The 66,925-nt window shown below is 37.4% G+C and overlaps 2 protein-coding genes across 4 annotated transcripts in view; both read left to right on the top strand.

Moving 5' to 3' along the window:
- LOC103681551 (zinc finger protein 383-like) overlaps positions 1–16,706 on the top strand; it is a 56,936-nt gene extending 40,230 nt beyond the window's left edge. Inside the window, exons 3-6 of the mRNA XM_008711144.2 lie at positions 10,184–10,310; positions 10,596–10,694; positions 12,149–12,202; positions 14,659–16,706. Coding sequence (XP_008709366.1) covers positions 10,184–10,310; positions 10,596–10,694; positions 12,149–12,202; positions 14,659–16,145 — 1,767 coding nt within the window. The 3' untranslated portion in view covers positions 16,146–16,706. The remainder of the gene's footprint in view (positions 1–10,183; positions 10,311–10,595; positions 10,695–12,148; positions 12,203–14,658) is intronic.
- Positions 16,707–33,200: 16,494 nt separating this feature from the next.
- LOC103681549 (zinc finger protein 345-like) lies at positions 33,201–55,649 on the top strand. 3 transcript variants are annotated; one of them, XM_040632771.1, is made up of 6 exons: positions 33,201–33,521; positions 35,083–35,137; positions 46,853–46,920; positions 48,511–48,637; positions 49,138–49,233; positions 53,504–55,649. In XM_040632771.1, exons 3-6 carry the CDS (start codon positions 46,912–46,914, stop codon positions 55,195–55,197), a joined length of 1,926 nt encoding a protein of 641 aa, XP_040488705.1. In that variant the 5' UTR covers positions 33,201–33,521; positions 35,083–35,137; positions 46,853–46,911; the 3' UTR covers positions 55,198–55,649. The 3 variants fall into 3 exon arrangements, 1 of the variants encoding a protein (XP_040488705.1); XR_005835477.1 differs by lacking the exons at positions 46,853–46,920; positions 48,511–48,637; positions 49,138–49,233; positions 53,504–55,649 and adding an exon at positions 35,939–36,469 and having other exon boundaries at positions 33,229–33,521; XR_005835476.1 differs by lacking the exons at positions 46,853–46,920; positions 48,511–48,637; positions 49,138–49,233; positions 53,504–55,649 and having other exon boundaries at positions 33,201–33,510; positions 35,083–36,469.
- Positions 55,650–66,925: the final 11,276 nt, after the last annotated feature.

Below are 66,925 nucleotides of genomic sequence, written 5' to 3'. Positions count from 1 at the left end.
AAGCATCATTTTTTGAATAGACTGTCTTTTTTCCACTGGATGTTTTTTCCAGCTTCGTCAAAGATTAGTGACCATAGAGACGAGGGTCCATGTCTGGGTTCTTTATTCTGTTCCATTGGTCTATGTGTCTGTTCTTGTGCCAGTACCATGCCATCTTGGTGATCACAGCTTTGTAGTATAGCTTGAAATCAGACAACGTGATGCCCCCAGCTTTATTTTTCTTTTTCAACATTTCCTTGGTGATTCAGGGTCTTTTCTGGTTCCACACAAATTTTAGGATTGTTTGTTCCAGCTCTTTGAAAAATGTCATTGTTATTTTGATCGGGATGGTGTTGAAAGTGTAGATTGTTCTGGGTAGCATAGACATTTTAACTCTGTTTATTCTTCCAATCCATGAGCATGAAATGTTTTTCCATCTTTTTGTGTCTTCTTCAATGTCTTTCATCAGTGTTCTGTAGTTTCTAGAGTATAGATCCTTTACCTCTCTGGTTAAGTTTATTCTTAGATATCTTATGGCTTTTGGTGCTATTGTAAATGGAATCGATTCCCTAATTTCTCTTTCTTCAGTCTCACTTTTCATATATAGAAATGCAACTGATTTCTGAGCATTGATTTTGTATCCTGCCACATTACTGAATTGTTGTATGAGTTCCAGTAATTTGGAGGTGGAGTCTTTTGGGTTTTCCATACAAAGTATCATGTCATCTGCGAAGAGAGAGAGTTTGACTTCTTCTTTGCCAATTTGAATACCTTTTATTCTTTTTTGTTGTCTGATTGCTGTTGCTAGGACTTCTAGTAATATGCTGAAAATAATGGCAAAAGTGGGCATCCTTGTCGTGTTCCTGATCATAAGGGAAAGACTTCCTGCTTTTCCCCATTGAGAATGATACTTGCTGTAGGCTTTTCATGGATGGTTTTTATGAAATTGAGGAATGTACCTCTGTCCCTACACTCTGAAGGGTTTTAATCAGGAAAGGATGCTGTATTTTGTCAAATGCTTTTTCTGCATCTATTGAGAGGATCATATGGTTCTTATCTCTTCTCTTATTAATGTAATCTATCACACTGATTGATTTGCGAGTGTTGAACCACCCTTGCATCCCAGGGATGAATCCCACTGGTCGTGATGGATAATCCTTTTAATGTACTGTTGGATCCTATTAGTTAGGATCTTATTGAGAATTTTGGCATCCATATTCATCAGGGATATCGGTCTGTAATTCTCCTTTTAGATGGGGTCTTTGCCTGGTTTTGGGATCAAGGTAATACTGGCCTCATAGAATGAGTTTGGTAGTTTTCCTTCTGTTTCTATTTTTTGAAACAGTTTCAGGTGAATAGGTATTATTTCTTCTTTGAATGTGTGGTAGAATTTCCCAGGGAATCCATCAGGCCCTGGACTCTTGTTTTTTGGGAGGTTTTTGATCACTTCTTCAATCTCTTCATGATTAATTGGTCTGTTTAGATAATCAGTTTCTTCCTGTTTCAGTCTTGGTTTCCAGGAAGGCATCCATTTTATCCAGGTTGTTTAATTTATTGGCATATAGTTGTCGATAATGATTTCTAATGATTGTTTCTATTTCCTTGGTGTTGGTCATGATCTCTCCCCTTTCATTCATAATTTTATTAATTTGGGTCCTTTCTCTATTCTTTTGAATAATTCTGGCCAGTGGTTTATCGATCTTATTTATTCTTGCAAAGAACCAGCTTCTAGTTTTGTTGTTCTGCTCTACTGTGCTTCTGGTTTCTAATTCATTGATCTCTGCTCTAACCTTAATCAATTGTCTTTTCATGTGTGGGTTAGGCCTGTTCTTCTGTTCCAGCTCCAGCTTCTTAAGGTGAGAATATAAAGACTGCATTTTAGATTTTTCTATTCTTTTGAGTGAGGCTTGGATGGCTATGTATTTCCCCCTTAAGGCTCCTTTGCAGTGTCCCATAGGTTTTGGACCAATGTGTTTTCATTCTCATTGGTTTCCATAAATTGCTTAAGTTCTTTAATTTCCTGGTTTACCCAATCATTCTTAAGCAGTATGGTTTTTAGTTTTCAGGTGTTTGAGTTTCTTCCAAATGTTTCCTTGTGATTGAGTTCTAGTTTCAATGCACTGTGGTCTGAGAATATGCAGGGAATAATCTCAGTCTTTTGGTATCAGTTGAGACTTGTTTTGTGACCCAGTATATGGTCTATTCTGGAGAAAGCTCCATGTAAATTCGAAAAGAATGAGTATTCTGTTGTTCTGGGGTGTAGTCTTCTGTATATATCTATGTGGTCCATCTGGTCCAGTATGTCATTCAAAGCTCTTGTTTCTTTGTTGATTTTCTGCTTAGATGATCTGTCTATTGCTGAGAGTGGAGTGTTGAGGTCCCCTACTATTAACATATTATTATCTGTATGTCTCTTTATTGTGATTAAGTGTTGGCTTGTATAGCTGGGTGCTCCCCTGTTGGGGGCATAGATATTTGTAATTGTTAGATCCTCTTGTTGGATACACCCTTTAAGAATAATATAGATGTACTGTATGGTGACTAACATAATATAATAAAAAAATTTTTTAAAAAGAATAATATAGTGTCCCTCTGTATCTCTAACTACAGTCTTTAGCTTAAAATCTAATCTGTCTGATATGAGAATTGCTACCCCAGCTTTCTTTTGAGGTCCGTTGGCATGAAAAATGGTTCTCCATCCCTTCACTTTCAGTCTGGATGTATCTTTAGGTTCAAAATGAGTCTCTTATAGACAGCATATAGATGGTTCATGTCTTTTTATCCAATCTGCAACCCTGTGGCATTAATGGGAGCATTTAGGCCATTCACATTGAGAGTGATTATTGGGAGATATGATTTTAATGTTACCATGTTCTCTGTGAAGTCTTTGTTTCTATAGATTGTAAATTTCTGTTCTGTATCACTCTTGGGGTCTTTTTACTTTTATAGACGCCCCCCTTAATATTTCTTGTAGGGCTGGTTTGGTGGTCACATATTCTTTCAGTTTCTGCCAGTCTTGGAGGGTCCTTATCTCTCCATCCATTCTGAATGACAGCCTAGTATGTGATCTAATCTGGAGATTTTCTCTGTTCCTTTCTTGTTTTTGTCACTTTGGGTCTTTCCTTTCCACTCAAAGAATCCCTGTTAACATTTCTTCCAGGACTGAATGGTCCTGCGGTCATGAACTCCTTTAATTTTTGCTTGTCTGGGGAACTCTTTCTATTCCAAATGATAGCCTTGTTGGATACAGTATTCTTGGCTGAAGTTTTTTCCCATAGCATGTTGAATATATCATGCCATTCGCTCCAGCTTGCTAAGTTTCTGTTGGGAGATCTGCAGCTAGCCTTATAGGTCTTTCCTTATAAATTAGGGACTTCTTTTGTCTTGCAGCTTTTAGGATTTTTTCTTTATCACTGTATTTTGCAGATTTAATTACAACATGTCTTGGTGTTGGCTTGCTTTTATTGATTTTGATGTTAGCTCTCTGTGCCTCTTGAATCTAGATGTCTGTTTCTTTCCCCAGATTAGGGAAGTTTTCAGCTTTTTTTCTTCAAATAAATTTTCTGCCCCCTTTTCTCTCTCTCCTTCTTCTGGGACTCCTATAATACAAATGTGATTACATTTGATGGACTTACTGAGTTCCCTAAGCCTATTCTTGTGTTGCATAATTCTTCCTTCTCTCTTTTGTTCAGCTTCATTACTTTTCATTACTTAGTTTTCTATCACGAATTCATTCCTCTGCTTCTCTCAGCCTGCTGTTCATTACATCAAGCATGTTTCTAATCTCATTTATAGCACTCTTCATCTGTGATAATTCCTTTTTAACTCTTTATCTTTGTGGTAAGGGTCTTATTGATGTCTTCTATTCATTTCTCATACCTAGTAGTATCCTTATGATTGTTGCTTTAAATTCTCCATCAAGCATATTATTTACATCTGTTTCATTTACATCTTTTGCCCTGGTCTTATCTTGTTCTTTCATTTGGGATAAATTCCTCCATCTTTGCTTTTTGTCTAGATCTCCACCTTCTTGTCTGTGTTAGAAAGCCAGTTATGTTACCTGCTCCTGAAAGTAATAACTTTCTGAAAGAGGTCATGTAGTGCCTAGGGCCTGGTGTTTCAGGGAGGTCTCTGGTGTGTGCCAAGTATGCTCTGCTGTTGTGTTTTGGCTGCTCTATCCTTCAGGCCAGTGGTCTTCAGAGCCTGTCCTTGTCTACTATCAGCAGTGTTTGGTCCCTGGCCTCAATGTAATGAGTTTTAATTAGGTGTGCTCTGATGTGCTTGTGAAATCAGACCTGACACTACCTCCACCAGAGCTGATGTCCTGCAGAACTCTCTGGTTGGGAGATATGGTGTGGTCAGCGATCTGTGCTGGCCTTCTGGGGGAGGGTCCTGCTGCACTAGAACTCAAGCAGGCATGACTGAGAAGTTCAGCCCCTCTAGAGCACAGGGTTGAGGGGCTAGGACTTGGTGTTTTCAAGTTAGGCAGCCAGTGGTGAAGCTGCGGTGCTTCCCATGGTTGGCTCTGTGTTTATGCTGAGGGGCAGGGGAGGGAAAAGGTACTGGCCATTTTTTTACAGAGAGGTGTCTCTGTGAATGCTGTGTCTTATTGATGCACTCTGAGAAGGGCGAATAATCTCCCCACTCTGTATCCCAGGTGTTCTTCAAATCACTGTTTCCAGCTGTCTGTCCCAGGGTTGTTTGTCTGCCTTCTCTCCAGGAGCAGCATGGTGCCCTCCAGGCTCTATCCCAGCCAAGCCTGCTAACTTTTTAAACTCCAGGCTTTGAGCCTCACTGATTGCAGGAACTCCTGAAGTTCAGCCCGTCTTGTTTTCCAAGCCAATGGAAACTTGGTGAAATTTTCTCCCTGTGCATTCCCTTGTGTGCTCCTCTCTTTCACCTTTCTCCATGATCATGGCTCCCTCCCCTCTGCAGCACCAGTGATCTCTTTCTCCCATGAAGCATGTCTCCACACTTCCTACCTTCTTCAATGTGGCTTCTTTTCTCCCTTTAGTTGTGGAGTTTGTTCCGTCAGTCTTCAGGTTGATTTCTGGGGTATTTAGGATGGTTTGATAGTTATCTATTTGTGCTCATGAGACAAGGTGAGCCTAGGATGCTCCTACTGTGCCACTATCTTCCTCTATCTGTGATTCTTTTGAGAGTTTTATCACAAATGAGTGTCAGATTTTGTTGAAAGCTTTTTCTGCATCTATTGATATGATCATGTGATTTTTATTTTTTTTGTCTGTTCATGTGATAAATCACATTCATTTATTTTCAAAGTTTGAACCAGGCTTTGTACCTGAGATAAATCCCATTTTGTCATGGTGAATAATTCTTTTTATATATTCTTAGATTCAATTGCTATTATTTTGTGAGGATTTTTACATCTATGTTCATGAGAGATACTGGTCTGCAGTTTTCTTTTTTTATAATGTCTGGTTTTGGTGTTAGGGTAATATTGGCCTCAGAATGATTTAAGAAGTAATCCTTCTGCTTTTATCTTCTGAAAGACATTAGAGAGAATGGAAACAATTTCTTCCTCAATTGTTTGATAGAATTCACCAGTGAATCCATTTGGGCCTGGTGCTTTCTGTTTTTGAAGGTTATGAATTATTGACTCAATTTCATTTATACATTTATACCTATTCAGATTGTCTACTTCATCTTGTATGAGTTTTGGCATATTACATCTTTCAAAGAATTATTCCATTTCATCTAGTTATCACATCTGTGGTCATAGTTGTTCACAGTATTTTTTATTATCTTTTAATATTTATGCAATATGTATTGCTGTCCCCTCTTTCATTTCACATATTAGTAATTCATGTCTTCTGTATTTTTTCTTAGTTACCCTAGGTAGAAGCTTTTTTATTTTATTGATCTTTAAAAAATATCTTTTGGTTTTGTTGATTTTCTATATTGATTCCCTGTTTTCAGTTTCATTGAGTTCTGCTTTCTTATTATTTTTTTCTACTTCCTTTGGATTTAATTTGTTATTTTTCTAGTTTCTTAAGGTGGAACTTCACTTTTTGGTTTCAGATCTTCCTTTTCTAATATACACATTAATTGCTATAAATTTCTCTCTCAGCACTGCTTTTGCTGCATCCCATAAATTTTGATAGTCTGTTTTCATTTTCATATAGTTAAAATATTTTTAAAATTCCTTTGAATGTTCTTCTTTGACCTATCTATTAGAAGTGTGTTGTTTAATCTTCATATAATTTGGGATTTTCTAGTTACCTTTCTGTTAATCAATTTCTAGTCTAATACCATTGTTATTTGAGAGTAGACATTGTATGATTTCTATTCTTTTTTTATGTTATGTTAGATTTCTATTCTTTTAAGTGTTAAGGTATATTTTATGGCCCAGAATGTGGTCTGTCTTGGTGAATGTTCCATGTGAACTTGAAAAGAAGGTGATATTTTTTAATAATGCAAGCCCAGGAGTCCCCTGTAGAAAAGATTGGCAAATATGACTTTTTGCCTCTCCTACAAGTGACAAACTATGATACATTTGTAGCAAATTATAACTTGCTACTAATCTCAATAAGAGAAAAACACTACCCTTATTAAGAACTGGCCATAATATTAAAAAATAATTCATACTATAGGAACTGCAGTAAGAACTAGGCAGAAGTAATCAACCTTATAATAGTATAAAGATAATTATCAATATTATTTGAAATATAAATGAGAACTTCCATTTTTACTTCTCATATTGGCAAAGATATTGAAATCAGGTATTAACTATACCAGCCATAGTGTGGAGAAGAATATTCTCACACCCTCCTGGTGGGCAGGGTGAATTGGTAGGTACTGCCTCAGTAGAGGTCAGTTGGAAATTTCTTTCCAACTTTAAAATTTGTGTATTGTCAGCCAGCAATTCCAGTTCTAGAACTTTATCCTACTGATCTCAAACACACACAAGGATATTATTCATGGAAACATTGCTTGTATAATAGCAAAAACTTAGAAGCAATGTCAATTTTCACTAATGGAAAATGCAATTTTCACAGGGTAGAGCGTTATTAGCTGTGGAGCATCTCATAGACTTCCATCTGCCTAGTGAGCCCATGTGGACAGATTTTTCTTTATGTCTCCTTACCACCTGTTGTCTTAGATTTTCCATTTTGTATTTATACTGGAATCTTCTCTTGCCACTATGCTAAAGTTGTTTTTTTTTTCCTCTTTCTTGATCCCGTGTGAAACTCTTTGCTCTTTTACACCCTGGTGTTGATATAACACATCTTTGCTACCTCAGAGTAAAGGTCCACAGAAAAGGCTGAAAGAAGGTATTTCTCTCCTGAAGCAAGTCAGTAAAGACTGGAGGAAGAGTCTGCTTCTCCAAATGTGGACACACAATATAAAACTTGAAGGAATATGAAAGATCAAGGAAGCATTACACTACCAAAGGAACATGATAATTTTATAGTAATTGACTCCAACAAATGAAGATATGCAATTTGATCAATAAAGAATTCAAAATCATTGTTTTAGGAAGCTCAGTGAGAAGAAAATACAGAAAGATAATTCAATGAAATCAGAAAAACAATACACAAACAAAAAAAGTTTAACAAGGAGGTAGAAATCATAAAAAAGAAAAACAAAATATGGAGTTGAAGAATACAATGAATGAAATGAAAAATGCAATAAGATGCATCAATAGCAGACTTAACCCAGGAGAAGAATGAATCTGTGAAGTCATAGACAAGTCATTTGACATTATCCAGTCAGATAGAAACAAAGGGAAAAAAGAATGAAAAAGTGAAGAAAACGTAAGACACAAAACCATAAAACTATTAGAAAAAAACACAGGGAAATAGCTTTTTGACATTCATATGGGCAATGATTTTTTTGGATATGACACCAAGAGCACAGGCAACAAAAGCAAAAATAGGTAGGATTATATCAAACTAAAAAGCTTCCACATAGCAATGGAAACAGTCAGCAAAATGAAAAAGAAAAAATATTTGCAAGCCATATATCTGATAAGCTATTAATATCCAGAATATATAAGGATTTATATAACTTGATAGCAAAAAAACCCCAAATACCCTGATTTTTAAATTGGAAAAGGACCTGAATGGACATTTTTCCAGAAAAGAAATACTAATGGCCAGCTGGTATATAAAAGGTGCTTAACATCACTAATCACTAGGGAAAGTTGAAGATTGCAATGAGATATCATCTTATACCTGTTAGGATGGCTTTTACCAAAAAGACAACAGATAAGTGTTGGTGAGAAAGTAGAGAAAAAGGAACATTTGTACACTGTTGGTTGAAATATAAAGTGGTACAGCCACTATGGAATACAATGTGGATATTTCTCAAGAAATTAAAAATTGAACTACTATATGATTCAGCAGTCCTACCTCTGAGTATATAACCTAAGAAATCAAAATCAGTATCCTGAAGAGATATCTGCACTACCATGCTCATTGTCACTGCAGCATTATTTACAATAGCCAAGATATGGAAACAACCTAAGTGTCCACTGATGGAAGAATTGATAAAATAGATGTGAGATATTTTATAGACATCTACTTGGATGGATAGATAGATAGATAGATAGATAGACAGTGACATATAGTGGAATATTATTCAGCCATGAGAAAGAAGGAAATCCTGCCATTTGCAAAAACATGGTTTTATCTAGAAGATATTATGCTAAGTGAAATTAGCCAGAGAAAAGCAAATACCGTAATGATCTCACTTCTGTGTGAGATTAAAAACAACAACAACAACAACAACAACAACAACAACAACTCCAATTCACCAAGGCAGAATAAAGTGGAGGCTACTAAGGACTAGGTTGGAGGAGATAGGGATATGCTGGTCAAAGGGTATAGGCCTTTGGTTATAGATGAATAAACTCTGGGAGTCTAATGTACATCATGATGATTATAGTTAATCATGCTGTGTTATGTACTTGAAATTTGCTGAAAGAGTAGACCTTGGGGCACCTGGGTGGCTCAGTTGCTTAAGCATCTGCCTTTGGCTGAGGTCATGATCCCAGGGTCCTGGGATTGAGCCTTGCCTTGGGCTCCCTGCTCAGCAGGGAGTGTACTTCTCCCTCTCCCTCTGCCCCTCCCCTCTGCTCATGCTCTCTCCCTCTCTCTCTCTCAAATAAAATCTTTTTCTTAAAAAGAAGAGTAGACCTTAAGTGTTCTCAACACACACACACACACACACACACACACACACACAGAGGAACCATGTGAGGTGATGGACGTGTTAACCCAATTGTGGTGATCATTTCACAAAGTATACATATGTCAAATCATCATATTGTATACTTTAAACATACAATCCATTTGTCAATTTTACCTGAATAAGCTGAAAAATGTTTTAAATAAAAGAATAATGTACTATATGTTGGCTAATCAAATTTAAATAAAATAAATAAATAAAAAATAAAAGAATAAAAAACAACAAAAGAGAAAAGGTACATAGGAGATACATATTTGATCCCTTGCTTCTCTAGAAACGTATTATACAACCGCACATTTGTATGAATTTTGGCTGGATAAATGACTCTAGTCAAGTGTTCATTCTCAGTATTGCAAAATTTGTTATATTTTTATTTTGTTCTGTTTCTTCATTTCAGGGCACTATTGAGAAGGGCATTGTGTTTCTATTTTCTGGTACCTTTCATGTGACCTGCTTTCTGATTGTTGAAAATGTCAGGATCTTCTTTATATTCTTATTATTCTAAAATTTTATCCTCTGACACCCTTCTAAGAGTTTACCAATTATAACTTGATTTTTCAAGGGGGAAAGGGAAGCATAAGGGTACTTCTCTTTACTGAGAAAATACTATATGCCAGTTAGCTGTTTAATGAGATATTCCTCTTAATTAGATTTAGTATATTTTTATTTTTTTAATAATATTTTTTATTATGTTAGTCACCGTACAGATTAAGTATATTTTTAAACAAGAATGGATCTTGGAATTCTCTCGTTGTGCACAGGAGTTTTTTATCTGCAGGAGTTGGGTTGTGTGAGGCCTGGTTATTGATTAACACCAACTCTGGTTTTCACCCACATCACAGGTATTGAGCCCAACCTGCTTGTGCTCCATTTCTCTCCTTTCCTGTAAAACTCTCCTTTACTTCTTCTCCTTTTATGTTTGTTGTCTCTCCTTCCACCTTGAAGTCATTTATTTGCATTACACAAGTATAACTCAGGGTTTTTGTTTCAGGGATTTGTGATATTCAGGGACGTGTCTATAGACTTTTCTCAGGAAGAGTGGGAATGCCTGGACTCAACTCAAAGGAATTTGTACAAATATGTAATGTTGGAGAATTATAGCAACCTGGTCTCAGTTGGTAAGTATACCTTTCTCCAAAAAGTCTAGAGCCCTTTGGAATGTTTGCTTCCCCTGAGAAGATCTTCTCAACTCCTTCCATATATCCTATGCGTTTCTTCTCCCTATTCCTAAAGACATGGCTTGAGCTTTGTAGAATTGAGAATGTATAGCTTCATTGGGCCTAAGGCCAAGGCTCCACCTTCTCTGCTTTTTTGTGGCCCTTCCAATTTATTTGCTGATCACAGGATAGGATTTTCATCCTGGAACACCAACAACATAAAAAGTCTTCTTCTCTTATGAGTAGGACTTTGCATTCCCAAGCCAGATGTGATCTCTTTATTGGAGCAAGGGAAGGAGCCTTGGAGTGTTTTTGACAGTGAGCTGACAAGAGGCCTGTACCTAGGTAAGTGATTGATGATTATATAAGGGAAGAGGAATGTAGGATATAAACCAGCTGCTCAGTGAGAAGACCACATCTTTGAGATGTTTGGAGGTATCGCCCCTCAAAGGCCCACAACTATTAAGAAAAGTAAACTCATCATGAACTTCCGAATGCCCACAACTTCACCTTCAATCCTAATACTATCCATGCTTCTTTTCTCTCATATTTTCTGCCTATTCCTAGTAAGTGATTCTAATGAGAAACATCTACTTTAATGTGAGATCTAAGTCCCATTAGTTCTCTCTCTCTTGCCTCTTGATCTATGCATGTGTCACTACTTTAAACATTTTGGTATTAAATATGTTCAGTTTTTTTTTTTAAGATTTTATTTATTTATTTGACAGAGACAGAGACAGCCAGCGAGAGAGGGAACACAAGCAGGGGGAGTGGGAGAGGAATAAACAGGCTCATAGCGGAAGAGCCTGATGTGGGGCTCGATCCCGTAATGCCGGGATCACGCCCTGAGCCGAAGGCAGATGCTTTAACCGCTGTGCCACCCAGGCGCCCCTAAATATGTTCAGTTTTTAATCCATTTTATTAATGTATTCATTCTTTTAGACAACAATTCCTTTTATTCTATGTTGTGGAGAATATTTTTCTAGGAGACATAGACATTATTAAATATATCAGCTATTAAGAAACTTATAGCCTAGGGATTGAGAAAAATAAGTGATGGGGATCAAGGAGTGTACTTACTGTGATGAACACCAGGTATTGTATGGAAGTGTTGAATTGCTATATTACTCACCTGAAATTAGTATTACATTGCATGTTAACTAACTGGAATTTAAATAAAAAACTTTTTAAAAATCCATAAAAATCTTTCAAAATGTAGAATTAATTGTAATTGTAGAATTAATTACAGTTCAAATACCACAACCAGAAAAAATGGCTAAAGATTGAAAGGTGGACAAGCCTCCCAGAGCTATAATAGTTGGAGCCCTGGGAGTGATTGTAGTCACCTTGGTAGAGAGTTTTGGGTATAAAGGTTATATGTTTGCAATGGAATAGAGGTTGCAGACAAGAAGAGATTGAGGTGAGAGAGGAGGATCAAGCAATTGCATGATGCATGGAATCAGCATAAAATAGAATAGGAGAGAGGGAAAAGATTATAAACATGGATGATTCAGAGTAGAAGGCACAGTAAGTACAAAAGACCTGAGGCAGGCAGGCTCATTGTGTATAAGCAGCACCGAGGTGGCCACTACGGGGGCAGGGGAGGGAGAGTAAACAAGGAAGAAAGGATCTGCAATCTGTGATCAGGGAAGTGTGTGCTGGAAAGAGTCATTTTATGATGAACTTGTGAACTGTGGTTGAACTTTTTCTGAGTGAAATGGAAATAAGTAGATTTTAAGCAGAGCTATGACATGATTAGATTTTTATTTTTCAAAAATACTATTTTTTCCTATTTACAGAAGAGGAAACTGAGACAGAAAGACTTGAAGTAACTTGTCCAAGGTCAACAACTAGTAAGTGTTGGAGATAAGGTTTAAACCCAAGCTGCACATCTCTTAGCTCATAAGCTATTTTGCCTCTCCATGTCAAATCAGGGGGAGTAGATAATAGTGGACATGATTTCATCTGAAATGCAGATGAACAGATAGAAGTTAACTTTTTAAAATCAATTTTTAAAATGAGTTCTTACATCCTATAATAGCTAACTATAGCACACGTATTACATGTATTTATGTATACCTATACACATTAGATGTGTATAAATGCATCATGAATTTTCTCAAACACTATATCATATGCCTTCCTTTCTTAATAAGCTTTTAGATATATTATATCAATATTATAATGTAGATACACTTACATAATGAGGTTGTCTTCCAGATTCTTCCAATTTCAATTTCTAATTGAAACTTCCTTTTTTCTATACATTCTTTTGTAAATAAAATTTTCCCATTTTTTTATGATTGATTTTTTTAAAGACAATTTTAAAAGCTTTTTCCAGCAATGTGTATAATGCGTATGTTCAGTTTTATTACATCATCTTCAGGAATGTGTACCTTTTTTTAAAAAAAAAAAGATTTTATTTATTTATTTGAGAGAGAGAGGTAGAGATAGCAACAGAGATAGCGAGAAAGAGCACAAGTGGGGAGGAGAGGGAGAAGCAGGCTGTCCACTGAGCCGGGAGCCTGACATGGGGCTCAATCCCAGAACCCTCATGACCGGAACCAAGGGCAGATGCTTAACCAACTGAGCCACCCAGGTACCCCAAATTTGTACCTTTTAAAAAATAAATTATTCTGTATTGTTTTAGTCTTGGAATCAAGAATAATATTTTGCCTATTTTTTTGTTGTTTTTCAAAATAAGAATATTTTTAATAGTGAAAGTCAAATTGTCCTGTAATGTTTTACATTCAGGATTTATCTAATTGTAACCCTGTGATTAGATTCACATTAAGCAATTTTGTCTGCTCTGATATTTAATTAGGGTTGTGCACTTTTTTTTTTTTAAAAAAAGGTTTATTTATTTTTGAGAGAGAGAGTACAAGTGGGAGGGACAGAGGGAGAGGAAGAGAGAATCTCAAGCAGTCTCTGCACAGAGCGCATAGCCCAATGGGAGGCTTATCTCAGGATCCTGAGATAACAACCTAAGCCAAAACCAAGAGTCAGATACTTAACCGACTGTGCCACCCAGGCACCCTTAGAGTTGTGTACTTCATCATATCAGGAGGCAAAGTCAAGATATATAAAATTGACTTATCTTTCTTGGTGTTATATGTTGATTTTTGCCATCACTCATTAATTATTGGAATTAATAATTCCAATAGTAGAGTTTCCATGAAGACAGTCAAAAAATTTGTAATTTTTTTTCAGTTTTGTTCCTTGCTTTCCTATGCTTGTAACTTTGATACTCCTTTCTAGTCTTATCACTGTGGCTACACTTGTCAGGAAGTGTTCAAAAGAAATAACACTACTATGTGTTTTCATCTTTTTTCATGATTTTTATGGGCATGACTTTTTCTTTCTCTTTTCAAAAAATGTTTAAATTTTTAAATAATTCTATATTTACCAAAAAAGTTACAAAAATAGTATAGAGAGTTCCCATATTCCTCACCTAATATCAATTTCATTTACATATTTGTGGTATATTTGAATTTACCCCATCCCCATTGTTTTCATTCCCTCCATCATAGTATATCTTTCATAAACTTCATGATTTATCCTTTGTTTTAATGTGAGCACCTATGTATATATCTTCATATATCCCCTTTCTTATATAAATGATAGCAGCATATACTATACAGTTTACTCCACCTTGTTCTTTTACTTAAAAAAGTCATGAAAATCATTCCTAGGAATATATAGACACTTCTCAGTTCTTTATACAGTTATGTAGAACTCTACTGTGTTCATATACTATACTGAGTGCAGGTAATAGTAAGTTGGTGGCTATTTGGATTCATTATAGTCATTTGCTCTTACAAATAGTTCTGTAGTGGGTAACCTGCATAAATCTCTTCAGATTCCAGAAAGTATATGTTTGGGTTCCTAGAATTGGGATTGCTTGGTCAAGGGATAAATACTTGTGTAATTTTTCTAGAAACTGATAAATATCCCCATATGGTAGTTATATCATTTTTATTTTCTACACTAAATGTGTGAGAGAGATTACGTACCTATAGCATTCAAACAGACTAGGTTATCAGACTTTTGGGTTTTTGCCAAAGTATACTTTGAATTTATTCCAGAATTTAAGAATCGTTGACTTCATATTTTTCTGATCCCTTCCCCCATGCCTTTCCTATATCACTTTTCTATTTCTATACTTCATCTCTCAAATTGCATCACCATATAAGAACTATAAATCCTATTTACATTATAAACATTAATGTCAATGTAATTCTGCCTTTTCTAAGTTTTGTACCTTCACCCTCCCAAAAAAGTGAATGTTTTTATTTGTGTTTTCTTTCAGAATATATATCTAGGTGGGAGAACAAGAAATTATCTCTGAAAAAGGATAACTATAAAATAGATTCATCCCAATGGGTTATAATGGAAGGATTTACAAAGCATGGACTTAAACAGGGATCTCAGGAAAGACATTTTAGCCAAATCTCATGTACCTCTGAAGACATATCCCCTTTCATTCAGCATACATCTCTGCCTCTGCATCAAACATTTAATACCAAAGAGAAATCTTATGAATGCCAAAAATATAAAAATGCCTATGGACAGGACTCAAAACTTACTACACATCAAGAAGGTCATACTGGCAAGAAATTCTGTGACTATAAGGAATATGGGAAGGCCCTTAGTAGAACTTCAAAACTTAGTTCATATCATTCAGTGCATATTGGTATGAGACCCTATGATTGTGAGGAATGTAGGAGGTCTTTGAACAGTGACTCATACTTTATGCAACATCAGATAATTTTTACTAGGGAGAAATCTAATGAATTTAAGGAAAGTGAGAAGGCCTTTACTAATGCCTCACAGTTTTTTCTACATCATAGCATTCATACAAGTGAGAAGTCCTTTAAATGTAAGGAGTGTGTTAGAGAATTTAGTAATGGTACAGCCCTTATTCGTCATCAAAGGATTCATACTGGTGAAAAACCCTATGAGTGTAATGAATGTGGAAAGGCTTTTAGTACTAGTTCAATATTTAGAGTACATCAGAGGATTCACACAGGTGAGAAACCCAATGAATGTAAAGAATGTGGAAAAGCCTTTCGTCATTCTTCATACCTTACTCAACATCAAAGAATTCATACTGGTGAGAAACCTTATAAATGTAAGTATTGTGTCAGGGCATTTAGTAATGTTTCAGCCTTTATTCGTCATCAGAGGATTCATACTGGTGAGAAACCCTACAAATGTAAGGAATGTGGAAGGGCCTTTAGTACTGGCTCAATACTTACAGCACATCAGAGAATTCACTCAGGTGAGAAACCGTATTTATGTAAGGAATGTGGGAAGGCCTTTCGTCAGTCTTCAGACCTTACTCAACACCAGAGAATTCATACTGGTGAGAAACCCTATGAGTGTAAGGAATGTGGAAGGGCCTTTCGTCGTTCATCAGAACTTTCTCGACACAAGTTAATTCATGCTGATGAGAAATTGTATGAATGTAAGGAATGTGGAAAGATCTTGAGTAGAGATTCAATACTTATACAACATCAGAAAATTCTCACTGGTGAGAAAGCCTGGGAATGTAATGAATGTGGGAGAGTTTTTACTTGTGCAACATATCTGACCCGGCATCAGCGAATTCATACTGGCAATAAACCATATACTTGTAACAAATGTGGAAAAGCCTTTCTTCGTTCTTCAGACCTTATTCTGCATCAAAGAATTCATACTGGTGAGAAACCCTACGAGTGTAAGAAATGTGGGAAGGCTTTTGCAAGAGGCTCAAATCTTAATCGCCATCAAAAAGCTCATAATGGTAAAAAATAGTATGAAAGGAAGCTTTGTAAGACCTTTAAGCATGTCTTTCAGGTAACATGACATGAAAGAGAGACCCTAGAAATGTAATAGGAGAAATCCTAAGAATTTATTGGTAAGAAAACATAGAAATATAATTAATATGAGAATGCCTTATGTGTTTCACAGTTTAACTACTATAAGAATAAAATGAATATTGGAAGGCCTCTAGCAATAGCTCATTCCTTTATAAATTTTAAAAACTTTCTGATCATGAGTGGAGAAAAGTGAAAATCTTTTTTGTTACTTTTTTCATATTTTAAAATACTTTGAATCCACTTTATTTTTTAGATAGCTGTAAGTAGTTTGGTTTATACATAGCTAAAATAGTATATTATTATAAGTTGTACATTAAATTTTTGAATTTATTTTGTCCTCACCAAAATTCTTATTCCAGTACAACTTATTCAGCAACTGTTCACTAATGCTATGTATGTACACTTTTGTGACATTTTATATTTTCAGTGTTATAAGCTTGAATTTAATGACAGCCTTTTAATATCTGAACATCCAATTTGGGAACTCTTCAATTGATCTTTTTATAATAAATTTTTATCTGCATATCTTTGCATCTCTACTATTTTATTTAAAATATCATTACGTTAAGGGGTGCCTGACTGGCTGTCAGAGGAGCATGCAACTCTTGATCTTGGGGTTGTGAGTTTGAGCCCCAAGCTGGGTGAAGAGATTACTTAAAAATAAAATCTTTAAAAAATAATGTATCATTACTTCAAGATATATACTTTAATATTGATAAAGTGATCAAATTATTTTATATATAAAATATTTTATTTCAAAAATGTGATATTTTGTAATAATTTTCTCTAAATTTTTAAATTTTACAAAGAAGCCAACAAAGATAGCTTTCATTCCCTGAAGGGGCTGTAACTATTGTCAAATTGTTGGAACAAATCCTTTTATAAATTTTTTAAAGCAAATGTAATAACATTATTCAAATTGTCTCATAAATTGCCTTTTTAATAACAAGATTGCCACATGGGACATTCCGTGTGATTAAGTGTATTATTAGTGTTAATATATATGACTGTACCATAATTTTTTACCAAACATCTATGGTCAAATAATGTGATTGACTCCACCTTGTATTTATAAGGAATGCCATGTTTAGCATCATACTTGGCACACTGTATTTGCTTGTCTTTTCATTGTTTTTGAAATAATCTATGCATACCTTTTAACATGTGCATATTTTGAACATGACAAATTAAACTGGCTTTCCTTTTTTTTATTTTTTTAAAGATTTTATTTATTTATTTGACAGAGATAGAGACAGCCAGTGAGAGAGGGAACACAAGCAGGGGGAGTGGGAGAGGAAGAAGCAGGCTCATAGCAGAGGAGCCTGATGTGGGGCTCGATCCCGCAACGCTGGGATCACGCCCTGAGCCGAAGGCAGACGCCTAACCGCTGTGCCACCCAGGCGCCCCTAAACTGGCTTTCCTTTTGACCATACTGTGCTATGTCATTTTTCTCTCCTTCCCTCCATGTTACTTATTCTTGCAGAGGTTTTCCTAATGATTTTGCCCAAATATAATGTAGGGACATTAATTTTTAAAAAAAAATAATTCATTTCCTTTTTTTATATATATAATGAGTTTATTATTGTCATTTAAAAACAAATTAGTAAACAAATTTCAGTTTTATATCTAATATATAAACACTGATTGATACAACTCATAAGCAAAAGCTCTTTGGGACTCTCAATAATTTTTAAGAGTATAAATGGATCCTGAAACCCAAAAGACCCTTCTTGGGCATGCCTTCATCGCTGTATGCCATGGAAGGGACACACTGCCCACTTTCTTTTTTTGGCTATCTTCTCTGGACAGGGCTCTTATGTATTTGTTATGTCTGTACATTATGAGCTGTGCGATAACTTTGCACACCCACCAGTTTTCTGGCTGAATGACTGGGAAAGTTTTCTTCATACAATGTTATGTGATATCTTTGGCCTCTACTTGCTTATGTATTACATATATCTCTATTCTTTCTTCCTCTAGTTGTGACAATTCACATAGCATTATCTGGCCCCAATACTATCTAATGCCGTGCCAATGGAGACACTGAAATCATGTTATGGTATTCAGTGGCTGTCCAGGTGACCCAGAACAGAAAGTCACAATCTATAGAAACAAAGACTTTATTGGCAAGATGACATCATTAAAATCATATCTCTCAATAATCAGTCTCAATGTAAATGGGCTAAATGTTCCCATAAACGCCATAGGCTTGCAGATTGGATAAAAAGACATGACCCATCCATTTGCTGTCTACAAGAGACTCATTTTGAACCTAAAGATATATTCAGACTGAAAGTAAAGGAATGGAATACCATCTTTCACGCCAATGGACCTCAAAAGTAAGCTCGGGTAGCAATTCTCATATCAGATAGAGTGGATTTTAAACTAAAGAGTATAGTTAGAGACACAGGAGGGCACTATATTAATCTTAAAGGATGTATCCAACAAGTGGATATGACAATTATAAATATCTATGCCCCCAACAGGGGAGCAGCAAGATACACAAGCCATTTCTTAATGAGAATAAGGAGACATATAGACAAAAATACGTTAATAGTAGGGGATCTTAACACTCCACTATCAGCAATAGACAGAGCACTGGGGCAGAAAACCAGCAAAGAAACAAGAGCTTTGAACGCCATACTCGATGAGATGGACCTCATAGATATATATATAGAACACTACACCCCAGAATCAAAGAATACTCATTCTATTCTAATACCTATGGAACATTCTCAAGAATAGACCATGTTCTGGGTCACAAAACAGGTCTCAACCGATACCAAAAGACTGAAATTATTCCCTGCATATTCTCAGACCACAACGCTTTGAAATTGGAACTCAACCACAAGGAAAAATTTGGAAGAAACTCAAACACTTTAAGACTAAGAACCTTCCTGCTCAGGAATGATTTGATAAACCAGGAAATCAAAAATCAATACAGAATTTATGGAGACTAACGAGAATGAAAACACAATGGTCCAAAACCTATGGGATACTGCAAAGGCAGTCCTAAGGGGAAAATACATAGCCATCCAAGCCCCACTCAAAAGAATAGAAAAATCTAAAATACAATTTTTATATTCTCACCTCAAGAAGCTGGAACAGCAACAGAGGGACAGGCCTAATCCACACACAAGGAAGCAGTTGACAAGGATCAGAGCAGAAATCAATGAATTAGAAACCAGGAGTACAATAGAGCAGATCAATAGAAGTAGAAGCTGGTTCTTTGAAAGAGTAAATAAAATTGACAGACCTATGGGAAGACTTATCCAAAAGAATAAAGGACGCAAATTAATAAGATTATGAATGAAAAAGGAGAGGTCACGACCAACACCAATGAAATTGGAAGGATTATTAGAAACTTTTATCAACAGCTTTATGCCAATAAATTAAGCAATCTGGAAGAGATGGAGGCCTTCCTGGAAACCTATAAACTACCAAGACTGAAACAGGAGGAAATTGATATTTTAAACAGCCCAATTAACTATGAAGAGATTGAGTCAGTGATAAACAACCTTCCAAAAAACAAAGGTCCAGGCCTGGACGGTTTTCCTGGGGAATTCTACCAAACATTCAAAGAAGAAATAATACCTATTCTCCTAAAGCTATTTCAAAAAATAGAAACATAAGGAATGCTACTAAACTCATTCTATGAGGGCAATATTACCTTTATCCCCAAAACAGGCAAAGACCCCATCAAAAAGGAGAATTACTGACCGATTTCCCTAATGAATATGGACGCCAAAATCCTCAACAAGATCCTGGCTAATGGAATTGAACAGTACATTAAAAGGATTATCCATCATGACCAGGTGGGATTCATCACTGGGATGCAAGCGTGGTTTAACATTTGCAAATTGATCAGCATGATACATCATAGCAACAAGAAAAGACTCAGGAACCATATGATCCTCTCAATTGATGCCGAAAAAGCATTTGACAAAATACAGCATCCTTTCCTGATTAAAACCCTTCAGAGTGTAGGAATAGAGGGTACATTCCTCAATCTCATAAAAACCATCTATGAAAAGCCTACAGCAAATATCATTCTCAATGGGGAAAAGCTGGAAGCCTTTCCCTTAAGATCAGGAACACGACAAGGATGCCCACTCTCGCCACTATTATTCAACATAGTACTAGAAGTACTTGCAACAGCAATTAGACAACAAAAAGGGATCAAAGGTATCCAAATCAGCAAAGAAGAAGTCAAAATGTCTCTCTTCGCAGATGACATGATACTCTATATGGAAAACCCAAAAGAATCCACTCCCAAACTATTAGAAGTTATAGAGCAATTCAGTAATGTGGCGGGATACAAAATCAATGCTCAGAAATCAGTTGCATTTCCATACACGAACAATGAGACTGAAGAAAGAGAAAGTACAGAATCCATGCCATTTACAATAGCACCAAAAACTATACGTTACCTTGGAATTAACCAGAGACGTAAAGGACCTATATTCTAGACACTATAAATCACTCTTGAAAGACATTGAGGAAGACACAAAAATATGGAAAAGTATTCCATGCTCATGGATCGGAAGAATTAACATAGTTAAAATGTCCATGCTACCCAGAACAATCTACACTTTCACTGCTATCCCGATCAAAATACCGAGGACATTTTTCAAAGAACTGGAACAAATAGTCCTTAAATTTGTATGGAACCAGAAAAGGCCCCGAATCACCAAGGAACTGTTGAAAAGGAAAAACAAAGCTGGGGGCATCACAATGCCGGATTTCAAGCTGTACTACGAAGCTGTGATCACAAAGACAGCATGGTACTGGCACAAAAACAGACACATAGACCAATGGAACAGAATAGAGAACCCAGAAATGGACCCTCGGCTCTTTGGGCAACTAATCTTTGATAAAGCAGGAAAAAACATCCGGTGGAAAAAAGACAGTCTCTTCAATAAATGGTGCTGGGAAAATTGGACAGCTACATGCAAAAGAATGAAACTTGACCACTATCTCACACCATACACAAAAATAAACTCCAAATGGATGAAAGACCTCGATGTGAGACAGGAATCCATCAAAATTCTAGAGGAGAACATAGGCAGCAACCTCTACGACATCGGCCAAAGCAACCTTTTTCATGACACATCCCCAAAGGCAAGAGAAACAAAAGATAAAATGAATTTATGGGACTTCATCAAGATTAAAAGTTTCTGCACAGCCAAGGAAACAGTCAGAAAAACTAAGAGGCAGCCCACGGAATGGGAGAAGATATTTGCAAATGACACTACAGATAAAGGACTGGTATCCAAGATCTACAAAGAACTTCTCAAACTCAATACACGAGAAACAAATAAACAAATCAAAAAATGGGCAGAAGATATGAACAGACACTTTTCCAATGAAGACATACAAATGGCTAACAGACACATGAAAAAATGTTCAAAATCATTAGCCATCAAGGAAATTCAAATCAAAACCACACTGAGATACCACCTTACGCCAGTTAGAATGGCAAAAATAGACAAGGCAAGAAACAATAAATGTTGGAGAGGATGTGGAGAAAGGGATCCCTCCTACATTGTTGGTGGGAATGCAAGTTGGTACAGCTACTCTGGAAAACAGTGTGGAGGTCCCTTAAAAAGTTAAAAATTGAGCTACCCTATGATCCAGCCATTGCACTACTGGGTATTTACCCCAAAGATACAGACAGTTCTCAACATTTACTGCAACATGGAGGGCACTGGAGGAGATAATGCTAAGTGAAATAAGTCAAGCAGAGAAAGACAATTATCATATGATTTCTCTCATCTACGGAACATAACAACTAAGAAGATCGGTAGGGAAAAAAAGGGATAAAGAAAGGGGGGTAATCAGAAGGGGCAATGAAGCATGAGAGACTATGGACTCTGAGAAACAAACTGAGGGCTTCAGAGGGGAGGGCGATGGGGGAATGGGATAGGCTGGTGACAGGTAGTAAGGCGAAAACCTATTGCATGGTGCACTTGTGTTATATGCAACTAATGAATCATCGAACTTTACATCAGAAACCGGGGATGTACTGTATGGTGACTAACATAATTAAAAAAAAAAATTAAAAAAAATACCCCCTCTCAATATTGTCAAAGCAAATCCTTTCAGAAATTTTTGAAAGAAACTCCATTTCATAAGTTACCTTTTCTATGGTAGAATATATCATGAACAGTTTACCAAGTCATTAAATATTATATAATTATTCTTATTTGAATAGAGTTACTCTTTATTTGTTGGCTATACTCTTATTTTACTAATCTATTGATAAAAGGTTTGTCCCATAAATTTTGCCTTATAAACAATGCTCCTTTCAACATCCTGTTTGCATTTTGTGTACTCGTCTCCTTTTCTTATTTTTTATTTCTGAAATAATCTATGTGTGTCTTATACTTATAAATTTTAAACATTACAGATAAACTAAACTCCCCTTTGACTATTTCCCTTTCCCTAGTTTCTCCCCTAAATTTACCACTGTTGGCAGTTGTGTTGTTTTCATCCTTAATAAAAGGGTAACTTAGATGAGAATCGAGTCAGTATTCAGGTATTTTGGCTACCCAATGTGTTCTCTTATCAGTTAGACAATGTGTTCTAGATTATACTTTTTGTGATAAACCTCTTCTCATTATGCCGTGACAGTTGTGATCTCAACCATCCCATACATCTTTATATACACTTTCTCTCTGGTATGAATGTTATGATCACCATAAAGATTGAGTTCTGTAGGAAGAGCTTACTACATCTTCACATCTTTATTTTGGTTTTAAGGGGTTTTTTTTCTTCCCAATATGGAGTGTCTCTTATTAGGTAAATTATATTCCATGGTTAAACACCATTCCATGAATAAAATAGATGAAGAACATACTGACTAACATTTAGTAAACAATTGGCTAGTTATATTTATGCACTAGTAACTCATTTACTCCTCATTAAACACCAATGACAGTTATCTTAGTCACCCCCATTTTGCCATACTTGAAGTGAAATACATAAGATTGAAAGCAATATTATATTTCTACTGAATATGTATATTCATATTCATATCAATCTATCTATATACACATTATATGTATAGTGTGTGTGTGTGTGTATAATTGTATTTTAAAAGGCTCTTGAAAGAAGGGGTGGGGCAGAGGGAGAGGAAGGGGAGAAAGAATCCCAAACAGACTCCAATACAGGGCTTGATCCCACAACCCTGAGATCAGGAGCTGAGCTGAAACCAAGAGTTGGATGTTTAACTGTCTGCATCACCCAGGCACCCCACAAAAGGTGTTTCCTAAAAGATTAACAATGCAGCCATTTTGGCAAAAAAAAAAAAATAAGCATTATGACTGAGAAATTGATGTTACTACAAATTACAGATTTTATGGGTAATGTATATATACTCCTCTTGCTAATAATTTCGAAGCACTAAAATGCATGATATTCTTCAAAAACAAATCTCCAGAACTCAGTCAAGAGAAGTATAAACACTGAGTGTTTATATGTATGTCATTTGCAAATATCTTCTCCCATTCCATAGGTTGCCTTTTAGTTTTGTTGATTGTTTCCTTCTCTGTGCAGAAGCTTTTTAGATTGATGAAGTTCCAATAGTTTATTTTTACTTTTGTTTCCCTTGCCCCAGGAGACATATCTGGTACCCAATCTTTTTTTTTCCCAAAGATTTATTTATTTATTTATTTATTTTAGAGAGAGTTAGAGAGCACACATAAGCAGGGGTAGGGGCAGAGGGAGAGAGAGAGAGAGAAAAGCAGCAGACTCCCCACTGAGCAGGGAGCCTGATGTAAGGCTATTAATTTATATAGTTATTGCTGCTCCCTGAGCAGGGAGCCTGATGTAGGGCTATTAATTTATGTAGTTATTAATTTAGCTATAAATTACCCATAGCTAAAAGAACCACCCAATCTTTTTTTTTAAGTTTTTATTTAAATTCCAGTTAGTTAACATACAGTGTAAGATTAGCTTCAGGTGCACAATTTAGTGATTCAATACTTACATTCATTGCTCAGTACGCATCACAAGTGCCCTCCTTAATCCCCATCACCTATTTAACCCATCCCCCCACCAACTTCTCCTCTGGTAACCAGCAGTTTATTCTCTATAGTTGGGAGTCTGTTTCTTGGTTTTCCTCCCTCTCTCCTTTTCCCCTATGCTTGTTTGTTTTGTTTCTTAAATTCCACATGAGTGAAGTCATATGGTATTTGTCTTTCTCTGACATTTCACTTAGCATACTACTCTCTAGCTCCAACCACATCATTGCAAACATCAAGGTTTTATTCTTTTTCATGCCTGAGTAAAATTCCATTATATTTCTTCTTTATCCATTCATTAGTCGATGGGCAATGGGGCTCTTTCCATAATTTGGCTATTTAGATAATGCTGCTATAAACATAGCATGTTTATAGCATGTATCCCTTCAATTTATATTCTTTGGGTAAATACCTACAGCGCAAGTGCTAGATCATAGGGTAGTTCTGTTTTTAACTTTTTTTAAAAAAGATTTTATTTATTTATTTATTTATTCGACAGAGATAGAGACAGCCAGCAAGAGAGGGAGCACAAGCAGGGGGAGTGGGAGAGGAAGAAGCAGGCTCATAGTGGAAGAGCCTGATGTGGGGCTCGATCCCGTAACGCCAGGATCACGCCCTGAGCCGAAGGCAGATGCTTAACCGCTGTGCCACCCAGGCACCCCTACTTTTAACTTTTTTTAAAAAAAGATTTTGTTTATTTATTTGAGAGAGAGGGAGAGAGCATGAGTGGAGGGGGAGGAGCAGAGGGAGAAGAGAAGTAGACTCTGTTGATCAGGGAGCCCGATGCAGGGCTCTGTCCCAGGACCCTGAGATCATGACCTGAGCCAAAGCAGATGCTTAACCAACTGAGCTACCCAGGTGCCCCTATTTTTATCTTTTTGAGGAACCTCCACGCTGTTTTCGAGAGTGGCTGCACTAGTCTGTATTCCCACCAACAGTGTAAGAGGTTTCCCCTTTCTCCACATCCTCACCAACACCTGTTGTTTCTTGTGTTGTTGATTTTAGTCATTCTGATAGGCATGAGGTGGTATCTCATTGGAGTTTTGATTTGTATTTCCCTGATGAGTGATGTTGAGCATCTTTTCATGTGTCTCTTGTCCATCTCTATGTTTTCTTTGGAAAAATCTATTCATGACTTCTGCCCATTTTTTTAATTGGATAATTTGGGTTTTTTGGCTGTTGAGTTTAAGTTCTTTATATATGTTGGAAACTAACCCTTTATTGGGTATGTCATTTGCAAATATCTTCTCCCATTCCATAGGTTGCCTTTTAGTTTTGTTGATTGTTTCCTTCTCTGTGCAGAAGCTTTTTAGATTGATGAAGTTCCAATAGTTCATTTTTACTTTTGTTTCCCTTGCCTCAGGAGACATATCTGGTACCCAATCTTTTTTTTCCCCAAAGATTGATTGATTGATTTATTTATTTATTTATTTATTTATTTATTTTAGAGAGAGATAGAGAGCACACATAAGCAGGGGTAGGGGCAGAGGGAGAGAGAGAGAGAAAAGAAGCAGACTCCCCACTGAGCAGGGAGCCTGATGTAGGGCTCCCTCTCAGGACTCTGATATGGGAAGAGCCAAAATCAAGACCTGAGCCAAAATCAAGGGTGCCAATGCTTAACCAACTGAGCCACCTAGGTGCCCTGTACCTGAACTTTTTTATAGGCAAAATTCCCCAAATTTTGAGGAGCTCCTCATAATTTATCTAAACATGGAAGCTTGACCTTCAATTCTATGATTCTTGCATAATTTTGATTTTGCATTTAAAGGGCAAGACAAAACTTCCAATAACAATTACGAATATTTGTGAAACATCCTGAGTATATTATAAAATATATTATAAATCTTGATGATTGTTATTCCAAAAAAGTTGAACACTGTTTCTATACTTTAATAAAGTCCTAAAGGTTCTTTTCAAAAGTGTTGATCCATTTGGTATAATTTTGCTTCTACATCAAAAATTTTCTCTGGGCCACATGGCTGGCTCAGTTAGTGGAGCATGTGGCTCTTGATCTTGGGGTCATAAGTTCAAGCCCCACATTGGGTGTAGAGATTGCTTAAATAAATAAACTTTTTACTTTTATTTATTTATTTGAAAATATTTTATTTATTTGAGAGAGAGAGAATGAGAGAGAGAGAGCACGAGAGTGGGGAGGGTCAAAGGGAGAAGCAGATTCCTGGCTGAGCAGGGAGCCGTATGTGGGACTTGATCCTGGGACTCCAAGATCATGACCTGAGTTGAAGGCAGTCACTCAATCAACGGAGCCACCCAGGCACCCCCAAATAAACTTTTTTTAAAAAGTTTCCTTTAGCATTTATTTAGTTCAGGTATCCTGCCAGTCAATTATTTCAGCTTTTCTTTGTCAAAATAAGTACTTTATCTTAATTTTTGGAAGACATTTTTGGGGCATAAAATTCTAAGTTGACAGAATATATATATATAGTCTCCTATTGGTTCTGTTTTACTGGAGGACCCTGTTTTACATCCAGGCTGTAAACATCTTTGTGGGGACATTATCTTGCCTTCCACATGCTGCCAATTTTGCAAAGTGGCTGTATCATGTTGCATTCCCACTAGCAATGTAGGAGAATTCTATTTGGTTCACATCCTCATCAACAATTGATATTGTCTTTTCAATTTTATTAATTTTTCCTTTTTTTAAAAGAAGATTTTATTTACTTCTTTCAGAGAGAGAGAGCAACACTGGGGGGAAGGGGCAGAGGGAGAGGGAGAAGCAGACTCCCCGCAGAGCAGGGAGCCTGACACCGGGCTCAATCCCAGGACCCTGGGATCATGACCTGAGCTGAGGCAGATACTTAACTGACTGAACCACCCAGGTGCCCTGTCTTTTCAGTTTTAACTATTTTACTAGGTATGTAGTAGATTAAATTGCAGTTTTAATTTGCATTTCTCTGAGAAGTACTGACTTTTAGCATCCTTTCCTATATCATTTAAATATACTCTTTGGGGGGCGCCTGGGTGGCACAGCGGTTAAAGCGTCTGCCTTCAGCTCAGGGCGTGATCCCAGCGTTCTGGGCTCGAGTCCCACATCAGGCTCCTCCGCCATGAGCCTGCTTCTTCCTCTCCCACTCCCCCTGCTTGTGTTCCCTCTCTCGCTGGCTGTCTCTATCTCTGTCAAATAAATAAATAAAATCTTAAAAAAAAAATAAATATACTCTTTGGTGAAGTGTCTGTGCAAGCTTGTTGACCATTTTTATTGGGTTGTTTGTCACCTTTTCCTTATTGATTTGTAGGAGAGTTTTTATATTTATGATACAATTCCATAATGTATTACAAAGACCTTTTTCAAATCTGTGGTTTATCTTTTCACTCTCTTCATTGTGTCTTTTGATGAATGATATTTCTTAATTTTAATGAAGTCCTACTTACTTTTTCTTTTATGGTTTTCCATAAAAGGACATACTTAGGTCCTGTTTAATAAATCTTTCCTTTTCCCAACAACATGAAGATGTTTTTCAACATACGTATTCTTTTAAAGTTATATTATCTTAATTTTACAGCTAAGTGAAAATTTCACATTAGGCATTTTGTCAAAGAAAATCTTGCATTAATTTTGTGTACTATGTAAGGTAAGGATAAAGATTCTCTTTTTTTCCCTTGCAGATGTCTAATTATTCCAGCACCATTTACTGAAAAGACTATCATTTCTCCACTGAGTTGATGTGGAATTTTTCTAAAAAGCGACTATCTTTTGATTTTTTTATTGTATTCCCTTTGTCTATGTTTTATCCTTGTACAAATACGACACTGTTCTGATTACCATAGCTGCAGTAGGTAGAATTCTAAGAAGGCCCCCATGATATACAATCTTTGCTGTTACTCCTGGGATAATGTTATAATACACGACAAAAGAGATTTTGTGACTGTATTTAAAGTGACTATCAGAGGCCTTAAGGTAGTTCATTTGGATTGGCCTCACCTAATCTAACGTGAGCCCTTTAAAAACAGTATTTTCTCTAACTATTAGCAAAAAAAGGAAGTCAGAGAGATGTGTTCTAGCTGGCCTGAAAGAAAGCAATCATACATGTGAATTGCCTGTGGAAGCCATTTGGAAAATATCTGCGAATAGTCTCCAGCTGACAGCCAGTAAGGAAATAGGGACTTCAGTCATGCAACACAAGGAACTGAAATCTGCCAACGAGAATGAACTTGGAAGTAGATTTCTCTCCAGATCCACTAAATGACAACTCGGGCCACCTAACAGCTTGATTAAGCCAAAGGGGCCAGGTGACTGCAATGGGTTATTCCTGATTGCGGAGGAGTCAGTCTTAGGCTACAGCTAAGCAGTTCAATATTTTTATAATAATTTTTGTTTTGTTTCAGCTCTATTCTGAGGAGTGGAGGCTGGGCAGAAAGCCCCATACTTAACCAGAACCTGGATGGTGATGAGAAACTATCACAAAAAGAGTCTCCCAGGGCACCTGGGTAGCGCAGTCGTTAAGCGTCTGCCTTTGGCTCAGGGCGTGATCCCGGCGTTATGGGATCGAGTCCCACATCAGGCTCCTCTGCTGGGAGCCTGCTTCTTCCTCTCTCACTCTCCCTGCTTCTGTTCCCTCTCTCGCTGGCTGTCTCTCTGTCAAATAAATAAAATAAAATCTTTAAAAAAAAAAAAAGAGTCTCCCAAGGTCTGACAGAGAGAGGCAAGTGGGAGATGGTCTTGTAGCAGCTCCTTAATGGCCTCCCATTCTCTTGTGTTTGGAGAGAATCAGAAGATATTCTGCCAAGACTCAAATAAGCTGTATTTCAAGCCTTTGCCAGCATAGGTACATGCAAGGTGGCCATGTTGGCATGGTGGGGCTATTCCCTACAACTCTACCCTCTGACCTTTCAGTATCCAACTGAACTTTCTCAGGTTTGCAGGCTACCCCAGGGACTCCTCTAATTAATTTTACAGATAGGGGCTTGGACCAAATATGTTCCATTGTCTTAAGCAACATAGTGACCACAACTACAACTTCCAATCTGGAGCCAAGTCAGCTAAATATGTCCCAACTGCTATCAGGATGAACCTTAGAGAGCCACATTACTTTCTAAGGTGAAAATGGGTTGCTCTGTTTTTCCTTACTCATTGATCAACTGTAGCAAGAAATGTTAGAAATTGTTCATGTATCACCTGTACTGGCCAGCAAGAAGTCCAGGGTAATACAATCGTCATTACCACTCATCTTAGAGAGGCTAGAACCATCAATAGTTTGAAAAACAAGAAAAGAGTCTGAGAAGAGGTTAAAGAAAATCATGTTAGTGTCCAAAATGATAGTCTTGTTCTGTCATCTCAATCAGAGGCTCTTACTTTCTGAAGTCAGTAGTTGTTGGAAGGTTTATCACTTGTTGGTCAACAGTTAAGTTGAGGTGTTGGTGGCAGTTTGGCCAGATGCCAGGCAGGGATAAGAGCTGAGAGAGATCGCTGGATCCTTACTTCTACCCAGACCTCAAAGGGTCTAAAGTGCTTTCTACCCAATAAGAGTTGTTCTTTTTCTTCTACAACCATATGGTTGGTCCCCCACCAACTCTGCAGCAATTACTTCATTCTTTTTTCCAATCTTCCCCGTGTCTTAATGACACAATATGGCATAACTGGTCCCTGGGTGCCTCTGCAGTTTCTTCTTATACCTTGGACCATCCTAGAACCCTGATGTGTATGTTATGCCAACATTACCTTAGGAGTCATTGCCTCATATTCATGATCACTGTCATCAATATCCATAATTGCCAAATCCAGCAAGGACAGCCAGGAGACAAAAGAAGTACTAGGTTAGAGTTTCCCAAACCCCTGTTCTCCAGGGGTAAGTCTAGGAGGAAAAAAAATGTAGAGTGAGAAGTTAATTATGTGAATTGGGTTTCTTACAGCCAGCTCCGCCTCTTCCCTCCTCTAGCTCATAATTAAACATTTTATTTATTTATTTATTTAAAATTCAATTAGGTGGGGTGCCTGGGTGGCTCAGTCGTTAAGCGTCTGCCTTTGGCTCAGGGCGTGATCCCAGAATCCTGGGATCAAGCCCAGCATTGGGCTCCTTGCTCTGCTGTGAGCCTGCTTCTTCCTCTCCCACTCCCCCTGCTTGTGTTCCTTCTCTCACTGGCTGTCTCTCTCTGTCAAATAAATAAATAAAACCTTTAAAAAAATAAAATTCAATTAGGCAACATATAGTACATCATTAGTTTCAGGTGTAGAGTTCATAAACATTCTATTTAAAGAAAGGTACCATTTGGGGGAATTGCCACATTTAGAGCCCAAATTGCCCATCTTAAGTGTGTGTTCCATGGGGAATGGGGCTTGGTTGCCCAATTATCTTTTTCTCTTTTAGGAGTCCATTCCATCTTTCAATGGCTCTTGCTGCCTAGCTATGACATGGCCATGAAAGTTCCAAAGAATATCCCAGGTTGATGCCTACTGTTGAATTTTTTGTTGTTGTTATAAGGTGGCACTATCATCTGACTGGCTATGTTTAGGGAATACAAATAGATAACAACATAACACTGTACATCTAAAGCCCTTGAATAGTATGCTCTGTGTACAGGGATGGAAGTATTGGACTCTGAAAAGCTGTCTATTGTCATCAATACTCAGCAATACTCATCAATACTCAAGCAATACTTGAGTGGAGGGTAGAGAGCCCACATGGTCTATTTTCCAGGACCGGCCAGGTTTGGTACCCCTTGTTATGTGTCCCAGAGTTCTCTCTGCTACTCAACTGCATAGCTGACAGCCTGGGCATATTTGCTGGGCTTTCTTGACCTCATGTGCTGGAATCACTGTGTGTCATTTTGGGGCTTAGTCATGAATTATAAATGCTCATGCCCTGTGTGATGGTGTATCCAGGTAGCTCTGGTCCTTACCTGGGTCCTTATCTAATCATCTTGTGGATTCCATTGATGTTCATCTTTGTAAGGTCCTTTACCATGGGCGTGCATATGGTCACAAACAAGATGTGGGTCTTGTGCAATCTGCTACCATAACACTTCATCCCCAAAATTGATCATCCAGTTGTCCCACTGCCAGGCACCACACCACATTGCCAGTCTATTGGCCCATGAATCAGTGAAAATGTAACAAGGTGCATTTGCGGGAATATTTTCCAGGGGAAGCACAACAGCCTACAGTTCCTCCCATGAAGCAGAATTCTCTTTTCCACGCAGAGTTTTAAGCAGTTTTCTTTGAGGCTGCACAGTGGCAGTGGTTCACTACATCCCACCTGCCTTTACCTTAGTTGATATGTTCATGAACCAGGCCCAGGAATACTCAAGAATCTTAGTGTTCCAAAGCTCCCAAGAAGCCCAAAGTGCTGGGCCAGACACCACATCTGACATGGCTGCATCTACAGTGTGACAGGGCGTCTTTTGAACGATCTGATACGATGAGTTCAGCAAGATTCTCATCCTCGTGTGAGGTATGGATGGCCTCTAACACCCGAACAAGCCTATCAGATGTTGTGCCTCATTTTTGTTTGCTAGGCGTTTTAAGACGAACAGTTTTTCTTTAAGAAGGTCAAGGCCGGGGCGCCTGGGTGGCTCAATCATTAAGTGTCTGCCTTCGGCTCAGAGAGTGATCCTGGTGCTCTGGGATCGAGCCCCGCATCAGGCTCGTCCGCTGGGAGCCTGCTTCTTCCTCTCCCGCTCCCCCGCTTGTGTTCCCTCTCTCACTGGCTGTCTCTCTCTCTCTGTCAAATAAATAAATAAAATCTTAAAAAAAAAAGAAATTAAAGAAAAAAAAGAAGGGCAAGGCCATCAGCCCACATGGTTTCCAAGAAGCTTACCTGCATGGTTAGTCCCAGTATTGCTGGGATGTTAATCTTCCAGCTCTGGTTCAGATATTGACTCAACTCATGAAAAGCAGTCTACATGCTGTCTTTATACCTTTCAGTCAGAATAATGCCATCAACGTAATGGTACCAGGACACCGCTGGTGAAATTTCAGCCTTTTTTAGGTCTAAGCCTATCCACTAGTGATAAATTATGGAGAGTTTAGGATAGCCTGTGACGACACGATAAAATAAAGGTAATTAGAACCTGTGAAGGCAAATCTAATCTTCAGGAGGCAATGGGATGCTGAGAAGGCATTAGCAACGTCTACAACTGCAAAATGGACACCTTCAGTCTGCATTATGGATTCTGTGATTGTTAAATCTGGAACAGCACATGCCAGAGTATTACTGCCACATTGAGTTTGTGGTAGTCCATGACGAGGTGCCAAATAATATTGGCTTTTCCCCTGGTCACTGAGGGCTATTATGTGATATAGTTTCTTTAAACACCTCTGCCTTCATTTGCTATTTGATCATTATAGTGACCTCTGACCTCTCCTACTCCCCTGATCCTCTTCCCTGGTCTCCTGTACTGCTTCACAGTAACTATGTGACTACACTGGAAATGTCTTGTTGGTTCTGGGTTGGTATTTGTGCCACAGCCATTATTCTAATTGTGGCATTTCCTTATTGGGCACATCCCTATGGTCAAGAGAATTATTACCTATCATTTACACATCTATTTCCACAATACATTCAGCAATAACAGTTACAACCACCTGAGTTGATACTGGCCCATAAGAACCCACCTATAAGGTTACACTGTCCAATTGGAAAATTATTTCTAAGTCCAATTCAAGTAATTTTTCTGACCATGTCCAAGGGCATTTCCTGGCATCACAGTAACTTAAGTTCCGAGGTCCAACTTTTTTTTTTTTAACTAAAAAAAAAAATCGTAAAACAATCTCAGGCACCGCAAAGGACCACACCGAGATCATAAACGAAGCAAACGCACTCACACCAGCACTAAAACGTCACTCTCCCTCTCTCCTTCCCCACAAGCCTGGCTGCAGTTAGGGCCCAAGCATTCGCAGGTCTTCCAGACTCAGCCAGCTCCAAGCTGAGGCTGAGGGTTCATCACCGCCCCGCTCCGCACTCCAGGGCTCCTAGGCCACACTACAAGTCCCAGAAGTCCCCGGGGCGGAAATGAATTTCCAGCTAAACGCAAGTTGGGGCCCCGGGTGCGCGGCCGGGACTGCGCGGTCGCAGGGTTTCGAGGTAGAGAGTGGAAGAGCAGCCGGTCGCGGGCTAGGGCCTGGAGAGGATTACTCGGGTCGAACGCTCTCTGAGGTCTTTCGTGTTCTGGACTATACTTTCCAGAGGCCTCCGGGCGTAACGTCCCTTCCTTCTAAGGTGGTAAGCCCCGTTGTGCTGGAGCAAGCTGCACAGCGCCCCGGCGGAAGAAGCTTGGCCAGTGGGTTCGTTCCGGTCCCGCGGGACGTGAGCCTGACGCCGGGTAAGCTGAAGGTGAGGCGTGTCTTATCCCGGGGACCGAGACCGGCCGTGTGTGGAGCCTCAGGCCTTAACACGTCAGTGTGTGAGTGTGTGACCTAATGTGCTGTGGGACTGCATGATTATGTGTGACCACATGAAGGAGTGGCAATTGTGTCTCAAGTTGTGAGAGTGCCGGTGTAAAGCTGTGAGATTGACTCCTTTAATTATGTCATTGACTTTCTATGAGTCTGCTCCACACCTCCAGCTGTGCCTAGCCGGGAACCGAATGGGGGGGGGGGCAGTGATAGAGAAATGGTTACCGAGGCCATTTGTGGGTTCGAAGGTTTCTGGAAGTTTGTGGTTGTGGGATCTCTGTGGCTGGCTGCGTTGCGGGAACCCAAATTGGGCTGCTGGTGGCTAGAGAGACGAATATTGGCTGGAAAGGGGTCAAATTCTTTTTGAGGAAGGCCGGCCGCTCGGGGAGAAGGCAGACTCTTGTCCAAAGGCCAACTCAGGTTTCTTCCTGGCCCAGAGATTTTTATTTTTATTTTTTATTTGTTTTTTGTTTCTGTTTTTTTCTTTTGTTTTGTTTTTTATTTTTGGCCCAGAGATTTTTAAAGGGGTTTAATCAGTTAAGAGAGTGCAGCGGTCTGTGACATTTCTTGATGACATGCAGACTTGATGCCAGCTATGGAGTTATCTCCGACCTTGGAGGTTGTGCAAGAAATTCTGCTTTCTTGGTGCTTGGGGTTTCGGTGGGGTGTGCAAGAAGGTCTGGTTCCTTCGTACCCAGGGAGTTGTGCAAGAGTACTCTTGATTTTTCTGAAAAGGAGGGCAAAGTCTACAGATGCCCAAAGGGAGGTCAGTAAAATCATTTGTGTGACCTTAAAAAAGAAAAACATTTTGCGAAAAGATTGCTGGGCAATCAGAAAGCTAAAGGGACTTCAAACACACTTGCTGGCTTCTGTGGCCTTGGAAAGTTCTGGTCCTTTATTTCTGAAGGCCACTGGTCTGTGTATCTCAAAGAAAACAAACTAGTTTTGTCACAGATCAGGGAACTTAAGTCAGCAAGCAAGGAATGTGTTAACTTGAAGCAAGTTAACCATTAAGACTGGCTGGAGTGCTGTTACAGCTGCCCCCTCTCCTTGTAGCCATTGGGGCCCAAGTTCCCTGGAAATGTCCCTGTCTGATGTGGGAAGATAGGTGAGTCCCAGATTAAAGATTCTAGATAAAGAAATTTATCTCCAGTCTGATTTTAGATTGAGACTTTAAGAGCCAGAAACAGCCCAAGTTGTGGGGAGATGCTGAGAAAAGAGGAGGAAAAAAGCTGGGGTTGTAAGATTCCAATCTCTTCCCTCAGGAAATCACCCGGGGGAGACTTGTGGGGATTCTCCACCTCCACTCTGGTTCTCAGAGAGGGCAGCATTGTTCAAGTCTCTGTCTGACCTTCCTCTGAATGTTTATTTGGTTCAAGGGAGGTAGAAGAGGGGGGAAAGCAGTTGCTTGTTTCTAACAAGTCAGTCTGGGTTCAAAGAAAGGCTTGGTGTCTCATGATTCTTTATCCCTTACCAATTAATGGACTTGTCTTACACAGGTGACCAGAGACTGAGGGAAGAGCCGCTGTTGGACAACTGAGAGTTTTATCCAAGGTAAGTTGTTATTCCTTCTTTTCTCTCTGAAGTGTTTTCTGGTTTTTCACGATATGGGAACATTTGCTTGCTTTCTTTTGAAACTCCGAAAAAAGGATCCTTTTAGTATTCTGGTCTTTGAGCCTGGCTATTCCAAGAAATAATGGGGCCAGAAGGAATGGACCCAAAGAGGTTACTCCATTCCATTTTGCTCCTTATGACCTGAGGTACACATATTCACCAGGCAAATATTTGAAATCCACTTTTATACTTAGTCTTTTTCTAAGATCTTTGAAGGAATGGAATACACCTCTTAGAGTGAAATTTGAAAGCCTTGACTTTGAGTATTTTCTTTTCAATTTTATTGTTTAAGAGATCATCCTCTAAGTTTAAAAGGTTCAGAAGAGTATACAGTGAATTCTCCCTCCTAACTCTGCTCCCAGTCACGAGCTTTTCCTACTTAGAAGGGAACCAGTGCACCTAGCTTCTTAAGTACTTCCAGGGGAATTCTATGCATCCATTAGTACATAAAGGACTTCTTCACTTTATGGCTGCACAGTATTACATAATTCCATAATTTTAAGAACTAACTCTTATTAATGAACTTTCAAATGGCTATTAATCTTTAGCTGTTGTAACAATGGTGGGATACATATCCTTGAATATATGTCATTTAGCCTATCAATGAGTTTGTTGGTAGAATGAATGCTAGTTTCTCAGGCAACATTTATGTGGACTTTAACTTTTAATAGTTTTTGTTCTGTTGTCTCTTGTATTACCACTTTTCTAACCAATATTTTCTGATTTTATGTTTTATTCAAGGTATTTTGCTGGTTGTTGGAAAGTTTCAGAAAATAATTAATATACTGTTATAGGGTTTTTCAAGCTATGGGGTTGTTACCTGATTTTTGTGTGTGGTAAATCAGTTTACTAAGCCCTGATGACAATTTCCCTAACTCTTCATTGTAAAAAATTCAAACCTGTACAAAAACAGACAAAACAGGAATGTACGTCTATGCACCACTTTGCTCAGCTACAGTAATAACTGACTCATCTTGTTTAATCTGTACCTCTACCTACCTAGGATTATTTTGAAGCACATCCCAGAAGTTGTATCGTTCCATCCATAAATGTGTATATAAATGATAGTCTTTTAAAAACTTAAACACCATTGTTCTCCCTAAAAAAATAAATAATATTTCCTTAATATCGGATTTCCAGTTAGAGTTTAGATTTCCCCACAGGGCAAATAACTTTGTTTTTAATTTTAAGATTTCTTTGAATCTGGGCCCAAATAAGATCCATGCATTGTGATTGGTTCATAAGTCTTTTAATAAAGTCTTTTTAAAAATCTATAGTTTCTTATTTATTTATTTATTTATTCGAGACAGAGTGAACATGTGAGGGGGGGGAGGGGCAGAGGGAGAGGGAGACAGAAGCTGAAGCAGACTCCCAGCTGAGCATGGATTGGGATGCTGGGCTCGATCTCAGTCCCACAACCACCAGATCAGGACCTGAGCTGAAACCAAGCATCAGATGCCCAACTGATTGAGCCACGCAGGCGCCCCTCATTCTTATTCTTTCTTTCTCTCTTTCCTTGCAACTTATTTGTTGAAGAAGCTGGGTGATTTGTCCAGTAAAGTTTCCCACAGTCTGTCATCATTAACATGTTTTTCTATATTTCTCTAGTTAGAGGTTAGATCTAGAGGCTTGATCAGGTTCAGGTGGGTTCCCTCCATTTCCACCCCCCACCCTTTTTTTGGGCACAATGACTACACTGATGCTAATGTATACTTCCATGAGGAGACACATAATGTCTGCTTGCCTCTTTTTGTGATATTTTCTATTATTATTTCATTAGAGATTGCTAAATAGTTATAGTCTAAGTAATTATATCTTTATTCTTTAACTGGACTAATTATATAAAGTGAAAATTCCCTGTATGAACTGATTGATTATCTTGAGGTACAGATTCCTCAAAGGAGGCAGGACAGATTTTTTTCTCCTAACTTACAGTTTTCAAAATGAGGAAATAATGAACCATAATGAAATGATGGTTTGCTGGCATTCTCTCCTGGAGACCAGTGATTGTTATTTTTTACTATCGTTATAAAAGTGTGGATTTTGATCTGCTAACGTTTCAATCTATTGCAATTATTTTATTTATGTATATTTAAATTAGTATTGTGCCATATTTACCATTTGGAGCCTATTCAGGTTGGCTCACAGGTCCTTTTGACTTGATTTTAGTAGTCTTTGCTAGCTTTCTTGGTTTTCAGTAGATCTTCTCAGTCAGGAGTTGACAAACTTTCTGCAAAGGGTGATCTATTTGATGTTTTAGGTTTATGGGTCATACATTCTCAGTTGCAACTCCTCAACTTTGTTGTAGAGTGAAAGCAGCCATATATAATACAAAAGGATGTGGCTAAGTTCTAATGAAACTATTTCCAAAATCAGACAAGTGGTGTACTGAATAGGAGCAGAGTTTAGAAGGTTAAATTCAATATCTGATTTAGTGAACGCTAAAAGACATGATTTCATTTTTACAGAGAGTAGGCGCCAGCTGCAATTTTTAAGCCAACACTGCCCACATACATACCTTCTAAACACACACACTTAATGGAAATCATATTTCCTGTAACACCCATGAAAGAGAAATGCTATTACTTTGTTTTCAAGCAGTTGTCAGATTTCTAGTAATATTTCAAATCAAAACCTCACCTTTTATATGAAAAGGCCTCTTCTAGACTTGATAGCTTGTTCAGGAAAAATAAATGGATAGATGGAATTTATTGGAGTTAAGTTTGAGAGAAGAGGAAAAACAGAAGACTCACATTAATATGTGTTATTTTATTCTTGTACATTTCTGCCCTCTGTTTCTGAGCGCTTCGGCTGAATAATGCCCCAAATAGGACTTGTCCCATGGCAGGGATCCAGAGTACTTGAATTGTATTGAATTAAATTTAATTGAAATAAATTGTAAACAAAGCCAAAAATCAAGCATTATTACCCTATTCTAGGTTCTTGTTTGTTTCCTGATTCAAGCCTCCTTCATATTAATGGGAAATGGCATTTCAAGACTATATTCTAGTTGCTAGGATATTGACTGCTACTGGGTTGATCATTGTTTCTGTGGCTTTACAAAGCTAGTATATACGTATCTTAAAAGATTAAAAAATAAATGTCACAACCCCAAGGAGCCTAGAAATATGATGAGTTAATGTAATGTATTCTGGATGGGATCATGGAACAGCAAAAGGACAGTTCTTTATTCCACACTTTATAAAATTTGGAATAAATACTATGATTCTTTATAAAGAACACTCAAAATAATAATAGTGATCTGATTACTGAAAATAGCCCTCCATTTTTATTTGTTTCTTTGTTTATTATAATCTTCTTGTTCTTTAGGGTATATTCCACTGGGGATATGGAATCAAATTACTGTATGCTAGAGTCATTTGGAATGGTTCCTCCTGAGATGTTATGCCACAAATTGGAGTCACAGATTTGTTTGTTTTACTTTTAATTTTTAGAGACTGCTCTTTTAAAATTTAATTTTTTCCTATAATTTTATAAAGTACATGGCCCCAAAGTCAAATCTGCAAATCAAGGTTTAATGTCATCTCTTCCTTCACAGTTGTACTTTCTAAGTAGTCACTTTTTTCTATCTTATAATTTATTCCATCTTTTAAAATATACTGTAAGAAAGCACAGTAGTGTGCTTTAGATGAACTTATATATATGTATACCACAAGCAACAAAACAAAAAGTAGATAAATGGACTTCATCAAAATTAAAAACTTTTGTGCTTCAAACAACACTCGTGAAGAAAGTCAAAGACAACCCACACATATTATGGGACAGATGTCTTGTAAATCATTTTTCTGATGAGGGAATTGTGTCCAGCATATATAAAGATATATTACAACCTAATAATAAAAAGTTAAACAACCCAATTAAAAATGGCCTAAGTGTCTGAATAGCATTTCTCCAAAGAAGATATATAAATTGCTATTAAGCACATGACAAGATCCTCAACATCTAGCCATCAGGGAAAATACAAATCAAAACCACAGTGCAATATCACTCACACTGACTAGAATGGCTATAATAGAAAAGACAGATTGTAACAAGTGTTAAGAAGTATGTGAAGAGGGGCCCCTGGGTGGCATAGTCGACTCTTGACTTCCATTCAGCTCATGATCTCAGGGTCAAGAGATCAAGCCCTGAGCTTGGAATCTGCTTAAGATTCTCTCTCTCCCTCTTCCCCTGCCCCTACTCCTGCTCACACGCATGTGTTTTCTCTCTCTTAAAAAAAAAAAAGTGAAGAAATTAGAACCCTCCACAACTGTTGAGAATATAAAATATAAAGAGAGAATATAAAATGGTGTGGCTGCTTTGGAAAATAGTCTGGAGAAATGATGACTAATGGTTGCAAGCTTTCTTTTAGGACAATAAAAATGTTCTAAAACTGATTGTGGTAATGGACTCTGTGAATATACTAAAAACCATTGACTCATACACTTAAAATATGAATTGTATGGCATGTGAATTAAATCTCAACAAAGTTGTTTAAAAATGTAAGCCCTTAAATAAAAATCAGGAAAAAGGAGTGATGTGCCTACTTCTGTTCAACATTTATTTGAGCTTGTAGGCACTGCACTAAGAGTAGAGAAAAAAAAAGTAAAAAGTCTAACCATTGAGAAGCAACAAAAAATTGATTAGCAGATAATATGATTGTCACAGGGAAACAATAAAATGTGGAAGTATTCTAAAAGTTATTAAAAGGAAATCAACAAAATATATAAATAAAAAACAAAGTTCAGCAGCATTTACCTTTTGGAATGTTGCTAGCCTTGTTTTATTTTTTCCTTAAAAAAAAAAAAGATTATTTAGAGGAAGAGAGTGCATGTGAGTGGGAGGAAGAGCAGAGAGGGAGGGAGAGAGAATCTCAAGCAGACGCTGAGTGAGGATCCTGATGTGGGGCTTGATCTCATGACCCTGAGATCATGACCTGAGCTGAAATCAAGTCAGATGCTTAACTGACTGAGCCGTCCAGGTGCCCTGCTAGCTTATTTTTGAAAGGAATTATTAGGAGTAGGACAACTAGATCACTGGTTAAATGCTTCTGTAATTTCCTGGTTATTGCTAAATTCCCCACCTTTGAGGTTGTACATTTACTCATTTTACTACTGGTTTTCCCATACGTCGTCCAACAGAATATACCAGCAAACTTTTGGATATTTTCCAATGACATTGGTCTCTCAGTGTAATTTTAATTAACATTTCTGTTATAGTGAACAAAGTTGAGCATCTCCTTATATACTTTAGTGTATTTGCATTTGTTTATCTATGAACTATTTCTATTGTCCATTTTTCTAAGGAGTATTGTTCCTTTTCTGCTTTTAAAGCTATTTTATATATTATTTGTTAACCTTTTCTCTGTAATATAAGTTCCAGATGCCTTTTCCCAGATTGTCATTTATATTTTCTTTTGCTAGTGGTGTTTTCCCAATTAAAATAACTTTTTGTAGTTAAATATCTTTCCCTTATTACCTATAGATTTGGCTTATGACTGGGTAAGTTTCTCTAACTCCTGAATTTTAGAAAATTCAGGTGTTGTTTCTTCTTACATGATTTCAATTTTTACGTTTCTTTTTTTCTCTCTCTTTTTTTTGGATTTTATTTATTTATATGAGAGAGAGAGAGACAGAGAGCACAAGCGGGGAGGAGAGGGAGAAGCAGGCTCCTGGCTGAGCAGAGAACCAGACAAGGGGCTTGATCCCAGGACCCTGGGGTCATGACCTGAGCCAAAGGCAGATACTTAACCAACTGAGCCACCCAGGCACACCTTAATTTTTACATTTCACAAGCAGCTTGATCTGGAGCTTAATCTGATACACTGTGAGGAGTATCCAGTTTTTTCATTTTTCAAATGATTATTTATTCCATCACTACCTTTTTAAAGGTCCATATATTCCCCACTGATATAAGATGCCACCTTATCAAATATGAAATTTCCAAGTATTTGGGTCAGTTTTTATATCTCACAATTTTCACTGGATTTTCTCTCTATAATTTTGAGACTTGAAAGAAATTAGGAGGGCTTATATCTTCTCAAATATCCCTTAAAAGCCATATGAATCAACAAGGAAAACAATTAAAACTGCATATAACAGGCTATGCCTACAGCCTTATTCAGAGCGTGAGGTTACACTATAAACTTCAGTTTCTATGTAAGTGGAGAAATACATACCCCAAACAGGCAGATCAACTCCAGTGTCCATCCTAGACTGAAGAGTTAGGGAGAGAAAAGTGAGGGATACATTGCAGTGTTGGAAAATGGATAACTTAATCCCATGAATATAGAGGTCCATCTTGAGTGGGAAAATACTGACAACATGGCTAACTCTGTTAAGACTAGAGCATTGCCTTTTGACTGAAAGGAATATTTTTGAAAATGGTGAGATGAAAGGTGGCACTCTTAGGAAAAGCCCACTCCTTGAGGAGAGGGAAAGCAACATAAAAAGAAAAGGCATGCCTTCACGGATGATGGTGAAAGGAAAAAAGGAATCAAGTGTTGGAAACTAAATGCTTTTCAGAACCAAAAGAATGCCACAGATTCAGAAGTGACAGAATTTATGTAGCCAAGAGTTTGGGCTTGCCAAAGAGAGGTCTGGTCTTTTTACTACTTTTGGGAGGTAATCTCTGGGCCCTTGAAATGTGATGCCTGAGTCTTTGCTTGGGAGCCTTAGTATAATCTAACAATGTGATGTAGGGTGGGGACTGGCCACACCTTTTTAGTGTTAGAGTAATGGTTGGCCATGTGAGAAAGGACAACAATGTGACCAAGAATGGGGGCTTTGGGTCACACTGATATCAACTGACCTGGAGACAGATCAATGACATGGTCAATTAATGAGCCCTTCCCACATCTTGAGCTCTCATAAAAACTGAAAAGTTGAGGCTCAGGTGACTTTCCATGGCTGGTAATACTCCATGCCTTTTATCACACATTGATGTCAGGAGAGTAACACATCTTGACTCCATGGAAAAAGACATGGAAGCTCCATGTTTGGTATTTCTCCTGAACTTGGCCCTATGTGTTCCTTCTCTAAGTTGATTTTAATTTGTATCTTTTTTCTTATAATAAACTGTAACTGTGAGTATAACTTTAAGTGAGTTCTAGGAGTACTAGTGAATTTTGAACTTGAGAGTGGTTTTAAACTCTCAATTAGTGTCAGTTGGCCTTAGTTGGTTTGGGGAGCTTATAGTTTGTGTCAGAGTTGAGGGTAGTCTTGGAGGGATTGTGCTAACTTTGTAATTGGTCAAAACTCTTACAAAATCCTACTCCCAAAGAAGAGTCTATTACTAAGAACATTGCACGTCACAGTATCAAAGAAGAGAATGCCCTTGAACTGGGATTTCTATTAAAGTTATCCCAAATCTCACATCCTTCTCTAATGACATGTTTATACTGGTACAGAAAAAATCTAAGAATTAAAAAAATTAACAAAATAGTAGGGAAAAAATATATATGCAAAGTAGTCCGACAACAAAAAGAAATAAAAGGCATCCAAATCGGCAAAGAAAATGTCAAATTTTCACCCTTTGCAGACAACATGATACTCTATGTAGAAAACCCAAAAGACTCCACCAAAAAAATTACTAGAACTGACAGAGGAATTAAGTAAAGTTGCAGGATATAAAATCAACACACAGAAGTCTGTTACATTTCTATACACTAACAGTGGAGCAGCAGAAAGAGAAATCAAGGAATCGATCCCGTTTACAATTGCATCAAAAACCATAAGATACCAAGAAATAAGCCTAACCAAAGAGGTAAAAGATCTGTACTCTGAAAACTATAGAACACTTATGAAAGAAATTGAAGAAGACACAAAGAGATGGAAAAACATCCCATGCTGATGGATTGGAAGAACAAATATTGTTAAAATGTCTATTCTACCCAAAGCAATCTACACATTTAATACAATCCCTATCAAAATATCATCAGCATTTGTCACAGAGCTGGAACAAACAATCCTAAAATTTGTATGGAACCAGAAAAGATCCCAAAGAGCCAAAGTAATGCTGAAAAAGAAAACCAGATCTGGAGGCATCATAATTCTGGACTTCAAGCTGTATTACAAGGCTGTAATCATCAAGGCAGTATCGTAGTGGCACAAAAACAGACACTTAGACCATTGGAACAGAATAGAGAACCCAGAAATGGACCCTCAACTCTATGGTCAACTAATCTTTGACAAAGCAGGAAAGAATTTCCAATGAAAAAAAGTCCCTTCAACAAATGATGTTGGGAAAATTGGACAATCATATGCAGAAGAATGAAACTGGACCACTTTTTTACACCATACACAAAAATAAAATCAAAATGGTTGAAAGACAAGAATGTGAGACAAGAATGTGAGACAAGAATCCACCAAAATCCTAGAGGAGAACACAGGGAGTAACCTTTTGGACATTGGCTGTAGCAATTTCTTACCATATATGTCTCCTGAGGCAAAGGAAACAAAAGCATAAATGAACTATTGGAACTTCATCAAAATAAAACTTCTGCACAGCAAAGGAAACAACAAAAGTAAAAGGCAGCTTATGGAACAGGAGAAGATATTTGCAAATGACATATCTAGGGTTAGTATCCCAAATCTATGAAGAACTTATCAAACTCAACACCCAAAAAACAAATAATCCAGTTAAGAAATGGGCAGAAGACATGAATAGACAATATTCCAAAGAAGACATCCCAATGGCTAATAGACACATGAAAGATGCTCAACATCACTCATCATCAGGGAAATACAAACTGAAACTACAATGAGATATCACCCCACACCAGTTGGAATGGCTAAAATCAACAACATAAGAAACAACAGGTTTTGGGCAAGGATGTGAAAAAAGGGGAACCCTCTTACACTGTTGGTGGGAATGCAAACTGGTATAGCCACTCTGAAAAATAGTATGGAGATTCCTCAAAAAGTTAAAAATAGAGCTACTCTACAGACCCAGCAATTGCACTACTAGGTATTTACCCAAAGGATACAAAAATACTGATTCAAAGGAAGGGATATATGCATCCTGGTGTTTTTAGCAGCATTATCAACAATAACCGAATTATGGAAAGATCCCAAATGTCCATCGATTGATGAATGAATAAAGATGTGGTATATATATCCAATGAAATCTTGCCATTTACAACAAAAATGGAGCTAGATGGTATTAGGCTAATTGACATAAGTCAGTCAGAGAAAGATACCATATGTTTCACTCATATGTGGAATTTAAGGAACAAAGCAGATGAACAGGAGAAAAAATTTAAAAAAGGGGCTAACCAGAAAACAGATTGTTCACTATAGAGAACAAACTGATGGTTACTGGAGGGAAGATAGGTGGGGGGGATGTGTTAGATGGGTGATGAGTATTAAGGAGGTCACTTGTGATGAGCACTGGGTATTGTATGTAAGTTATGAATTACTAAATTCTATACCTGAAACTAATATTACACTGTTGTTAACGAATTTAAATAAAAACTTAAGGAAGAAAAAAAAAGCTAAAACCTTAAAACTCTTAAAAGGAAACAAAGGAGATCTCCATTACCTAGGTTAGATAATGGTTTCTTTTATATGACACCAAAAGGACAAGCAACCAAAGAAACAAAAATTATATAAATAGGATTTTAGCAAATTTAAAAACTTCTGAGCTTCAAAAGACACTGTGAAATAAGTGAGAATATAGCACAAAATGGGACCAAAACTTGCAAATTGTATGTTCAATAAAGGAATTGTATCTTAGAATATATGAGGAATTATTACAAGGCATCAATAAAAAGAAAACCAGGTTTTTAAAATGAGCAAATAATTTGAAAACATATTTTTCCAGAGAAGGGATAGAAACGGTCAATATCATCAGGGAAATGCAAATCAAAACCACAGTGACATACCACTTCAAATTCACAAGAATGACTATAACTCCAAAAGGTGGTAAGGATGTGGAATAATTGGAACTTTGACAGATTTTTTTTGGAATTGTAAGCTGATGCAGCTGTTTTGGAACAGAATCTGGCAGTTCCTGAAAATGTTAAACATAGAGTTACCGCATGACCCCAAAAATCCATTTCTAGGGATATCTAAGAGAAATGAAATATTTGTCCACACAAAAACATGTAGCTAAATGTTCTTAATAACATTATTTATAATAACAAAAGATGAAAACAATGCAAATGTCCATCAGCTGATGAATAGGGAAAAAGATGCTCTGTCCATACATCAGAATGTTATTTGGCAATATAGAGGCATGAAGTTCTGGTTCATGCTGAAACATAGATGAACCTTGAAACATTATAGTATGTGAAAGAAGTCAGTCACAAAAGACACATATTGTATAGTTTCATTTATACAAAATGTCTATCTAGAATTGGCAAATCTATAGATACAAAGAATAGATAGTGGCTGCCAGGATCTGGGGAAATGAGGATGGAAGTAATTGCTAACGTGTATGGGTTTTATTCATTTTTAAAAAGATTTTATTTATTTGACAGAGGCGGCAAAAGAGAGAACACAAGCAGGGGGGAGCTGGAGAGGGAGAAGCAGGCTCCCCACTGAGCAGGGAGCCCAGTGCAGGCTTGATCCCAGGACGCTGGGGTCATGACCTGAGCCAAAGGCAAACACTTAACGACTGAGCCACCCAGCACCCCTGGGTTTTACTTTGGGATAATGAAAATATTCTAAAATTTGATATTGGTTATGGTTGCATATCTCTGTGAATATGTTAAAACCCATTCACTTGTATTTTTAAGAGTATGAATTTATGAAATGTGAATTATATGTCAGTAAAGCTATTAGAAAAATATAAGGAAGATGCTAGAGCTGGTGGGGGTGGAGAATGGTGGTGGTGGTGGTGGTTAAATTCACAGACCTGTTTGCTGATCAATTAAATGTTAATGTGTAGAAGGCCTCGAGCACCTGGTATGTGCTTGGTGGAAATTATTTCTTGTACAGCCACTGTCTTATACCATCTTTAGCCTGACATTTAGAGACAGAATGATGTTAAGCAGGATTACAGGGAGGTACTGCCTCCAGAGTTCCTGAATTCAACTAAGGCCATGATTTAATGCAGTAGGCAGTTGTTTACTGTTAGAGAGTGCTTTGGATTTGTTCCTTGGTTACTGGGTGAGTGTAGTGAGACTTTATGTGTCCTAGATGAAGCCTGTGCTTTGCGTTCAGCATGCTTTCTTGCATTGGAATGTGAGAACGGAGCCAGGGAAGCACCTGAAGTATATAGTATGTTGCGACTGGGGGAAAGAGGCAGATCTTAGTCACGGAAAGTGTTTTTGGAGGAAAGTGTAGGAATTGGCCTACATAGATACAGACGATTTTAAAGCCTGAGGACCCCATTGGTGCCCTCGAGTGGGTAGTACTTGGATAAATTTGGATCAGGGTCCCCTAGGTTATAAACGTTGAACTGCTGAGGCCAGGTGAGGGAACCCTAACAACATCATGGGGATTGGGTACTGCTTTAGTGTAAATTATTTCTTCTACATCTCTGTTTTGTGGAATTGGGGCAGGGGTGAGATTGTTTAGGCTTCTGCAGATCTTCTCAGTATATATTTTGGGGTGTGGAAGGATGCAGGCACCATGAAAAGGGGAGGAAATACTTAGTCATTTAGAAGTAGGCCTCTTTTCATGGTTTCCTTTTTCTTCCCTGTCTTCTCAGGACTACACTTCTCCATGAGGAGAAGCCAGAGGAGGACTCATAAGTTGCAATTCTAAGCCATGCCTTGTGTGAGTTCATGTTTCTTCTTCCCTTTATATCAAAGTCATTGTTTTCTAGGATACAAATATTCAGTATTCTTATCTCCAGACTTTCTGCTTCACCAAGTGTTTGTTCTGCTCACTCTCATTATCGTGAATGATGGGAATGAGTCCCGGGTCTTTCTCAGCTGCCCTTCTCTTCTCTAACAATGTTTTAGGGATCCATTTGCAAATCATGAAATGTGTTTGAGGAAAGTTATAGAACCTCTCCTGTCAGAATGTGGTTTGATGAGATGGTACTACACATGAAAAACTTGGCTTTTCTCGTTGACCTGGATTTTCTCATGAATTAAGATGGAAATTGATGTTAGTCTTAGAACGTGGTGAGATCTGCTCTGTGAAGCTTTTAAGATTGGAAATGTGATCAAATGCAGGATTGAGAACAGAGTGATAGAGAATTTTGTCAGGGATTAATACAGTGACAAGGTCCATTTTGAATTTGAATAGTATGTACAGGTCAAGGGCCACATCTGTGTGAGTGTAGTTCATCCTTCATTAGCTTTCTGTTGCTCATAATAAGCAGAAGTGTACAGTGAGCAGTGATAAGTGGTCATATGATCAGCCAGATGATTAAATGGTTGAGGATTTTAGAAACAGCTGTGAAGGATGTTAGAGGAGGAGTGCAAACTACTGCAAAATAAGAAAATGATTACAATCATAATATGGAATATTATGTAGTTTCTAAAAACGATATCTGTGAAAAGATTTGCCAGGACTAGGAAGAAAGAATATTATTACTAAATTATTCTGAGACTTAACTTGGAAAGAAATTCTGAAATTATATGTAAATCTTATTTTCTAAGATAAACATTTAATTTTTTTTATTTTTGTAAAAGATTTTATTTATTTATTTGACAGAGAGAGACAGCCAGCGAGAGAGGGAACACAGGCAGGGGGAGTGGGAGAGGAAGAAGCAGGCTCCCAGCTGAGCAGGGAGCTTGATGTGGAGCTCGATTCCAGAACGCCAGGATCACGCCCTGAGCCGAAGGCAGACACTTAACGACTGAGCCACCCAGGCGCCCCTAAGATAAACATTTTAAGAGACATTTTGGAATGTGCCCATGAGGTTTATTTTTTCTTTTCTTTTCCTCCCTCTCACCTTCTAGCCCTCCTTCCCCCCCCCCTTTTTTTTCTATTTTCAGTTCTTTAAAGGGACAGGAGAGGAAGGAACTTTCAATTTATTTGAGGATTTGCATGTGTTGTGTGCTAGCACACATTATTTCATTTAATCACAAAACTACACTTACCTGGCTTTTGTTCATCCCCATTGCTGTTCCCAAGAGGCTATGTGATAGAGTAATAGAAATGTTCAGGAATTGTTTAGGTGCTCTGTATTTCCCACTTACTTCCCTTCTGTTACCTACCCACATTGCAGGCTTCCGGCTTCAACATATTTATTCACTGTTTTGGGCCCTTTATGTAATAGTTTTGTCCACCTCTTATTACTTTGTGTGTGTGTGTGTGTGTGTGTGTGTGTGTGTGTGTGTATGTATGTTCCTCTCATTACTTCTAAAAAATATTTATTTATTTTGCCTTTAACACTTGGGCTTGTCATTTCAGAAGTTGGTGTTGTTCAAGGATGTGGCTGTAGACTTCTCTCAGGAGGAGTGGGAGTGCCTGGACTTGGAACAGAAGGATTTGTACAGAGATGTAATGTTGGAAAACTATAGCAACCTGGTCTCACTGGGTAGGTTCGTCTGGTCCCAATAATTCGACTTCAGTCTTTGTGAAATTTGGGAAATATTTCAAGTACTTAGCTAAATTTCAGACCCCTAGTCCCAACTAAGTTATTTGTGGCTTATAGACTTTAAAATAGCTCCGTTGAGTACTTTTATCTTCTCTATTCTTCAGATATCCTTCCTCTGAATCTTTTTTTAAGGATTATTTATTTATTTATCTGAGAGTGAGAGAGCAACAGAGAGAGAGTGGGGGGGCAAAGGATTGAGGGAGAAGCAGACTCCCCACTAAGTAAGGAGCCCAGTGCAGGGCTCAATCCCAGCACTCTGATATCATGACCTCAGCCGAAGGCCGACACTTAACCCACTGAGCCACCCAGGTGCCCCCCACCCCCCAGCCGACCCCGCCGAATCTTTCTGCAATTGACCCTCTTACTTGATGAACAATGGACTCAATTTTAATTCTGGGCAAGCAGAGTATAATCATATCTTTTTCCATTCTTATAAGCAGGATTTTCCATTTCTAAAGCAGATGTGCTTTCCTTATTGAAGCAAGGGAAAGAGCCCTGGAAGGTTGTGCAGGATGTGACAAGAAGTCAGAGTTCAGGTGAGTAAGAGATGGTGAAACAAGGGGAGGCCATTGTGGAGAACAGTCAAATTGATAATTTGTTGGCTACAACTTTGAGATATTAGCTGAGAATGAGAAGTTCTCCTCAAGACCAAACCAAGGCCTGTGGAGTAGAAGCTTGAATACTAGAAAGCAAAATGGTATTAGCATGAGTACCAAAGGAAACCCCTTCTTCACCCCAGTTACCACTTGCTTGTTTTTCTTTCACATTCCCCTGTATTTTCAAACAGGGAATAGCCCTCCTTCTCCAGTGATAACAACTTTACCTATATTTTTCATCCAGTGAGTGAGGGAGAATGAAAGTTGAAAATGAGGTCAGAAAGGAGGTGGGGCTGGGTCATGTAGGGACCTGTATGCCATGACAAAGAATTGGGATTACATTGAAACTACAATAATGATTGGCTCATTTCCAGCAGGAGAGTGACGTGATTAAACTTGTTATTTTCAAAGACTACTCTGGATACTGTATAGAAAACAAATAGGAGGAAGAGTGAAGCAGAAAGACCAGTTGGAAAGCCATCTTTTAGTCCAGATTAGGTGACATGAAGGAGTCAGATTCTGATCAGATTTTAAAAGTGGTACCTCTTGATGATTAGTTGGAAGTGGTGTGTGATGAAAGAGAAATCCAGATTTATTCCTGAGCATGTGTGTATATGTGTGTGTGTGTATATATATAATATATATATATATACACACACACACACACAAACTATGGAGAGAGCCCAAATGATGTCCATCAATTGTTGAATGGATAAAGATGATGTGCCATATATATATATGTATATGTGTGTATATATATGTATATGTGTATATATATATATACATGGCACATCTACTTTATCCATTCAACAGTTGATGGGCATCATTTGGGCTCTCTCCATAGTTGGTTATTATTGATAATGCTGCTATAAACATTGGGGAGCATGTACCCCTTCGAATCTGTATTTTTGTACCCTTTAGATAAATACCTAATAATGAATGCAATTGCTGGATCATAGGGTAGTTCTATTTTTAACTTTTTGAGGAAGCTCCAAACTGTTCTCCAGAGTAGTTTCACCAGTTTGCATTCCCACCAACAGTGCAAAAGGGTTCCCCTTTCTCTGCATACTCACCAACACCTGTTGTTTCTTGTGTTGTTAATTTTAGCCATTCTGAAAAGGTATGAGGTAGTATCTCATCATGGTTTGATTTGTATTTCCCTGATGATGAGTGATGTTAAGCATCTTTTCATGTGTCAGCCATCTGGATGTCTTCTTAGGAAAAGTGTCTATTCGTATCTTCTGCCCATTTCTTTACTGGATTATTTGTTTTTTGCTTGAGTTTGATAAGTGCTTTATAGATTTTAGATACTAACCCTTTATCAGATAAGTCATTTGCAAATATCTTCTCCCATTCCATAGGCTGCCTTTTAGTTTTGTTGATTGTTTCCTTCGCTGTGCCAAAGCAATTCTGAAAAAGAAAAACAAAACTGGAGGCATCACAGTTCTGGATTTCAAGCTATATTACAAAGCTTTAGTCATCTAGAGATACGGTACTGGCGCAGACACAGACACATAGATCAGTGGAGCAAAATAGAGAACCCAGAAATGGGCCCACAGCTATATTGTCAGTTAATTGTAAGCTTATTATTTAACCTTTTTAAAGATCTTAACTCTGTATCCATTTTCTCCCATGCCAAGAGTCCTGGTTATCATGAACACTAAAAATGATAGGATTGGAATATCATAATTACTTATTTTATTCTACATTATGTATACTACTCTAAAATAAGATGAACATTACTACCAACAGTATGATTGAGTTTGAGACAATTGTTTTGGCAATTCTTTTTTTCCCCCTCTTGTAGGGTGTATTTCACAGTCAAATTACTATGTTTGAAAGTTACTTGAAATAGTTTCCTTGTATGGTTATTCCAATAATTGTAAACACTGTTATTTTTTTTTAATTCAGTATTTTCCATTTTAAGCTGTGCTTGTTATAATTTGTTTTATAATTACAGAAAATATTTATATACCTCCAAAGTCAAATTTACAAAACAAGTTGTATCAAAAGAAGTCCGATTTCTATCCCTGCCCCTCCACCTATTCCTTCCCTACCCTAAAATCCATTCCCCCTTTAAAAAATAAAAATAAATGTATCTGATACATGCATACTTCCTCTTCCACCTCTCCTTCCTAAGATAAAAGGCATAACTATACATACTTTTGTCCACGTTTCCTCACAATTAACAATATATTTTTTAAAGATTTTATTTATTTATTTATTTGGGAGAGAGAACAAGCGGAGGGGAGAGGCAAAGGGAGAGGGAGAAGCAGCCTCCCTGCTGAGCAGGGAGCCTGATGCAGGGCTCGATTCCAGGACCCCGTGATCATGACCTGAGCTGAAGGCAGACACTTAACCGACTGAGCCACCCAGGTGCCCCTATATTCCCTTTTCCAACTGCTGCATAGTACTCTGTAATGTGGATGTATCATGAATTACTTCCATCAGCCACCTACTAATGGACAATTGGGTAATTTTTAATCTTTTGCTGTAACACATTATGCTTCAGTGAAACCCTTCTGCATCAGACTTTTGACATTTTGCTAGTGCAATTTTGGGATTGATTTCACAGAAGTGGCGTTGTTAGATCAAAACATGTATGTAATTGTGCTAAATACTGCCGTATTTCCTTTCATTGGGTTTCTATCATTCATATTCGTACTCGCAATGTATGTAAGTACCAATTTCCTTACAGCCTTGCTAACAGTATTCAATGTCACATTTGGAAATTCCCTATTCTAAGAGGTGAGAAATAGCATGCCAATGTAGTTTTTAAAGCTACTTTATTGAGATATATTTTACATGACATGCAGTTTACCCATGTATAGTAAACGATGATTTTTACTATATTCACAGTCTCATACAATCATCACCACAATTTTAGAATATTTTTATTACCCCAAAAGAAATCCAATATCCAGTAGTAGCAATTCCGCATGTTTCTCTGCCCACCCTGTAGCCCTGTGCAGCTATTGCTCTTTCTGTCTGTATGAATTTGCCTATTCTGGACAATTCATATAAAAGGAATCATATAATATGTGGTCTTTTGTGACTGGCTTCTTTCACGAAGCTTAATATTTTCAAAGTTCACTCATGTTGTAACGTGTCAGTATTTTTATTGCCAAATATTCTATTTTAAGGATATACCATATTTTATTTATCCATCCATCAATTAATGGATGTTCGAGTTGTTTCCACCATATGCTTATTATGAATAATATTCTGAACATTGTATTCAAGTTTTTATATAGATATGTGTTTTCGGTTCTCTTGGCTCTGTACCTATGAGTGGGATTTCTGGATTATGTGGTAACTCTATGTTGGACACTTCTGTTGGACATATAACTTGGAGTGAAATTATGGGGTAATATGGCAACTCTATGTTAACTTTTCGAGGAAGTGCGAAACGTTTTACAAAGCAGCTGCACCATTTTGTATTCCCATCAGCAAGCTATGAGAGTTACCATTTCTCCATATCCTCACTTCTGTGTAGCTTTGATTTTAATTTATCTTTTGAGCAAATTTGAGTATATTTTCATATGGTTAAAAGCTGTTTATGTTACTTGTCTATCAACTGTCCATTTTCCTAATCCATTTTTATATAGTGCTGATGTCCAGTTTTATATAGTAGTCTTTTTCTTTTTAGTCTAATTTTAGAAACTGTTTATATATTAGGTGTATGATAGGCATATTGCAACTTTGCAAATATTTGTCATTTTACTTACCCTATCCTGTTTTTGACATGCCAACTTTTTTTTTCTTTATATATTGTGGTCACTTTTATCAAATTATGATTAGGAAAATTTTCCCCATTCCTAGTTTATAGAAGAAATCACCCAAGTTTTATTCTAATTATTTATGTTTTCATTTCTGTAAATATGGACATCTGCTCCATTTGGAATTTGTCCAACTGTGTGATATGAGAAATTAATGCAGTTTTATCTTTTTTCTATGTGTCTACCCATATGTTTATCAATTTCATTTATTAAAAAGAGTTCATGTTTTTCCTACTGATTTGAGCTGCCAGCTTTATTGTGTACTAAATTTGCACTTATAATTGTCTGTTCCTGGATTTTTCTTTTCTGCTCCGTTGGTTCCATTGATATCTTATGAGTATAATATTCAGTTTGAGTCTACTATTACTACCTTAGAGGTTTTATTTTTCAAGGAATATGAAAATAACATTTACTTTCTTATTATCTTACAGACTGGGAATCCAAGTGTGAGACCAAAAAGCTGTCCTCAAAGAGAGGAATTTATGAAATAGAATCATCTCAATGGGAAATAATAGAACAGCTTACAAGACATAAGTGTGAGTGTAAAAGTTTTCAAGATGATAGGGAATGCAAAGACCAGATTGAAAGCCAATTAGGAAATAAAGAGGGACTTTTCAGGCAAGTATTAATCACTTGTAAAGAAATTCCCAATTTTAGCCAGACCACATCCCTTACATTAAAACGAAGAATTCATTTTCCTGAGAAATCCAATGAATGTAAAGCATGCAGAAAATATTTTATCCGTGGCTTTCAACTTACAGAACATCAGAAAGTTCATTCCGATGAAAAATTCTATGAATGTAACGAATGTGGAAAGGCCTTTATTCAAGGCTCAGAACTTATTTGCCATCAGAGAGTTCATGTTAAGAAACGCTATGAATGTAAGGAATGTGGAAAAGGCTTTATTTGTGCCTCACAGCTTACTTATCATCAAAGAATTCATACTGGGGAGAAACCTTATAAATGTAAAGAGTGTGGGAAGGCCTTTTTTCGTGGTTCTCATCTTACCCAGCATCAAAGAATTCATACTGGTGAAAGACCCTATGAATGTAATGAATGTGGTAAGTCCTTTTTTCGTGGCTCTCAACTTACTTACCACCAGAGAGTTCATACTGCAGAGAAACCCTATCAATGTAAAGAATGTGGAAAGGCCTTTATTCGTGGCTCCCAACTTACTGAACATCAGAGAATTCATACAGGTGAGAAACCCTATGAATGTAAGAAATGTGGGAAAGCCTTTAGTTATGGCTCACAGCTTACTCTACATCACAGACTTCATACTGGCGAAAAACCCTATAAATGTAAAGATTGTGAGATGTCCTTTATTCGTGGCTCACAACTTACTGAACATCAGAGGATTCATACAGGTAGGAAACCACATGAATGTAAGCAGTGTGGAAAGGCCTTTAACTATGGCTCACAGCTTGTTCGACATCAGAGGATTCATACTGGTGAGAAACCCTATGAATGTCAAGAATGTGGGAAATCATTTATTCGTGGCTCACAACTTACTGAACATCAAAAAATTCACACTGGTGAAAAACCTTTTGAATGTAAGGAATGTGGGAAAGCCTTTATTCGTGGCTCACATCTTACTCAACATCAGAGGATTCATACTGGTGAAAAACCCTATGAATGTAAAGAGTGTGGGAAGGCCTTTATTTATAGCTCACAACTGACTCAACATCAGAGAATTCATACAGGTGAGAATCCCTGTGAATGTAAGCAGTGTGGGAAGATCTTTATTTGTGCCTCACAACTTACTCTACATCAGATTTCTCATTCTGGTAGGAAACCATATGAATGTGAGGAATGTGGTAAAGCTTTTATTCGTGGCTCACAGCTAACTTACCATCAAAGAGTTCATACTGGTGAGAAGCCCTATGAGTGTAATGAATGTGGGAAAGCCTTTATTCGTGGTTCACATCTTACTCAGCACCAGAGAATTCATACTGGTGAGAAACCATACAAATGTAATGAATGTGGGAAGGCCTTTAATCGTGGCTCACAACTTACTCAACATCAGAGAATTCATTCTGGTGAAAAGCCTTATAAATGTAATGAATGTGGTAAGGACTTTAGACGTCAGTCACACCTTACGCAACATCATAAACTTCATAATTGAGAAAAACTTCATGAAAATACAAATATATTAAATCTTTTGTCTGCCCGTTGGCAGTCAGCTTTGGAATATCAGATACTTCAGATTATGAAAATGGGAATCCTTTTTTACTTTCAGTCATAGGTAACTATCAGAAAATTCAAACAAGGAAAGGCTAAATTAATATAATGGAGAATCAGTTTCCATTATATTTCAGTCTTTGTTAGACATCAGTGAGTTCATACGAGAGCACAACCATAAAATGTAGGGTTTTCTTGTTTGGCCTCGTTCTCTTGTTTAGCGTGATCTGAGCCCTACTGTTTACTACACGTGTATTGCTTTGGGAAAGTTAGTTAACCTCTGTTGCTTTAGTTTTTTTAATTTATAAAACATTAATATCATTCTCATTATAATGATTTAAATACATAAATACATATAAAGCCCTGAAGTAGTGTGTAATAAATAGATTATACTTAATAAACATTAGTTATTATTAAAATTTTATTTTTATTTAGTATTTTAAAAATTTTAGTTTCCTTCTGGGCTCAAGAGTAATCTTTCTTTTTTTTTCAATTGAAGTGTAGTTGACATACAGTGCTATATTAGTTTCAGGTGTACGCCATAGTGATTTGACCATTCTGTACCTTAATACTGACCACAATATGTGTCGTTATACAACATTGTTACAATATTATTATTGACTGTGTTCTATTAACTATGCTGTACTTTTCATCCCTGTGATTTACTTATTTTAAAACTGGAAGGTCATACTTCTTATTCCTCTTCACCTATTCACCTACCCCCCAAACCCCCTTCCCTCTGGCAACCATCAGTTCTATGTATTTATGATTCTGTTTCTGTTTTGTGTTTTAGATTCCAGATATAAGTGAAATCAGATGGTATTTGTCTTTCTCTGTTTGACTTATTCCACTTAGCCTGATTTCCTCTAAGTCCATCCATGTTGTTGCAAATAGCAAGATCTCATTCTTTTTTATGGCTAATAGTCCGCTGTATATACATACTACGTCCTCTTTATTTATTCATCTATTGATGGACACAGGTTGCTTCCATGTCTTAGCTATTGTAAATAATGCTGCAGTAAACAATATATATCTTTTCAAATTAGTATTTTCATTTTCTTTGGGTAAATACCCAGTAGTGGAATTACTGTCTAGTATGGTATTTTTATTTTTATTTTTTTGAGGTAACTTCATACTGTTTTCCACAGTGGTTGCATCAGTTTACATTCCCACCAACAGTGCATGGGGGTTTCCTTTTTTCAGTATTTTAATTGTATAATATTATAGAATTCAAATGAGAGGAAGACTTTATAAAAATAATACATAAGGTAACATTTTATTCAGTCTTACTAGTCATCAGATAAATGACTTTGGAACAGAACATCCAAATATAATTGTGAGGTTATTCCTTGTTCTGAACATTAAAATTCTTATTAGAAGGAAACCCTAAGGAAAATAATAACTGGCTGTTACAAATAAAGCTACTTATAAACATTTGTGTATAGGTTTTCTGAATATAATTTACATTTCCCTGGTATAAATGCCTAAGATTGCAATTTCTGGGTCTTACGGTAAATTCGTGTTTTCTTTAATAAGAAATGGACAAATTATTTTTCAAAATGGCTTTACCATTTTACATTCACACCAGGAGCATATGAGTGACTTTCTCAGCATTTGGTGTTGTCATCACTTTTTGTTTTAGCCCTTGTGATAGGTGTGTAGTAATGTCTCTTTGAGGTCTTAATTTGCATTCCCTTAATGGCTAATGATGTTGGATACCTTTTCATGTGCTTGTCATCTGTATATCCATTTTGGTGAAATGCCTGTGTCTTTTACTCATTTTTGAATTGTTTTATTTTTTATTGTTGGGTTTTGAAAGAACTTTCTATATTCTAGATGATACTAGTGCTTTGTTATGTGGTTGTAAATATTTTTTTCTGATGTGTAGCTTATTTTTTTTTTAACCTTTTAATAGGGTCTTTTGAAGAGCAAAGGTTTTCAATTTTGATATGGTCTACTTTATCAACTTTTCCTTTTATGGGTTTTGCTTTGGTGTCAAATTTAAGGAACCCTTGTCTAGCTCAGATTCCAAAAATTTTTCCTATGTTTTTGCATAATTTTTTAAATGATTTTACACGTTATACACAGAAGTCTGTAATCTCTTTTGAGTTAATTTTTCATGTATGTTGTATGCTTTAGCTTAATGTTCTTTCTTTGTTTTGGCTAATGGATGTCCATTTGCTGAAGCATCATTTTTTGAAAAGATTGTCTTTCCTCCATTAAATTGCTTTTGTACCTCTGTCAAAAATCTATTAAATATATTTTTGTATATCTTACTTCAAGGTTTTCTATTTCCTTTTATTGATCTATGTGTCTATCCCTCTGCCAATATCACACTGCCTTGCTCACTGTCATTTTATAGGATGTCTTAATAGATCTCTCCTACTTTATTCTTTTTCAAGCTGATTTACCTATTCTTAGTTTTTGCCATTTTATATAAATATTAGAATAAGCTTACCTGTATCTACAAAATCTTGCTGAGGTTTTAATGGAAATTCTGTTTAGAAATGATTTATATCTTTAGTAAGTCTTTTAATCCATGAATCTAGTATGTCTCTCCATTTTTAGGTTATTATTGTTAGTGTTTGCCAAAATATTCAGGTAATAACTCCCAGTACTTGTGAGTGTGACCTAATTTGGAAATAGGGTCTTTGCTGATGTATTCAAGTTAAGATGGAAATCATATTGGATTAGAGTGGGCACTACTCTAATGGCAGATGTCCTGATAAGAAGAGGGTAATATGGACACACACACCCAGGGAAAGCCATGTGAAATCAGAGACAGATTGGAATGATGCATCTACAAGCCAAGGAACACCAAGAATTACTAGTAGCTACTAGAAACTAGAGGGGAAAGAAAGGATCCTCCTCCTGACTTCAGAGAGAGCATGGCCCTGCCAGTACCTTAATTTTGGACTTCTGTTCCCCAAAACTATAATAGATTTTTTGCTGTTTAAAAACACTAAGCTTGCGGTAATTTGTTAGGGCAGCCCTAGGAAACTTATCATCGTTTTAAAATTTTTTATTAGGATTTGTAATTTTTGGCATATAGATCTTACATATGATTTGTAAGTGTATACACTTAAGTGTCTCACTTTCTTTGGAAAAGTTCTACCTGGTGTTGTGTTTTTAATTTCAATTTTTACCTATTCATCATTAGTATATACAAATTATATAAATGTATGTTGTTGATCTGGTAAGCTGTGACCTTGCAGAACTCACCAATTCATTCTAGAAGGTTTTGTTTCATTTTTTAGTAAATTCCTTGGGGTTTTCTACGTAGACAAGCATGTCATCTATCAACAGCGACAGTTCTATTTCTTCCTTTTTAGTCTGTGTCTCTCTTTTTGTCTGTGTCTTTTATTTCTTTTGTTTGCCTTATTATGCTGGCTGTAACTTTTAGTGCTATGTTGAATAGGCGAGAGCAGACGTCCTTGCATTTTTCCAGATCTTAGGGGAAAACATTCAGTCTACCATGAAGCACAATGTAAGCTGTATGTAGGCTTTATGTAGATGCTCTTTTTTAAATTGAAGAAGTTCCCCTCTGCTCCTAATTTGAGAGGCTTTTTTAAAAATCACAAATGCACATTGGATTTTATCCAGACACATGATATGATTAGATTTTTTTCTTCAACCTGTTTATATGGCGGGTTACGTGGATTAATTTTTTAGAAAATTTTTTTATTATGTTAGTCACCATACAGTACATCCCTGGTTTCTGATGTAAAGTTCGATGATTCATTAGTTGCGTATAACACCCAGTGCACCATGCAATACGTGCCCTCCTTACTACCCCTCACCAGCCTATCCCATTCCCCCAACCCCCTCCCCTCTGAAGCCCTCAGTTTGTTTCTCAGAGTCCATAGTCTGTCATGCTTCATTCCCCCTTCTGATTACCCCCCCTTTCTTTACCCTTTCTTCCCCTACCGATCTTCCTAGGTCTTATGTTCCATAGATGAGAGAAATCATATGATAATTGTCTTTCTCTGCTTCACTTATTTCACTTAGCATTATCTCCTCCAGTGCCATCCATGTTGCAGCAAATGTTGAAAAATTGTTCTGATAGCTGAGTAATATTACATGGATTAATTTTTGAATGTAAAACCAATCCTTGTATACCTGTAGTAAATCCCATGTAGTCATGTATATAATTTCTTGTTGGAATTGATATGCTAACATTTTGTTGAGGATTTTTCTAAGATTTTTCCAAGATTATGAAAGATATCCTGTCATATTCTGTCATTTTCATCTTCCCTCCCTCCTTCCTTCCCTCCCTTCCTTCCTTTACCTAGTCTGTCTCATTTTGTATTGTATAATATTGACCTCATAAAATGAATTGGGAAGTGTTTCTTTTCTGTGTTCTGAAAGAAATTGTATAAAATTTCTGTTCATTTTTTAGATGTTTTTGAAAATTTGCAAGTGAAGCCATTTGGGCCTGAGGATTTTTAGGTAGCTTTACAATTATAAATTCAGTTTCTTTAATGGTTATTCAGTTATATGGCTATTTGGGATATCTGTTTCATCATAGTGGAGATTTGGTACCTTGTGGTTTTTGAGAAATTTAGGCTAAGTAGTCTTACACTTAAAATTTTCCAGCCTCCTCCCACAATAAAATTTTTGAAGCCCATTCTCTGAGGCTGGTAGCATAGCCGTAGTGTCAAACAAGACCAGATTTCCTTATAATGATAGATATAAATATTCTAAATGAAATATAAATAATATCTACCAATTAAAAGAATACATAGGAATACCACTCCTCAAGAATGTCAAAGATATAATCTGTTCCAGATTAATTACATTTCAAGAGTTTAGAAATTATATTTCCAAGAGATGATTATGATGGAAAAATTATTGGATTCAGCCTCAAGTCATTTTAATTCTCTCAGTGAATGGTTTTGAAATTGTGAATATGTTTTTCAAGATTCTTTGAGGGTGGCCCAATTGAAAAAACAATTTACATGACCTTATGTACAAAGTTTAAATTAAATTCATATAGTATTAGTACCTGCAAAAGTTCACTGAAAACACATTTTGGCTGAATGCATCATAGGCAAGTTTTAAAATTAATATTTGCCTTAAGACCAATGCACTAGCATAGAATCTACTTCTGGCATTCAGAAAATTTCAATTTAAAATTTTTTATGATGGACTTTGTTAAATGATTTCAGGGATTTTTTTTTATCATGGAATTTTGAGGTGCTTTATTTAATATTTTGCTTTTATTTCTTACAATATGACAGTTCCCAAATAGGACTTACTGTTGAGATAATTAGCCAAGGTGAAATTAAAATAACATTAAGAATTTTGATTTTTTTTTAGATATTCAAATTATCAATGCTAGTGTCCCAATAGTTCTACAATGGTTTTAATTATGATCTAATTTATTAATTTGCCTTTTTGTTATTTGAATTATAAATTCATTGACTCTGAAACAGTGTGAAGTTCTTCCTAAAGTTGTCTAGCAAAGACACATTTCTCCTAATATTTTTATTGTTGTCTTATTAACAAATTTTAAACTATTGATACCTACAACTTAAATGCACTGTTTATGTGCAACTTGCCAAATTAAGAGTTCAAAGGTTAGTCATTACATACCAAATAAATATTAGAGAATCATAATTCTTGCGTTATTTAGCAATATTGCTATGGAGTCACAACAGCCCTTCATTATTACCTGTACCACCAGCCTGTTTTGCTCAGGTATTGTAACTTATTACAGCATAAGTAAACCATTCACCACTCAGTGGATTGCATGATTGTCACATATGAAAAATGTTTTTATAGTGAGGTAATAGTAATGTACCATGTGCTACCTTAAAATTATTTGTTTTGAATTCTTTTACTTAGGACCGTATCTCTGTGTTACTTGAATTCCACAGAATATGTTAGCCTAAAATTTCCTGTAGTACATTTCAAATAATACTGTGATTCAGATGATATTAGAAAAAAAGATTCTGTGGTCAAACAACCCTGTAAATCATAGCATATTTCACACCACTTTTTGGAGGAATAAGTTATTTTATTTCATCAAGGCTATAATAAATAATTGTAGTAAAACCGTTTTTAAAACTGTAACCCATCATGTCCCAAACTTACTTGACCATGAATCCCTTCTTATAATGCCTGTTAATCTTTTCGCATGTTAACTGTTTTTATAAATGCTGCTCTAGCTAATAGAAATAACCTCAGAGGTGGAAATTCTAAAACATTATAGGTGGAGGCCAACTAATTTTATGAGAGGACAAGTTGCTTTCTCTGTAAACCAGCCCCATTCTTTTTCTACATATAGGACCCTTGTTCTCTTAAAAAGGAGAAATTCCTCTTGTAACAATCTTCCTTCACAGTCCCTTCTTGCTCTTCCCTCTACCCCAATCCTTAGTTCAACTTGAGATATTAAAAACAAAACAAAGCAAAAAACAGGAAAACAGGTTAGTGGAATTTTAAACGCATAGTAGTGAAATAAATGACTTTATCATTGATATATTTAGTCCATAAATCAGGTTCTAGAATTGGGGATTCTTTTCTAAGATGAATTTTATAGCAAACAGAAGAATAAAGATGGTCAAATGGGCCATAATGCCATTACTTTGTTTTCTACTAACAGTTTGTTACTTATTCTCAAAAGTTAGGAATTAAACGTATTTTATATATTTTCTTTTCATATTTGAATTGCCCTTCTGAAATTACATAATGCATTTACCTGCAAAACAAATTATAGCAAATAAACAGAAAAGGAAATCTGGCTTCCTGGGGTGGCTGGGTGGCTCAGTTGGTTCAGTGTCTGCCTTAGGCTCATGTCATGATCCCAGGGTCCTGGGATCAAGCCCTGTGTCCCTCAGGGTCCCTGCGCAGTGGGGAACCTACTTCTCCCTCTCTCTCTGCAGCTCCCCCTGCTTGTGTTCTCTGTCAAATAAATGAAATCTTTAAAAAAAAAATTAGAAAATCTGACTTTAAACTAACATGTTAAAAGCCTCATGAGTATTGTTCTGTAGCTTTCTTTATGTTTAAATGTACATGTTTATACGTGTTTTTTTGGGGGGGGTTGTTTGTGAATATTTATATATTTAAACAGGATCACTGTATGGACATCAATCTGCAACTTACGTGTAACATACATCACGGACATCTTTCCAGGTACATATAAATCTAACTTACTCATTTTAGTGTTAGTAGCTGCAGAATACTACATATGGAGAGGTATTAAATGTTCAAATTGTTTCTCTGTTGATGAATATTCATGTTGTTTTCACTTCCTTGCTGTTTCAAAAAATCGTCAAATATCTTTAAAACATAAATACTTGTATATTCTTATTTCTGTAAGATTCTTACGTCAGGTTCGTGGAACGAAGAATATGTATTTTTTAAAAAGATTCATTTGACAGAGAGACCAGAGGAAGGGGCAGAGGGAGAGAGAATCATCAAGCAGACTCCCCACTGATTCGGGAACCTGATGTGGAGCTCAATCCCAGGATCCTGGGATCATGATCTGAGTCAAAATCAAGAGTCAGACACTGGGGGAGGAGTTAAGATGGCAGAGGAGTAGGGAACCCCTTTTTCAGCCAGTCCCCTGAGTTGAGTTGGATAGGTACCAGACCAGCCTGAACATCCACGGAATCAGCCTGAGACACAGGATGATACATCTGGATCTCTACATATGCAATCTCCAGCGCTGAGTATTGAGGTACGAAGCGGGGAGCTGTGAAACTGCGCACAGATATCGGAAGATAAAAGGAAGGGGGAGGGAGCCGCTGTGTTCGGGCACTGGGAAGCGGTAGCCCCCTGCACGGGGAGCACACGGACTCACGGACCAGCACCCGCGAGAGAGCAGACTGAGACCGTGAGCCAGGGAACGCACGCCACCAGACTGAAACGGAGCTCCAGTGTGCTCACTGGAACCAGACTGAGACTGGGAGCTCCGGGAGCACGTGGGGGCAGCTGGTGGCTGGCGGTGTTAGAAACACAAAGGACAGAGACGTGCCAGCCCTGGAAGTGAGGGCTGGGACACCGGGTGTGGGGCGCACATCCCAGGACGCTGCAGGGTTGAGCAACACCAACAGAAACAGAGTTAAAGTGGCCAGAACATCAGTGGAGAACGGTCCGCGATTCCTCTGTTCTGAGACAGAGGATGAGAATTGGCCATTGCTGCTCTGACTCTCAGAAGAGGCACAGCAAACCACCAGAGAAAGCCGCCAGAGAACAAAAGCCTGGAAATACTGGCTCACAGTGTGCCCATCCCCATCCCCCCTCGCAGGGGACACGAAGACTCTACCCAAACAGGGTTGCCTGAGTATCGGCGTGGCAGGCCCTTCCCCCAGACGGCAGGCTGAAAAATCAAGAAGTCCACATTTCTAAGATCCCTATAAAACAAGGGCGCATGGCCTGGGTCCCGGTCAATAATTTGGGCTCTGGACCCCGCAACCTCTTCTCATCAGAATGATGAGAAGGAGAAATCCCCCCCAGCAGAGAAAAGACAATGAGTCTATGGCCTCTGCCACACGACTAATGGATATGGATATAACCAAATTATCAGAAATGGAATTCAGAGTAACAATGGTCAAGATGATGTGTAGGCTTGAAAAAAGTATTAAAGAAATGTTAATGAGAATATAGAATCTCTAAGGGAGGAAATGAGAGTGAACCTGGCAGAAATTAAAAATTCTATGAGCCAAATGCAATCAAAACTAGAGGCTCTGACGGCCAGGGTAAATGAGGCAGAAAAAAGTATCAGTGAAGTGGAGGATGGGTTAGTAGAAGAAAAAGTTAAAATAGAATCTGGACTCAAAAAAATCCATGCTCAGGAATGTAGGTTGCAGGAGATTACTGAATCAATGAAACATTCCAATGTCAGAATCATTGGCATCCCCAAGGGGGTGGAGAAAAACAGAGGTCTAGAAGAGATATTTGAACAATTTGTAGCTGAAAGCTTCCCTAACCTGGCAAGGGAAACAAACATCCATGTCCAAGAGGCAGACAGGACCCCTCCCAAACTCAACCACGACAAACCTACGCCACGTCACGTCATAGTGCAATTCGCAAATACTAGATCACAGGATACAGTATTGAAAGCGGCCAGGGCAAAGAAATTTCTCACGTACCAAGGCAAAGATATCAGAATTACGTCAAACCTGTCTACACAGACCTGGAATGAGAGAAAGGGTTGGGGGGGGGCATTTTTAAAGCTCTTTCAGAGAAAAACATGCAGCCAAGGATCCTTTATCCAGCAAGGCTGTCATTCAGAATTGATGGAGAAATAAAGACCTTTCAGAATCGCCATTGACCAATTTCGTAACCACGAAACCATCCCTACAGGAGATATTAAGGGGGGGTTCTATAAAAGTAAAAAGGCCCCAAGAGTGATAAAGAACATAAAGTCACAATCAATAGAAACAAAGACTACTGGCAACATGGCATCATTAAAATCATGTCTCTCAATAATCAGTCTCAATGTAAATGGCCTAAATGATCCCAAACAACACAGGGTTGCAGATTGGATAAAAGACGCTGACCCATCCATTTGCTGTCTACAAGAGACTCATTTCTTGAACCTAAAGATACATTCAGACTGAGAGTAAGGGGATGGAATACCATCTTTCACACCAATGGACCTCAAAGAAAGGCAGGTAGCAATTCTCATATCAGACAGAGTGGATTTTAAACAAAGACTATGATTTAGGGACACAGAGAAGAGGCACTATATTATCTGTAAAGATGTATCCAACAAGTGGATATGACAATTATAAATATATATGCACCGCCAACAGGGGAGCAGCAAGATACACAAGCCATTTCTTAATGAGACTAAAGAGACATATAGACAAAAATACATTAATAGTAGGGACCTCATCTCACTATCGAAATAGATACTTATGCAAAAATTGACAAAGAAACAAGGGCTTTGAATGCTATACGTGACGAGTTACACCTCACGATGATATACAGAAACATGCACACCCAGAACCAAAGAATACTCATTCTATTCTAATGCCATACATGGAACTTTCTCAAAGAATAGACCATGTTCTGGGTCTACAAACAGAGTCTCAGCCGATACCAAAGACTGAAATTATCTCCTGCATATTCCTCGACCACAGCTTGAAATTGGAGACTCAACCACAAGGAAAAATTTGGAAGAAACTCAAACACTTGGAGACTAAGAACCTTCCTGCTCAGGAATGATTTGATAAACCAGGAAATCAAAAATCAATTTAAACAATTTATGGAGACCAACAGAAGAAAACTATACGGTCCAAAACCTACAGGATACCGTCAAAGGCAGTCTGGGGAAAAACTACATACATAAGCCTCACTTCAAAACAATGGAAAAATGTAAAGGCAGGTTTTGTTTCTCACCTCAGGAAGCTGGAACAGCAACAGAGGGACAGACCTAATCCACGCACGAGGAAGCAGTTGACCAAGATTAGAGGAGAAATCAATGAATTAGAAACCAGAAGTACAATAGAGCAGATCAATAGAAGTAGAAGCTGGTTCTTTGAGAGAATAAATAAAATTGACAGACCTATGGGAGAGCTGCATCCAAAGAAAAGAAAGGACCCATATAAATAAATTACGAGATGAAAAAGGAGAGGTCACAACCAACACCAATGAAATTGAAGAATTAGAAACTTATCAACAGCTTTATGCCAATAAATTAAGCAATCTGGAAGAGATGGAGGCCTTCCTGGAAACCTATAAACTACCAAGACTGAAACAGGAGAAATTGATTTTTTAAAAGGCCAATTAATTATGAAGAGATTGAGTCAGTGATAAACAACCTTCCAAATAACAAAACTCCAGGCCCAGACGGTTTTCCTGGGGAATTCTACCAAACATTCAAAGAAGAAATAATACCTATTGGCATAAAGCTATTTCAAAAAATAGAAACAGAAGGAAAGCTACCAAACTCATTCTGTGAGGCCAATATTACCTTGATCCCCAAACCAGGCAAAGACCCCATCAAAAAGGAGAATTACAGACCGATTTCCCTAATGAATATGGACGCCAAAATCCTCAACAAGATCCTGGCTAATAGAATCCAACTGTACATTAAAAGAATTATCCATCATGACCAAGTGGGATTCATCCCTGGGATGCAAGGGTGGTTCAACATTCACAAATCGATCAGCGTGATACATCATATCAACAAGAAAGTACTCCGGAACCATATGATCCTCTCAATTGATGCAGAAAAAGCATTTGACAAAATACAGCATCCTTTCCTGATTAAAACCCTTCAGTGTTGGGATAGAGGGTACATTCCTCAATCTCATGAAAACCATCTATGAAAAGCCTACAGCAAATATTCTCAATGGGGAAAAGCTGGAAGCCATTCCCTTAAGATCAGGAACAGGACAAGAATGCCCACTCTCTCCATTATTATTCAATGTAGTACTAGAAGTCCTTGCAATAGCAATCAGACAACAAAAACGGATAGAAGGTAACCAAATAGGCAAAGAAGAAGTCAAATGTCTCTCTTCGCAGATGACATGATACTCTATATGGAAAACCCAAAAGAATTCACTCCCAAACTATTAGAAGTTATAGAGCAATTCAGTAATGTGGCGGGATACAAAATCAATGCTCAGAAATCAGTTGCATTTCTATACACAAATAATGAGACTGAAGAAAGAGAAAGTACGGAATCCATCCCATTGACAATAGCACCAAAAATCATA

Source organism: Ursus maritimus, unplaced genomic scaffold (genome assembly GCF_017311325.1).
Source record: "Ursus maritimus isolate PB19 unplaced genomic scaffold, ASM1731132v1 scaffold_19, whole genome shotgun sequence".
In the NCBI taxonomy this organism is placed as follows: domain Eukaryota; kingdom Metazoa; phylum Chordata; class Mammalia; order Carnivora; family Ursidae; genus Ursus; species Ursus maritimus.
The sequence above is the reverse complement of the archived record's forward strand: the minus strand, read 5'-3'. Positions and strand labels throughout refer to the sequence as shown.

Coding starts and splice junctions, on each gene's coding strand:
- LOC103681549 (XM_040632771.1), top strand. Junction 48,638..49,137: donor TAGCAACCTGGTCTCACTGG/GTAGGTTCGTCT, acceptor TCTTATAAGCAG/GATTTTCCATTTCTAAAGCA. Junction 49,234..53,503: donor GACAAGAAGTCAGAGTTCAG/GTGAGTAAGAGA, acceptor ATTATCTTACAG/ACTGGGAATCCAAGTGTGAG.